Raw genomic sequence first — 72,089 nt, forward strand, 5'->3', positions numbered from 1 at the left:
CCTTTTGAAAACATGAATTCTTCTTCTTCCTAAAAAAAAATACAATTAAAAAAAAAAAAGTAAAGAAAAAACATTTTCCTGTAATTATGAAAATCAGTTCGCTGACATGATTGCAGAAGGATCAACCTGAAAACTAGCTTGCTAGCAAGAAGATCAAAAATTTCTAATAAAAAGAGAATGTTGCTTGATCTTTAAATATTCTAGCGACCACCAAGTAAAATCAGGTTCAGCAGAACCAACCTTTATACAATTGGGGTAATTAGCATGGATATTTTTATTCAAGTAACGCTTAATTTTTGTTGCAGTTATTTTTCTTGCACCAGTGCAGGCAGACCTTCTAGAAAATTTTATGCCTTTCTTCATATTCCACTTTCGTAATATTCCCTCAGTTTTCTTCTTCAATCCTAGAATGATTAACCTTCCCATATTCTTTTGAATTTACCCTGTCCATTTCGTAAAAACCCCACTTTACCCTTGAATTTTTTCCCTATCCCACTTCTGTTTATCCCCTCTTGTGGTACTATTCCTAGAATCCCTATAATAGAATTCCTTCCCATTCTGAAATTTCCCTTTTCCCACTTCTTTGTTCCCTCATGAATTCATTGCAGGATCTCACACACAAAGAGCAAAAGGATATGCTCTGAAGCATCAAGAAAGGGCGAAACAAATTTCCAGTATAAGTTGAGGAAGCCATGTTGGAAGTCTCGCCTTTATTTTACTTAAATTCCCTGTTATTTTTTTCAGATATTGTCCTTGCACTAGTGCAAGCATGTCGTCCTATATAGTAATGTAAGCAGAATGGTACCAGCAGAATAGCATAGTTTAAGTGGTGCAAGCAAACCGGTGCAAGCATGCACCTTGTCAGAAACATAGTACAATTTGTTCTTTTCATAGCATATGTCATAGGAAAGTGGTCATCATGAAAGTTTATAAGAAGTCCTTTCACTTAGTCAATGAGTACTTGTGTTATCATATTGACTAAGAGAAAATTATTTAAAGTACAAGGTGTTTTTAAGTTAAGAATCATGATCATTTTGTAATGAATGCTAAGTTCTTTTTTTGAATTATGAAGGAGTGTGGAAGTGTTTAACTGTTTCTTGGATATAATTTCCCCTTTCCGCCATAATCCTAAATGTCCTCCACTCATAATGATTACCTCACCTAGCCGTTAAAACGCCACTGCAAGTACCAATCCGGCATGATCTCAAAGATGATGTGCATCCATGGCTATTTCAATGGAATGAATGGGTGATAAGATGGAAGGGATGGTGGACGGTTGGATCCATATCTATAAGAACCAATTTTCCCAGTGTTGCATGTAAATTCTTGACTATTCATAACCGTTAAGCAGTGATTCCGCCTATTCAAAGTGAACCTTCGTCTCTCAGTAGGGTAGAACAGACTATTGAGTATCACAATAGTCTTGCACTATTGCGAGACTCAAGCTTTCTTCAATTCTTGTAAAAGTTTAATGGGCACAAAAGTGAAGTGGCCTTACATTTTTCCAGAAGTTTAAAAAATGGCCGAGTAAAAATTGGGCCTCTAAAATTTGAGGTTACGGAAGAGTTTATAGCAGTAGCGACAAGCTTGGAAAATACTGGTGAGCAGTGGTTTAAAATTTAGAAACTAGAAAGGAAGCGATGACATCGTTTCGTCGCCAACAAGAAGATGAAGGTAGATTGGAAGGAATGAATTCTGCACAGTGCCCTGTTGGGACAATGGCAAGACCTCCTTTTCATCCTGCAAATATTCGTAACCTGTGAGGGAAGGTACTCCCGCACTTTTGTGTACCATTTTATAATGTTGCAGCATTTCGAAGCCACCCAGCACATCCGATGGAGGATGAATTTCCCCTATTTTTTGCTTAAGATCTTGGAAAAAATGGCCAAGGGTGTGCACGATGGATGGGAAGACTAGGTTGATAAGAAATAATATCACCACGACCACATAAAGATTTTGGTCCAGAAACAATTAGAAGTTAAATGCATGACCTGGGAGGCGCTGTTAAAATAGCTACATAAAAAGACAGTTGTTGGAAAGGAGACAGAGGACCCTGCCAGCACAAGCAAGGGTCCGAGTAAGAATGTAAAGGGGAGTCCTTCTTGCACCAGTGCAAAAAGGAAACGACCTGAAAAACCAATAGAAGAAAGGGCCCCATCTCCAAATAAGAAGACAACTAGTGCACCTATTGAAGAGACTCCTTCTACGCCACTAGTACAGGCATAGACCCCTGAAGAAGACAACCTGTCAGTCCTTGCGGATGTAGTAAAATTTGTAGAGGTCGAAGATGACACTTTGTTGGCCGATTTCATTAAAAGGTCCTAGAAAAAGAATGAAGAATCTAGTGCAGGAAAAGAACCACAGTCCCCATAGGACGTTGAATCCCCTTCTGTACCAGTGCAAGAAGAAGAACCAAAAGAAGAAGAATTTCTTAATGTAACCATGAGGGATACTGAGGTCCCTAAGGAAGACACAACCCTTGTAAAGATAGAAGAAGAAGAAGATTTGGTAACTCCTGCTGCTCGGATAGTTGAATAGAGCTTCAAGTGCAAAACTTAGAACAACTCATAGCTAAAGCGCAGGAGGATAAAGAATAGAGTAAAGAAGAATTAACTATGGATATTCAGAAAAATAAAAGAGAAGTTAGAGTATGAAAGTACTGAGCTGCACAATGTTTCAAGCGACTTAAAAAGGTGACAAAGAAACTAAAGAACATCAGAAAGAAGAAGTCTGAAACATTGCAGGCTGATGTCAGTATGTCAGAGCAGGATTGAGCTAGAATGTTCAAAGTTTTGAAGGTTTTTTGCAAAGGTAAAGAGTTGTGTGAGGACACACAACAGCTTAGGGATGGGAGGATGTTAGCTACCTAATTTTCTCTCTTTTTTCCATTTTCCCCTTCCTAAATCATAACCATTTACCACTGTTTTACCTTTTTTATACACCCTCATCTTGCACCAGTCCAAGCATAGTGACATATTTCGTATAAACTTTACTTTTCATACTTTTAATTTAACTTAGAATTAATTAATAATTTATTACATGATTTCTTACTTTTAATCACTCTTTGTAACTTATTGATATCTCCAATGTTTATTTGGTGGTTAGAGTACTTATCGTGACCACTGATCCTAGTGCAGGATCAGATCCTGCACCATTGCCAGCACAACAAATCCTTGCAACAAATCCGAACCTCCTTGAGCATTGCCTCATTTTGAGTAGCTTCAACCACGATAGTAAGATCGATCCAAAGGCAGCCGAGATCGAATCTATGAAGGATGAAAGCTGGAGATTGGTTATGGCCAGTTTTGCTAACTGTCTAATTTTGAAGGCCAAAAATCTAAATTCTGCATTTGGTTATGTAATCAGTTGAATGATCTATTTTGGCCTTTGGCCAAAGATCTATATAATGTAGAATGTCAATAGGACTAAAGGAGAAGTTTTTGAGAGTAGAAGAGAATAGAGACACAGCCAGAGAGGCAGTAATAGGTTGTTGTATTTTGTTATCGCCCGAATTTGGGTTGGACGATGTATTAATGTATGTACTTGCCTCAGTGAATTAATAAAAGGGAGCTCCACCTCATGTTTCACAAATTGTGTTTCTATATTTGAGATGATGAATTGATTAAGGTACTGAGAAACATTTTTATTTAAAGGGGAAACGCATTAGTTGGCTAGGGCCCAGCCAACCCAACACATTTACCCCATTTCTCGTTTTCCTGTAATTTGTGTTTACATTGTCAAGTGTGATTTAATTTTAAGCACATGCATTCCTGTCTGAGTGAAAGCAGATCCGTTGTGTGAAGTAGATAAATTCCCTTTCCTGGACTTGATTTCAAATTGGTTTTCCTCTGCCTGGTCCAAGCAGGATAAATAAACTTGCACCAATGCATGTAGGTGTGATATCTCCTTTTCTGCAATTCAGTTTGATTGGTTTTCCACGCCTGGTCCAAGCAGGAGAAATGAACCTGCACCAGTGCATGTTCGTGTGATGCACCAAGCCTTCTTAGTCTACTTCCTGTAATCTTCTTTCTTTCATTAAATGCTCATGACAGGATGAATGTATATTGTGTGCAATTTTATTTAACAATATAATAGCACTTACAATAACTAAGCACTCATTTTAAGAATTAAATGCTAAGTGAAAGAAGCTCTTATCTGGTGCAAGAACTAGTTTCTTGCCATGGGATCTGAGTGCTTTGAACCTAGAAAAGTTCAAGCCCTTGCAGGAAGTAAAAAGCCTTTAGTAAAGACACCATTTATACCTTCTACATAAATCTCTGTTCCTGCACTAGTGCAAGTAGACTGCGATAGTACATGGCAGATTAGTGCAAGAAGGAAATCTCTAAAGGAGCAGGTTTAAAGGCCCATCTAATGAGACTGCTAAGTGTCTTTGCTAACGAAAAACATACACTCAGTAGTTAAACAATAATTAGCTAGAGTTATTTCCCTTTATCTTTAATTCCCTCTTGCAAATTGTTGAGGCCTCGAAAATCGCTGCAACAACATAGGGGAAACCACCCGGTCCGGACCTTAATACAGCTCCTTTTCCGTTTGGAATAGTGGCTCCGACTGGGGATAATGGGACCAGTTTCCCAAAAATGGATAAAATGGGATGGATGAGAGACTTATAGATTATGCTAATGATAAGCGAATAAATACAACTATCGGAATGAATATAATAAGTATAATCTACCTCGGGGTTTTGTCGATCTCTACAGTGTAGCGTTTGATGATCTAGGCTTTTAGACAGGCATATAGATGACTCTGTCTTCAAACATAGATATTAAATTGCTCAAGATTGCTGTGCATAAATAGTTACACAAAGCGATAATAGTGAAATTACTACACTATCATTTATATCATTGTCACATACATGATTAAAAGAAATGCAAATCACAAAACATCCAATAGTGGGCTGCGATAGAGATTTGTTGTTATAGCGCATGCATGTATTCAATAATAGCAAGAAGTAATAACACAGTAATTCATATAAGAGGAATGAATACAGATGCAGATAAAAGTACCATGTAAGCTGCTTAACACTCCCGTATATTAATCGCTACGTCACAGTCCTTCCTTCAACTCAGAAAGCATTCCAAACAATAGACAATAGTGCGCAATTGCATAAAACAGCTTTCCCATTAAATTAAGAACCATTGGTCGAGTTTCACAAAAGAATATAGGCTGAAGCACAGTAGTGCAAACTTCAGCCTTTAAGTCTATTACAAAATTTTACGACCCTTTCCAAAACAATGAAAGGGTCTATAAATACATAATCAAATTTAAATATCTACTTAAACAGAAATCCTACTAAGCTGGTATCAAATAACTTTTGATCCTGTTTTGGCTGGCGATCTGGCAAGCGGGAGGGTGACTCATTGAGTCGGCTGCTTTCCTTTGAATCTGAGTTGATTAATTGCAAGCATTGGCTCAACTTCCGGAGGTTTGTTGAGGCGCGAACTGAGCTGTACAGCATAGGTGGCATCTTGGATATCGGGAATTATACACCCGATTGCGTCTGTAAGGCACTTTAGGGCAGATCTCTGTGTATGTGGCTTGATCAAAAAGAGCCAATATGCATCTAAGGCTAAGGTTTTAACTCCAGCGATTAATCTTCCTTTTTCTTCTAATTCAGGGTAGCATGTTAGCTCTAATGCATTTGGAGTTGTCATCTTTCCCGGTGTACATTGAGAAATCATATTGGCTAGGTAAAGAGTGTTATTGACTAGATCCACTAGATTGCTGGCGGTTGTTTTACATCTTGAAGCCGCCCTTTCTTCCTTCATCACTTGAGTATGCCATTCTGTGAAAAGAATATCTTTCTGTGTTTCATTAATCCTGGGCAATTTTGCTGCTTTTCCCAAATCAGTATCTTGCCAGTCAAGATGTGCAGTAATGGCTTCGTCCGCTTGATCTAGTTGACATAAAAGTCTGACCTGAGCTATCAACGAATTGTTTATCAACAATGCCTCTGTTTTAAACTCTTTTACCTGCGATGCACCTTTCATCTTTTCCAGCTGCGATGACATTTGAGCAATCTACTCGTCTTTGGTCTTCATCATTTACTCATTCGCCACTCTCAAATTATCCAATGCCTCCGACAATTCTTTTTGTTTCTGGATCGCACCCTGATCGATCCTTTGCCTTTCCGCTTGTAATTGCTGAGTCAACTGATTGTTCTCTTGCTGTTGCGCCAGCAACTGTTCTTCAGCTTGTGCTGCCTTTTGCCTTGTTTCAACCAATTCTGCTTGTAATGCAAGGATTTCTTGGTCCTTATTCTTCAATAGAAGGCTCACCTCCGATGCTTTGTCAATTGTTGCCGCCAAATAAGCGCCTGCATACTGTGATAGCTTTGTTAAGTCATCGGAGGGATCCAATTCCTCCTTCCATACTACATTACCCGTGACCGTTTGTTCGGGGAAGATAGAAGGTTGATCAATCCTTCGTCTCTTCCTTGATCGCCTTACAACTGCCCTGTGTTTTGGGATGTAGAAAACATCCAATGGCGGAATATCTTCTATCTGTAGAATAACCTGGTCAGAGGGGTCTTTTGGAATAACTTCAACTTTTTTTGAACTTGGTGGGCCGCTGGTTCCACTTAGAACCTGAGGAGAGGTAACATCCTGAGTATCACTTGTCTTAGAGGTATCCCCATTTTTTGAACATTCCAATCCACTGATAATGGAGTGAAATTGCTGCCATTCTTGTAATAAATTGGGGTCTATAGTAGTGTCTACATTGGTGGTTTGCTTCTGCTGCTCCTTCTCCTGTTCTTTGCTCTGCTGCTCCTCCTTTTCTCTTCTCTGTTTTTCTTCCTGTTCCTTCTTTTGTTGTTCTTCTTGCTCCCTTTTCTGCCTATCTGCCAGTTCTTTCTTCCTTCTTTCTTCTTGTTCCATTTGTGTTCTATGCTGTTTTTTGGCTTGTTCTTTCTCTAGTCTTTCTGCCTGTTCTTTTCTCTGCTGTTCCTCCTGTTGCTTCTTCTGCTGCTCCTCCTGTTCTTGAACAGGTCGGCTTGATGATGTTGCCGGGGATGTTGTCAGTAAATGCAGAGGCAGAGTTTGCAACCTCTGTTCTCTGAGTTTATTGAACTCAGTTAATCCCACATCATTATATCACATCCTAGCGAGTTCTTTAACATGACCAATTGTCTCAGCGGCAATGAACAAGTCATCAAACATATCCTTCTGATGCTCAAAACTTGTTAATTTGGCCTGCTCTAATGCATTGTAAGCAGTCTTTTTTGGGTCGTATGGTCTGTTTGGGATCGTGGCTAGTGTTAAAGACTGGAGCTTCGTGGCTTCCTTTTTTGCATGTTTAAGATCATGCAGAGTATAAACGCCACATCTGAAGGGAAAAGATGGCCATCCTCTCTTCTTTTCTATTTTGAGAGTCTGTGTAGTACTCTCAGCCATGATCTGATATGCAATCTCCCTTGCTAGCAGCTTATCTGGAACATAAAGAGGAAGAACATGTGGGTCGGATTTGCTGCCGAAAACTCTGATGTAGGTGAAATTTTCTTCTCCGAACCAACTTGCTACTGCTGGTAAATCGAAGGAAGCTTGATAGGAAATTTTTGAAATGGGCTTATCAAAAATGGAATAGTAAATGGGCACCATGAAACCATTACAGATTTGATACAGGTGGTCTTTATAAGAAGACTTCCACAATTTTTGATGATATATATGAATGGCTGAAGGGTCCTGTGCAGTCCACCTCCACCCAAGAATGGGAAATTCGGAATTGAAACAAAGAGTGTCTAAGATATATGCACTATAGTAGAACGGGGGCATTTTCCTTTCTGAAACAACAGACTGAGACCTAAAATCACGAACAGCTACTGCTAATTTATCGGAAAGAATAGTAGCCCAATCCATAATCCAACTATTTACTGCTGCCTCCATTAAAGGAACCATTTCAATGGTAAAATTGGCAGAATCATGCATTCCCCACAGCCTACACATCATAATCCCTGCATAACAATAAGGAGAAGCTAAAGAGTCGATTGAGTACCTACCGGAGGATTTGTGCTTGTGTTTGTTGGGATTTTGCCTCCAATCCTTGATAGGTTCAGATTCGATCTCATTCTCGCTTGCAAACTTCTCCAGGAAGTCCTTGTTATATATTTTCTCTGGCTCGGGCAAATGATACATTTGCCTTAGGTCATCTGGCTTGAATGACCCGAAAATCCTCCCATCTCTGGTATTAAAAGTTCTGTCCAAAATGGGGATTTCTTCAATCGCCCATCGCACAACGTCTGTATAAGGAAGGATTTGATCTCTGGCCGCTATCCTGTGAAGGAAAGAGTCGGCCAAATCTTTGAGAGTTGCATCAGACTTCTTGAGTAAGTCCACACTAGCTTCTGTCACTATCCTTTGTGGTTGCTCAGCTTCAATTAGGTTATAAGTGCCCTGCCAAGTCACTCTGGTGAGTCCCGTGCATGTGGTATCAGATATTAGTCCCTTCTTCTTGTTTGCGGCCGCTTGTCCCGCAGATGGTGTTGCAGAAGAACCTGCAGTTTTCTTGGACTTCTTTCCCATCTTCTCAGGGCTAGCTTCTGTGAAAGAATTCTGCACAAGGAGACAATTGGGCGTAATACACAGAGATAGCGATAAAAAACTCTTAAGTGATACAACACATATGAATAGATGCGTAACTGAAGGATTTAGCTTTTAAAATGGGCGCGTATACAATCCGTGAAAAGATTTTAGGACATGATCTTATTAATTAGTCATTTTCGCTCCGTCATTCCTTAAATTCCCATTATATCGTTATTCGGGTGAACGATTCACTTAAGCATGCAATGGACGTTTTGGCGGTTGAGCGTAGATGAAGGATTGCGTGAGAGATCAAGTCTTTATTACAATTGAATTGCGCCATCCCATCACTTAACGGCTCTTCGTTGAAAATCGCGCTTTATCGGATTGCAATCGGGGATATAATTAGTGTGCTTTAATGGTGCGTATTGGATATCACCGATCGCCGAATGCGATATCGCATCGACGAAAAGCTGAGCGCAATAAGACTTGGGTGAGAATTGGCGCGATACCCGATTCCCGATTGCGCTTCGCATCGGGACAAGTCTTTGGGAACATCACAACCGTGGTAGCGTGTCGCCGATCGCCGAATTCGTCGAATGCGCATCGCGTTGGGACTATTGGCATGGAGCATTAAAACATGTACATGGAATATCGCCGATCGCCGAATGCGCCGAATGCGCATCGGCGGAAAACTTTGGGGTGCTTAATTATAATTCATGTGTCATTGCGATATGCGATCTTGCGATCGCTTTATCGCAATGACAAATCATTACGTGATTTCTTTTAAGGGTTTACCCAAAAAGTTTTATAAAGTGCATTTATTCATTTTTTGGATTTGTTTGAATTATAATAGCATTGATACCAAATCAAATTTTAAAGGGACCCATTTCATATGTTAATGTTTATAAGTAAAAATGATATGAAATGGGGGGTTGTTGTAGAGCACAACAATTGGCGATTCGCTGGAAGAACCAGTTATCTCTTTCAAAGATAGAAACACTTAAGCTTTTTCAAAAAATAGAGTTTCAATCAATGGGGAAATTTCTAATATAACTAGATTTCAATATATTCTGAGAAAAATGAAACTATTTTGTTGACTCCCTCTTTTCTATGAAAATAAAAACATTCTAAGCTTTGAAATAGGTCTTTATTGGTTTGTAATGATAAAATAGAATACCTTTCCAAATCAGCCTTTTGTAGTAAACTCATCTATCACAGGTAGAGCCTCTGCTGCCAGCAAACATCTATAGTTTCGACAGGGATACCTTTTAACCATGTGATTGTCCATTGTCCCATCCAATTAAGAGTGTGATTAACAGAATGAATTCAATTTTTTTTTTTCATATTTAGTATTTCATTTCCTTTTTTCTTCTTTGTCATAAGATAAAAAGCCATTGTCCTGGTTTGATGGCCAGCTGTTTGACAATGCCACTCACTGATAGTAGTTTAACTGAACAAGCTGGCTCGTGATGAGACCCCCTGTCTTGAAATTTCAAGCCATTACCCTGTTTTGGTTTGCAGTATTGGTAATGTCAGATGAACTGTTTCTCTATGAACGTGGTAAGTAGGCTTGTAATAAGACCTCTTATCTTAAATATCTTATATTTTAGAATTACACTCTGAAAAATCATAAACTTTAGTGAATGGGGTGAACAATCTTCTTCTTAAGAGTAATGGATGACAGAGTAAGAGTTGAAGATGCTGAGATTGGATTGATTCCTATCTTAGTATAGATAACCTTTAGAGACCAATTTGAAAAACTGAAAATGGTTTTCAATATTTCTATGATTTGAGAGGGGTTGACAAAAATTTGAATTGTGATTTCAGAATACAAAGACATCTAATTTCCTAGAAATTATCCTTTTTGGTTAAAAATTCTATCTTTTTAAAAGCAAATGTTTATATTTCTTCTATGGGACAACTTTTTAAATATAGCAAAAGGTCAATGGGAGACATCTCACAACCTTATTTCCTAAAATCCTACAAACTATTAAAATTCTAGTGAAATGAAAGGAGAAGGGGTTACCTTCTCAGTGAAAGAATTTCTTCAAGACAAGGCCATTAACAGGGAGAGAATCTCTCGAACCTGCTAAATCTTGCAATATAAAGGTTGAATGGCCTATCTTCTTACAGATCTGAAATGGTCCAAGCCACAACTTCTGGAACTTAGAGTGCTTACCCTTGTCCTCATGGGCTTTGTCCCATTTCAGAACTAAATCACCGACTTGGAACTGCTTTGAACCGGATGAGGCTGAATCAAAAGCTGCTTTGATGACTTGTTGGTGTTTGGCATGAGTAACCTTGGCTTTTTCTCTTTCCTCTTCTAATTTTAGGATCTGGTCATGTCTAAACTGAATAGAAGAGGAAGGAGTTTCTTCAATGAACTGCACTAGGGCTAAAGAAGGAAGAATAAGATTTGTGGGTAAGATTGCTTCTTTCCCATAAACAAGATTAAATGGAGAAGTTCCAATAGAAGCTTTCTGTGTTATCCTATCAGCCCATAATGCGAATACCAAGGATTTGCGCCAATTCCTCTGATTTTGTTCGATGGTTCGCTTAATAATTTTAATCAGATTCTTATTAGTAGATTCTGCTAAACCATTTCCTTGGGGATAATAATTAGCAGAATATTTTAACTTAAATCCTCTTTTAATAGCGAAATCAAACATAGCATTGCCTGAAAAGTAAGATGCATTATCAAAAACAAGAGCGCTTGGGACACCAAACCTGGTAATGATGAATTGATCTATGAATTCAATGATTGCTTCAGAGTTTGCTGTCTTTAAAGGGATTGCCTCAACCCACTTTGTGAAGTAATCGGTAGCAGTAAGGATATACTTATGCTGTTTGGAAGATGCTGGAGTAATCTCCCCAATAATATCCAATCCCCATTGCTCAAATGGCTGTTCAATGTTGATTGGTTGCAAGGGGAAAGCTGATTTACGTTGTCTTCCGCTAGCAGTTTGACAATTTAGACATTTCCTTACGTACTCGTGAGCATCTTTAAACAAAGTAGGCCAATAGTAACCAGCACGAATAATTTTGTGCGCTGTTGTGTCAGCTCCGAAATGTCCTCCTGCTGGTCCGTCATGTAGCTCCTGCAAAGCCTTTTGGGCTTCAGTTTTTTCAAGGCATCTTAACAAGATAGAATCGTAATTATGTCTAAAAAGCACGTCATCAATGATTGTAAAATTCTTTGCTTTCAATCTAATGGCCCTTTTGTTTTTGTAAGACAAATTCGTAGGCGCATAACCTTTCTTTAGATAAAAGATTAAATCGGCATATTGAGATCCAGAATCAGTAACACTTATCTGATTAATTTCTTGAGTTTGATCTGCATCGCTTGATTCTGGAATGTTGGATGCTCCCACCAATATCCTGCAAAAGCCTTGGCCCCTAACAATCTTTGCTGGCTTAATATCTAGGTCATATTCTTGAAGCGCTGTGACCCAATTTGCCCTTTTTTCACCCAGCTCTTTCTGGATTAATAGTTGCCTAACTGCCGGGAAAGGAACTATTATTTTTGTATGGGTTTTTAAAAGAAAGGGTCTATAATGTTTGACCGCTTTAAATACAACAAAGGCTTGTTTTTCTACATCGGAATAATTTAATTCGGCACCCTGAAGATTTGAACTGAAAAATGATATTGGTGCCTCTAAATTGTGAGCATTTGGCTGCGTGAGAACTGCAGCATAAGATACATCGGACGCAACAGTATACAATGTAAAATGATTAGAAAATTTTGGAGTATTCAAGGCTGGGGCATTGATTATTAATTGCTTGATATCATCAAAAGCTTGCTTTTCTTCTGATCCCCACTTGAAGACTGAATTCTTCTTGATCATTGTTTGAAGTGATAATACAATTTGAGAAAAATCTGGAACAAATCGTTTAACAAAATTGATCTGGCCCAAAAATGACTGCATCGACTTTTTATTGTGTGGAAAAGGGATTTCAGAAATTTCCTTGATCCGATCAGGATCAATATAAATGCCATCTTTGGATACTATAAAGCCTAAGAGTTTTCCTTGATCAAGAGCAAAGAAAGACTTCTTTGGGTTCAGAGAAATACCATATCTTTTGCATCGCTGAAAGATTTGATTTAAGTCATGCAAATGATTATATCTCTTCTTAGAATATACAGTAATATCGTCTAGATAGACGACTACTGATCGATTAATCAACCCTTTAAAGGCTATATCCATGGCTCTCTGGAATGTCACTCCTGCATTTATGAGTCCAAAAGGCATTTTTTGATATGCATATGTTCCCCATTTTGTTCTGAATGTGGTTTTAAGTTGGTCATCGGGATGAACCAAAACTTGGTTATATCCTGAGAATCCATCAAGAAAGGACATCAATTCAGAGCCTGCTACTGATTGGAGGATTTGCTCCATAGTAGGTAATGGGAAATTATCTTTCAAGCTCGCTTTATTCAGGTTCCTGAAATCAATACAGATTCAAATGTCGCCATTTTTCTTCCTGACTGGCACCATATTAGAGACCCAGTTTGAATGTCGGACCGGAAAAATAATCTTGGCTTTTAAGAGCTTGTTAAGCTCGGAATTTATCTGGCTTTCCAAATTTGGATGTATTTTTCTTAACTTTTGCTGAATCGGCTTCTGATTAGGAAGCATAGGAATGGTATGCTGGATAATAGATGTATCATACATCTTTAAGTCATCATACTTCCAAGCAAAGACCTGTTTGTTTTTTCTTAACAATTTAATAAATGCTTCCTTTTCTTCCTGGGAAAGCCCTATTCCTAAGTTGATGTTTTGAGGAGCATCGTCAGTGCCTAGATTTATCAATTCAAACCTAAGGGTAGAACTTTGAAGCTTTGCATTAATTACAGGTTTAAACCTGTCTTTGATATCATAAAGGTCTTCAAGCTTCACCACTGGTTTAGGAATTGAATTTTCTTGAGGCGTTTGTTTCATCTGTAGATCATGATCATCTTCCTCAATAACTTGATTGTCATAGGTTTTTTCCGAAGTTAGAAACTGCAAGATATCTTGGTCATGGTTAAATACTCTCCAATTAGTGACATTGTCAGGAATTGAAGGCCTAAAAAGTAATTCTACAGAAAATCTATCAAGGTTGTAGTCTCCAGAAGGTAGAAGCTTAGAAGCTACATTGGCTAGTAGGTCGGCTGCCGAATTTTGTGACCTAGGAATGGAAGAAATGTTGAATGCTGAAAAGTGTGAGGTAAGATCCTGTACTAGTGATTGATAATGCTTGAGGTGACTTGAAAGACAATGAATTGCATTCCTCACCTGTTTGACAATGATTTCTGAATCGCCGAATACTTTTAGATATTGCACTTCAAGGCCGATTGCTTTATATAATCCCTGGACTAAAGCCTCATATTCGGCTGTGTTATTAGTGCACTCAAATTCTAACCTACAAGACAGCATTGTCTTTTCTCCTTGCGGACTAACCAAAATGCAACCTGCTCCTGAGCCCTCACTGGACTTGGAGCCATCAAAATATAAAGACCAAAATAAAGGAGTATTAACAAAAATATTTACATTTTTCTCAGCATCATTAAAACATCTGGTCTTATCAGTTTGTGAAAATTTTCAATCTGAGATGTAAAATGATTAACTGAAAAAGGAGATGGTTGGGCAACAAAGTTGCCAAAGAATGATTCTGATGAATAGTTCCCCAAAATGTTGTTGTTGAATGCCACAGGTTGGTTTTCTTGCTCAAATTCAGTAATTGTGTGGGTCATATGCTTCTCTTGATCGATCCTTATTTGATTTGGCTTTCCCTTGTAGGGAAGCCACATATGTGACCAATCTGTGGAAATGTACCCATGTAGTTTTTCGGACCAATCTCTGCTCAAAATTAAACCATAGAATTCAGGTATGTCGGCAATTAAGATATCAATCCGTTGTACAATCCTTGGATCGGCAGACAACCTGATGGTTACGAAATTAATTTCTCCCACAACCTGCACTTTGGTCCTGTCCAACTGTACAATATGAATGGCAGACTTCTGGGGTTCAATGTTCAGCTTAGAGAAAACTGAAGCTGGCATTATATTAGATGAGGTCCCTGAATCAATTAAACAGTTGTGCAGGTTTCTATTATAAATCTCATAAGTCAGCAGGAAGGGTGGAGTGTGAGAATTTGATTTATCTCCAATTAGAACTGAATCGGTAGCTTCAACCATACCTGCAGGAGGCTGGCCTGAATTGTTGGCAGCTCTTGCACTGGGAAGGGGAGTAGAGGGAACAGCATTTAATTCTTTAAGAAGTAATTTTTGTTGATGCTTTAATTTGCTAAGCTCAAACATGGTTATATTTGCCTTAGTTTTCTTCATGTGATCAACAATGTTATATTCCATTGAATCAGATACCACTAATGTCTTGGATGTTGAAGGAGAATTAGAAGTTGAAGGCTGGTTTAGAGGAACTACTACAGGCGACTTCTTTGGGGGAACTTTTTCCTTTGCTGTGGCAGCACTTGCGCTCCTTTTCTTTGAAGTTGCCTGAGCAGGTTCAGAAGTACTTTTACTTCTGGTAGTAACTGGAAAGGCTTCTTCTTCATTCTCAGTATCAGAGTTTGGGAGTATAAAATCCCACATTCCGTGGCATTCAGCTACTTCTTCTTCATCATCGGTTTGTGAGGTTGTTTCCTCTTCCTCTTCTTCTTGCTCTGAATCTGCACTAGATATAACATTGGGCGGCTTTGTTTCAGTTCTCTTAAAAGTCCTAAATGGTCTCTTGTTTGAGGTTTCGGCCACCTGCTTCTTTATTTCGACCATTTCATTAGACAATGTTTTAAGGACTTTTTGTAAACCTTCCATGTCGTACGGGTCCTTTGCGGTTTTCTTCTTGGAATCCTCTTTAAATGAGACTTTTTTATCTTTTCTATCTTCCAAAGCAGCTTTCTTTTCTAGAGCATTGATGCGCTTTTCAACAGCAAGTGCTTCTCTCATGTTTTCAGCTAAGGTAGGTTTCCCAGCCCTGTCTACAAAAATGGCTATGTTGGCAGGTAGGGCAGTAATATACCATTCGCTTCGGATTTGTTCACTTGGTTTAGAAGCGGTAGGGATTTTATTCAGGAGTTTATTAAATCTAGCATTGAACTCCTTTATTGGTTCCCTGTGCTCTATTCTCAGATTGGAGAGGTCGTTTATTAAAGTGGCTAAGGACCTATCATCTCCATATTTGGTAAGAAACTGCTCTTGGCATGTGTTCCAACTGGTAATTGAACCAGAAGGTAAGGAAAAATACCAGGATCCTGCTGATCCTTGTAAGGTGTAGGGGAAGAGTCTTACAACAACATCTTGCTCTGTCACTCCTTTTAAGTTGACTGCTAACATAAAATTGTTAATGTGTTCTTCAGCCTGGGTCCCGTCATCTGGGTTAAATTTAGGCAGCCATTTTTCGGGAGCATCTGGTAGATCATGCAATGGTGCGGGCATGTTGACTGCACCTGGCCTAGTCCATGGGTCTGACATTGTGATAGCGACAGTGGTTGACTCTACTGTTGGAATTCCAGATGTATGGGAAGGGATCAAAGATGAGGAGTGAACAGGTTGGGATATTGAGGTTTCTAATCCTTGATGAACGACAATTTGTAATGGGGGAGTGGATGGTTGACCTCGCAGAGGGGAAAATGCAAGGGAAGACGTGGATGAGAGCTCTTCACTATCAGATCCTTCAGTAATTTTCTTCACCTTTTTCCTTTTGGGTAAAGGAAACTCAGTGGGTTCAATACCGAGTTTTTCGCTCTGAAGTCTGGTGAGAGGGTGAGTGAGATTGAACTGCGAAGTCACACTGCTTTCTGATACCTCAGATTTCTGTGGTGAAATCGAGAAGCTCTGAAGTTTATGGATTAGAGACTGGACTTCAGGTGATTCAAGACTTAATTGTTCTCTGGTATGATGGGTTTGAGCAGTGGTAGTTGATTCCCCTTCTCCTTGTTTGGATACCGGCGAACCAGTATGCAAATGGGAAGGTTGAGGGGATTCGGAGGGAGAATTTCTCTTTGAATGGCTTATAGGTTTGGACTTATGTGCCATTCACAGTTGATGCCCTCCTTCTAGCGCCAATTATGTTGAGGCCTCGAAAATCGCTGCAACAACATAGGGGAAACCACCCGGTCCGGACCTTAATACAGCTCCTTTTCCGTTTGGAATAGTGGCTCCGACTGGGGATAATGGGACCAGTTTCCCAAAAATGGATAAAATGGGATGGATGAGCGACTTATAGATTATGCTAATGATAAGCGAATAAATACAACTATCGGCATGAATATAATAACTATAATCTACCCTAGGGTTTTGTCGATCTCTAAAGTGTAGCGTTTGATGATCTAGGCTTTTAGATAGGCATATAGATGACTCTGTCTTCAAACATACATATTAAATTGCTCAAGATTGCTGTGCATAAATAGTTACACAAAGCGATAACAGCGAAATTACTACACTATCATTTATATCATTGTCACATACATGATTAAAAGAAATGCAAATCACAAAACATCCAATAGTGGGCTGCGATAGAGATTTGCTGTTATAGCGCATGCATGTATTCAATAATAGCAAGAAGTAATAACACAGTAATTCATGTAAGAGGAATGAATACAGATGCAGATAAAAGTACCATGTAAGCTGTTTAACACTCCCGTATATTAATCGCTACGTCACAGTCCTTCCTTCAACTCAGAAAGCATTCCAAACAATAGACAATAGTGCGCAATTGCATAAAACAGCTTTCCCATTAAATTAAGAACCATTGGTCGAGTTTCACAAAAGAATATAGGCTGAAGCACAGTAGTGCAAACTTCAGCCTTTAAGTCTATTACAAAATTTTACGACCCTTTCCAAAACAATGAAAGGGTCTATAAATACATAATCAAATTTAAATATCTACTTAAACAGAAATCCTACTAAGCTGGTATCAAATAACTCTTGATCCTGTTTTGGCTGGCGATCTGGCAAGCGGGATGGTGACTCATTGAGTCGGCTGCTTTCCTTTGAATCTGAGTTGATTAATTGCAAGCATTGGCTCAACTTCCGGAGGTTTGTTGAGGCGCGAACTGAGCTGTGCAGCGTAGGTGGCATCTTGGATATCGGGAATTATACACCCGATTGCGTCTGTAAGGCACTTTAGGGCAGATCTCTGTGTATGTGGCTTGATCAAAAAGAGCCAATATGCATCTAAGGATAAGGTTTTAACTCCAGCGATTAATCTTCCTTTTTCTTCTAATTCAGGGTAGCATGTTAGCTCTAATGCATTTGGAGTTGTCATCTTTCCCGGTGTACATTGAGAAATCATATTGGCCAGGTAAAGAGTGTTATTGACTAGATCCACTAGATTGCTGGCGGTTGTTTTACATCTTGAAGCTGCCCTTTCTGCCTTCATCACTTGAGTATGCCATTCTGTGAAAATAATATCTTTCTGTGTTTCATTAATCCTGGGCAATTTTGCTGCTTTTCCCAAATCAGTATCTTGCCAGTCAAGATGTGCAGTAATGGCTTTGTCTGCTTGATCTAGTTGACATAAGAGTCTGACCTGAGCTATCAACGCATTGTTTATCAACAATGCCTCTGTTTTAAACTCTTTTACCTGCGATGCACCTTTCATCTTTTCCAGCTGCGATGACATTTGAGCAATCTGCTCGTCTTTGGTCTTCATCATTTGCTCATTCGCCACTCTCAAATTATCCAATGCCTCCGACAATTCTTTTTGTTTCTGGATCGCACCCTGATCGATCCTTTGCCTTTCCGCTTGCAATTGCTGAGTCAACTGATTGTTCTCTTGCTGTTGCGCCAGCAACTGTTCTTCAGCTTGTGCTGCCTTTTGCCTTGTTTCAACCAATTCTGCCTGTAATGCAAGGATTTCTTGGTCCTTATTCTTCAATAGAAGGCTCACCTGCGATGCTTTGTCAATTGTTGCCGCCAAATAAGCGCCTGCATACTGTGATAGCTTTGTTAAGTCATCGGAGGGATCCAATTCCTCCTTCCATACTACATTACCCGTGACCGTTTGTTCGGGGAAGATAGAAGGTTGATCAATCCTTCGTCTCTTCCTTGATCGCCTTACAACTGCCCTGTGTTTTGGGCTGTAGAAAACATCCAATGGCGGAATATCTTCTATCTGTAGAATAACCTGGTCAGAGGGGTCTTTTGGAATAACTTCAACTTCTTTTGAACTTGGTGGGCCGCTGGTTCCACTTAGAACCTGAGGAGAGGTAACATCCTGAGTATCACTTGTCTTAGAGGTATCCCCATTTTTTGAACATTCCAATCCACTGATAATGGAGTGAAATTGTTGCCATTCTTGTAATAAATTGGGGTCTATAGTAGTGTCTACATTGGTGGTTTGCTTCTGCTGCTCCTTCTCCTGCTCTTTGCTCTGCTGCTCCTCCTTTTCTCTTCTCTGTTTTTCTTCCTGTTCCTTCTTTTGCTGTTCTTCTTGCTCCCTTTTCTGCCTATCTGCCAGTTCTTTCTTCCTTCTTTCTTCTTGTTCCATTTGTGTTCTATGCTGTTTTTCGGCTTGTTCTTTCTCTAGTCTTTCTGCCTGTTCTTTTCTCTGTTGTTCCTCCTGTTGCTTCTTCTGCTGCTCCTCCTATTCTTGAACAGGTCGGCTTGATGATGTTGCCGGGGATGTTGTCAGTAAATGCAGAGGCAGAGTTTACAACCTCTGTTCTCTGAGTTTATTGAACTCAGTTAATCCCACATCATTATATCACATCCTAGCGAGTTCTTTAACATGACCAATTGTCTCAGCGGCAATGAACAAGTCATCAAACATATCCTTCTGATGCTCAAACCTTGTTAATTTGGCCTACTCTAATGCATTGTAAGTAGTCTTTTTTGGGTCGTATGGTCTGTTTGGGATCGTGGCTAGTGTTAAAGACTGGAGCTTCGTGGCTTCCTTTTCTGCATGTTTAAGATCATGCAGAGTATAAACGCCACATCTGAAGGGAAAAGATGGCCATCCTCTCTTCTTTTCTATTTTGAGAGTCTGTGTAGTACTCTCAGCCATGATTTGATATGCAATCTCCCTTGCTAGCAGCTTATCTGGAACATAAAGAGGAAGAACATGTGGGTCGGCTTTGCTGCCGAAAACTCTGATGTAGGTGAAATTTTCTTCTCCGAACCAACTTGCTACTGCTGGTAAATCGAAGGAAGCTTGATAGGAAATTTTTGAAATGGGCTTATCAAAAATGGAATAGTAAATGGGCACCATGAAACCATTACAGATTTGATACAGGTGGTCTTTATAAGAAGACTTCCACAATTTTTGATGATATATATGAATGGGTGAAGGGTCCTGTGCAGTCCACCTCCACCCAAGAACGGGAAATTCGGAATTGAAACAAAGAGTGTCTAAGATATATGCACTATAGTAGAACGGGGGCATTTTCCTTTCTGAAACAACAGACTGAGACCTAAAATCACAAACAGCTACTGCTAATTTATCGGAAAGAATAGTAGCCCAATCCATAATCCAACTATTTATTGCTGCCTCCATTAAAGGAACCATTTCAATGGTAAAATTGGCAGAATCATGCATTCCCCACAGCCTACACATCATAATCCCCGCATAACAATAAGGAGAAGCTAAAGAGTCGACCGAGTACCTACCGGAGGATTCGTGCTTGTGTTTGTTGGGATTTTGCCTCCAATCCTTGATAGGTTCAGATTCAATCTCATTCTCGCTTGCAAACTTCTCCAGGAAGTCCTTGTTATATATTTTCTCTGGCTCGGGCAAATGATACATTTGCCTTAGGTCATCTGGCTTGAATGACCCGAAAATCCTCCCATCTCTGGTATTAAAAGTTCTGTCCAAAATGGGGATTTCTTCAATCGCCCATCGCACAATGTCTGTATAAGGAAGGATTTGATCTCTGGCCGCTATCCTGTGAAGGAAAGAGTCGGCCAAATCTTTGAGAGTTGCATCAGACTTCTTGAGTAAGTCCACACTAGCTTCTGTCACTATCCTTTGTGGTTGCTCAGCTTCAATTAGGTTATAAGTGCCCTACCAAGTCACTCTGGTGAGTCCCGTGCATGTGGTATCAGATATTAGTCCCTTCTTCTTGTTTGCGGCCGCTTGTCCCGCAGATGGTGTTGCGGAAGAACCTGCAGTTTTCTTGGACTTCTTTCCCATCTTCTCAGGGCTAGCTTCTGTGAATGAATTCTACACAAGGAGACAATTGGGCGTAATACACAGAGATAGCGATAAAAAACTCTTAAGTGATACAACACATATGAATAGATGCGTAACTGAAGGATTTAGATTTTAAAATGGGCGCGTATACAATCCGTGAAAAGATTTTAGGACATGATCTTATTAATTAGTCGTTTTCGCTCCGTCATTCCTTAAATGCCCATTATATTGTTATTCGGGTGAACGATTCACTTAAGCATGCAATGGACGTTTTGGCGGTTGAGCGTAGATGAAGGATTGCGTGAGAGATCAAGTCTTTATTACAATTGAATTGCGCCATCCCATCACTTAACGGCTCTTCGTTGAAAATCGCGCTTTATCGGATCGCAATCGGGGATATAATTAGTGTGCTTTAATGGTGCGTATTGGATATCACCGATCACCGAATGCGATATCGCATCGGCGAAAAGCTTTGAGCGCAATAAGACTTGGGTGAGAATTGGCGCGATACCCGATTCCCGATTGCGCTTCACATCAGGACAAGTCTTTGGGAACATCACAACTGTGGTAGCGTGTCGCCGATCGCCGAATTCGTCGAATGCGCATCGCGTTGGGACTATTGGCATGGAGCATTAAAACATGTACATGGAATATCGCCGATCGCCGAATGTGCCGAATGCGCATCGACGGAAAACTTTGGGGTGCTTAATTATAATTCATGTGTCATTGCGATATGCGATCTTGCGATCGATTTATCGCAATGAAAAATCATTACGTGATTTCTTTTAAGGGTTTACCCAAAAAGTTTTATAAAGTGCATTTATTCATTTTTTGGATTTGTTTGAATTATAATAGCATTGATACCAAATCAAATTTTAAAGGGACCCATTTCATATGTTAATGTTTATAAGTAAAAATGATATGAAATGGGGGGTTGTTGTAGAGCACAACACAAATGCATTCTTCCTTGTTCCAGTCTTAGATTATTTTGATGGTTCAAGTTGCCTTTTTCTCTTTTTAATTTGATTCTACAATCTTTCCTTTAAAGAAAGTAAGGATTTATATTAGAAAGATTCAGACCATCTCTGGCATTGCTTGTGCTTCATCTCTAAGTTTATGGATCCCCCGGGTTGACAAATTAAGTGTTGAGGAGTTTTCTTAAGTGTGATTCTTGCACCCAACAAATACCACTTATAGCCTTCAGTTCACCCGATGAACCCACTTACTACTTATGGAAACTATGTTATCTGCGGTTAATTTGGGCCGTCCATCCTCCAGTTTCAATGATATGATTTAATATTCACCATCCATTGCCCTTCATTGGTTTCTTGGCTTTTCCTTAGGAATTTTAGGAAAAGTCTTCATTCTCCATTATAGTCAGATATTCTCGGTCTTCCTTTGTTTCGCTATAAAACTCAATTACGCCTACTTCTGGTTGATCCTTCCATCCATTCACACGAAAATCCTGATTTCTACATGCCTAGATCCAATATAACGCTCCTGGTCTATCAACTTCCAATATTCTCTGCTCTGATATGTTCCTCTTTGCTTCTTTTGATGAATTCTTCCTCTTGGTTCTTCTTGGGCATACATTACACGTGATACTCTCGATATGGCTCTTTCACTGTGGCTCCTCCTAATCTTCCGCTCTTACACTTGCTTCACTTCTCTGCTTTGATAACTCTTCTCTAATAGCTCCTCGGCTTCATATTTCCATTAATGACAATATAGATCAACACAAATAAACCTATAACTACGTATTTTTCTCCTAAAACTACATCAACACTCGATGTTAATGAGCACCAACAATCTTTCTATGACTTCATAAGGATATATCGTGGTACTCAACAACCCCCCATTATCTTTAGACTTAGGAGAAAGAATAATGGGGACCCTTTACAATTTTTAGGATAGAATCCTTCCTTGTTTAGATAAAATAGGATAAGTTTTATATTTACTCTTTGATTTTTGAATAAAACAAGAAAGTTTATAAAAACTGCATAAAACCTTTTACGAATTCTTTTGTAGTTTCAAGAGATAAATTTCAAGTCTTAAGAATCCTAAAATCATAACAAATAAGTAAAAAAACCATAAAAGGATTGGTCTTACTAAAACCTACGCATGGTATCGGCGGTTTCAAAGGATAGATGAAAAGAAAAATAGAAAAAAAGCCGATAATTGAAATAGCAAAAAGCCAAAAAGTGAAATAACGAATAGCCAAAATTTGAAATATAGAATAGAAGAAATTTGAAATAGCAAAAAGTCGAAATAAGAAATAGCAAAAATGCAAAAAGCCAAAATACGAAATAGAGAAAAGTTGAAATGAGAAATGTTGAAACCAATATCGCAATCCGTCAATTGATGGATGCCGATATCGCATTTTGTTACAACTCCAATATTTCGCTAATATAGATTCTGCACCTATATGTTTTTCAGAAACTACAGATCGCTAAGTTATGTTAATATCACCTGATATTAAACACCGATAAAAGATTTTCCGATATAATGACAAGTGTCAGCATCACGTGAACAAACATTTGAAAATCAAATGGCCACTCTATGTAGTTCTAATTTTGAAGTTTTTTTATGATTTGTAATAATTTTGTGCTAATGTGAAAGGATTTTCCATAAAACTTGCATTCAATTGATATGACACTTTCCATCTTTCGAATTTGTTGTTTCTTATCTTGATTTTCTTCTTTACAGGTAAATTCTAATAAAGAACATTTAAAGGACATGTCAAGAATAACCAAGGTGGGGAGGAAGTCCATAATACAACAAGAACCAATCTTTCCCCCTGAAGAAGTGTATGAGATGTCTCCACTGTTTACATACACTACATGCACTCTAGATGTAGGTTCTGCCTCCTAGGAGGAAATATACAAATTATTCGAGGACGAAAATATGAGAATAATTGTGAAACAGGCTGTTACTGTTGATGATTCTCCTCCAAGTAACAATGACGCATGGAATGATGTGGCCAATTCATTTCTCCACATAATTTTTTCCTACCCCAAAATTCTACCATATACAAATATGGTACGATGGGTTGTTGACCATGTGGACATTACAGACAGAATGCTTATAACTTCAAAGAAGATAGTTATTGGGTCTTTTAAAGCTAATTATTTAATGAAAATGTATCATCTACCTCAACGTCAAAAGAAATATGATACATAATTCATTCATAAATTCATGCAAGAAAATATGAACCTTGCGGAGTTGATCATAGAATGGAGAAGGGACCCAAACAAACACAAGCGAGAGGACATGGGTATGTATTCATTAGCCTCTATTGTTGGCCCTTTCTCTCATATTTCTTCTATGTTATGACACCTTTATGGTTATCCAAATATGCAGAAATTCTCTAAAAAATGGGTGCCATTGATAGAAGCCTCTATCGATAGCTATATCATGGATTGGGTGACTATTTTATCTAACATTTTGACCACTCAAATCCGCAATTACAAACAAAAGTGCAATGTTCTTGAAAGAACGACGACTCCTTTCTTTATGAGTGCCTATGTCATGGATGCAATTTATTTTTCTTATGATTTTAAATCTTCTAGATGGAAATCGACAGACCAATTTCCTAGTCATATATTTGTTTATCTCGATATCCTTTGGGAAAACAAATACCATGCTCACTTCTAAAAAGTATGTCATGAGGTCATGATCCCTATCCACTAAGACGCTTTTGGCAAAAAAGCCCCTAGACTTACTACATAAGCCAATAAAGACTTAAATCATATAGGAAAGTGTTTTGGGGAAGAGTCATTTACTTACATTCGGGTTTTTTGTAGCCCTTCCCATCCTCATTGTTTACCCCCTTTTGTCCCAGATAAATTGCTAGCCAAGGAAGTCGCTTATCAAATAGTTCGTAAGGGCTTAAAGATGCCAAGAAATTTTCCTGGTCTTGTTTTCCTATCCCCTGTGGTACCTATACATTAGAGAATTTCAAGCATTCCTTAGTTGCAATTGAACAATTAAAAGCCTTTAGTTTTCCAACCATACTAAATAGGCCATATGACCCTAATGGCGTAGTGAAAGATGTTACAACATAGGCTAAGCTCAAAATGTATTCAAGCGAGCCTGACAAGTTCGATCATTTGTTTGAAATGGTTCTAGAGTATTATATGGTAGAAAAAATGGTAGTAGATGGTCTAAGTCTAGACGAATTGATTAGATTCAATCAATATCATCAGCGAAGAATAGCCCATTTTCTAGAATCCCTATTAAAATAATTTCTACAGAATACAAAAGTTTCAGATGCATCATCTTCCTCTTCAAAAGCTCCAATTATTTCCCAAGTATCTGAAACAGTTACTATAGTTGTTGAGGAAGCAAGCGAAATTAAAGAGGAGAACAAATTGGATGAAGTATGGGAGGAGTTTAACTTTGTTTTGATGACAAAAGAAACTTGGGTTATAGGTATCTCGGCTGATATACAAGCATAACAGGTTACAATAAGCATAGAGATAAAACAGGTTCCAGAATCCACAAGGAAAACCTCATATATTGTTGAGGCTTCCCAAGGGAATACTATTCCTAAAACTCTTGAGAAAAACATTAATGTTGAGATTGTCAATCTCTCAACTATTACCGATGATATGGAAATAATTCTTGCATTCCCTACTGCCGAGATAGTCTTCAAGATTGAAGAAATCCCGCTTTTAGACGTATTTTATAGTCCAAAGCATAAAGCGGTAATGATCAGGTTAAGGAATAAAAGAAAGTTAGAGAAATTGCAAGCACTAGTTACAAATGAGACTCCTTTTCAAGTTCTTTATAAAGAAGCTCAAACAGCCCCCAACGAGGAATTGAACAAATTATCTCAGTTCACAGGAGCTTATGCTAGTGTTACCATTAATAAAGCTGCATAAATACAACTGCTAATGTGTTAGAGTCGGTCTAGTAGCCCTCCATCAGCGATCAAAGCTCTTTGCATTTGCATAAGTAGGTGTCTCATCAGTATCATCTTATTGCATTCCATTAGGCATGCCATAACCCTGATGGAGGAGCTTGTGTCATTTATTCCCCTCTTGGCATTGCTGGATCAAGTTTGTTTTAGTCAATAAATTCCTTACAGGGTCATTGGTCTTGTCTTGAAATCAAGGTCCTAGGTCTAGGGTTTAGTCCAATTTTGTCTTTTGAGGTCATGTCTTTTGAGGTCAATAAATGCCCAGCAGGCCAGAGGGATGTTCATCAAAGCATCATTTCAAAGGATTTCATATTGTATAGCTAATTTCTACCTTGAGTCAAAAACCCTGTTTTTGAAGGCAAGGTCATTTTCTCATTTTTGTAAAAATTTGTAAAAAATTCAAATTCTTCAGAAGTCGGCATGCGGCCTTGGTCTCCTTTGCCAAGACTCCTCAGAAGCTATTCCTGCAAAAATTTTCAAGAAAAAGCATCATTTCAACCAATTTCATGACAAAAGGAAACCACAAGTTAGCAACAATTAGTTTTAAAAAGTGTCATTGCATAAACATTATAAAGTGGGTTTGAGGGGAAATAAATTTAAATCAAGCTTATAAAAGCCCCTCTCTCCGCATTTTGTAATTCTTTTGCCTCCAAGACTCCAAGAGCAAGTGTGAAAGGTGATTTAGTGTGAAACTGGGCGAATTTGGTGACTGCACCTACGCGCTACGCATTAGGGCCTGCGTGCTACGCGTTGGGTGCACGCTACGCGTCAGGGCAGTCTCTGCAGTGAAAAAATTGGTCGGGCACTACGCGTTGGGTGTGCACTACGCTCCAGAGCCCGCGTGCTACGCGTTGGGTTTCCACCTTCAGAAATTTGCCAGTGAGCCACAAATCGACTTCTTCCTCCTCAATTTCTTCAGCATTCAAACAGTCAAAACAGCAGGTCATTTGTGCAGAAGCAGCAGTACATTTCAGCCATTTTGCTCTTGAAACCATGTCAGAAACCGAAACAGATTATGAGCAAAGTGATGACCGTGAGTCAACACCAGAGGTTGAGGTGCCAAGGAGGTCTCACAGGGGTGGTAAGGGTGGTCAGCATGTGAGAGAGGAGCCCACCTCTTTGGCCTATTTGCAAGCTTGTCCACTTGCAGTCACATGTTTCCGTCATCAATCATGCTATGGATATTGCGAGAGAATTTCCCAAATTCAACACCACAGGGAATTGGTCAGCTTGTTTGTTTTGCATTTGCACAACGGGCATGTGAATATTGTAGGTGTGGATTTTACATTGTCACCTAAGGTTGTTGCTCAAGCAACAGGGATACCCAATGTTGGAGAAGAGTGGAACAAGCGCCAGCTGTTGGACAGATTCCAGTATGAACCCTACATTAAACCTGTATATATGAGGCACCTAACTGGTGTGTTTCCTTTCAGATTCTTGAGGGATGAGTATGCGCCCTTGATGAGGCTCATCATTCACTATTTCACCTATGAGGGCAGATTTTCACGTTTGTATTCGTATCATATCCGCTTGTTGATGCATTTCACACGGGTACGGATGATGAAAATTCCTTTCTTCATGTGCCGAAATATTGAGAGGATGGTGCCCTTGTTGCAGAGAAAGATCCTAGCACAGCAACACAGGAGCATCTACCATTATGCTTTGATCAATATTGTGGTCATGCATCAGTTGGCCCAGCAAGGTATTCCATGGGAGGATTTCATCTCTCGAGATTTCTTCACAGCGCCACCACCACCCCCTGAGGTTGTTCATGAGGAGGGAGGACCTTCACAGTAGTATGACATCCCTGAGCCCAGACATGTCAGCTCCCCTTCATTGATCACATATCAGAGAGGCCACAGGGCCTTATTTGCATCAGCTCGGCGAGTATTTTCTCCACATCAGGTGGAAGGGGTCTCGCCTTCTTCATCAGCACCGCGAGTGTTATCTCCACACCAGGTGGAAGGGGCCTCATTTCCAACAGCAGCACGGGTATCAGAGAGGGGCAAACAGCCCATGATTGAGGAGGGATTGTCAGGTGATCCAGATATTGACATCGTTGATCTTGACACCCATTCTCCTAGCTCGGAGCTTAAGAAGATCATTCAGCAACGGGAGGCTGAAAATGACTTGTTGCAGCAAAAATTGGAGATGGAAAATTGGACAATCACATATTTAGAGCAGCGCAACAAGCAATTAGAGGATGAGCACACTCTCGATGAGTTGCGGAGGATCCATGAAGACCGCAACTTGGCTCGCAAGAGACCCGGTGATTTGGTACCCATTGAGCGAGAGGCTATGCTTCTCCGGGTCAATGCTCATTTGGAGAGGTTGTTGGCCAAGGCTAACAAAGATAAGGACATGCTCCGGAACATGAAGAATCATTATTGGGCTCGAATGCACGTATGTAAAGCAAAAATGAAGGTGCTCAAAGGACGGTTGGCCAAGGCACTAAAACGAAGAAAAAGACCCGATCCCCTCCACATCTTGGCTGAGGCTTCCTTGAAGGAGCATGGTGCTAAATGACTTACCTCCAGCACAAATTTCAAAAAACTTTGAGCATTTTTGGTCATTTGTGATTTTTTTTGGGCAAAAAATAGGTTTTCCTCCCCAACGCGTAGCGCGCCGCGCGCTACCCTGAAGATGGGAAACTCCATTTCATGAAAACTCAGTATTTTTGGATTTGTCATGCAAAAATACACTTGCTCAGCAATTTCCAAGAGATTCCATCAAGTTTTGAGCTTCGAGAAGGTCAAAAAACAAGCAAAAAATGACTTTCTGCCACCTTTTTGACACACAGGAAGCAGTCTTGGGAGATTGCAATTTTGGAGGGGCAAATGGTCACCAAATTCAGAAATTCTACTTGAGTTGGAAAGTAGATATCCCGACCTTTTCCACAAGCCCACTTTGGCCTCATTTGGACTCCGGGAAGTGCCTCAAAAGCAGGCCCAAAGGCGCGCTACGCATCAGACTATTTTCACAGAAATGCACCTACAGCTCAGCAAAACACAGTTTCGACTAGGTTTGACTTTTTGGAGTGGAATTTGATCCTCCTTGATGTAAATGATGTAATTTTATGATACTTTGACACTTATTTATCTCTTATAGAATATTCATTCATGAAATAGGTAAAAATTTAATGAATGAATTGGTTTCCTAGCTTATAGAGACAAGTTGTTTTGACTGCCTAGATTTTAGTGCTCAGTTTGGAATTGGTTGAAACAGCTCCTAGGATAGTGAGCTCGACCCCTAGAGGCAGGGAAAGATGTTATATTGCCTATATTATGTACTTTCTTGTTCATTTTCATGGTTGGACTCTTGAGGGAGAAAGCTTTCTATTGTATTACTGATTGTATCTCTGCAATTTTGGCAAAGGAAGATTTTGGGATTCCTGTGGTTACATGTGTGGAGCGATAAAAAGGTGTCTTATGAACTCCTAATTACCTCACATTAATTATCAACCCAGGGACGACTTTTTATTTCAAGAGTGTACTCTGTCTGAGACGGCTATTTACTTAAGAGTAATGTTTTGCAGTATAGTGCTTAAAACCCACAACTAAATGAATGCTTGAAACAAAATCTAATTGGAACAGCAAGAAACTAAATCATTCATTCAAACAACCATCAATCGAGGATATGGTAGCAATAACTCAGTCCTCTAGAAATTGATGCAAAAGGAATTAGAGCATGGACCATGGATCAGGGAGCGTGGTAGCATTTGCTGAGGCTCACGACAGCCTTGGACCTTCTCTCACACCAAAGCAATAAATGCAAGTAAAAGGAATGGAAAAAAGCAGTATGAAACGAAATGGACAGCAGTAAATGAAACAGCAATTAAAAGAACTAAATCTCGCGCGTTAGAACTGAACTCTCATTCCGCAATCAAATAACAATCGGCAAAAGCAATTCCAATGATCTTTACTTTACAAGAAGATATTTACAAATGAATTATGGAACAACAGTTCATTATAAAACAGGAACGTCAATCATATATACATTCAACACACTAATGGAACAACAATCCTCAACCGTATGTACACGTTCTCTACTACTACAGCAATCTGAGAGTAATGGATGATATGACTATGTTTCTGAACGAAGTAATATTGCTTTCAAGTCTTACAAATACTATTTCACATGGATCTGATAACAATAACATTCATACCAACATTCCGCTACAGAAATAGCTGAAAGATGCAATTCGAATAAATGCAGAGACATGAGATAAAGAACTCATTCAGATATCAGTTATAACGAAGCATAGCATATCACATAAAAGATGTATCAGATTACTACGTAATAAAGATAAACAATCCACACGCAGATCACCGTATAATGATACAAAGGCAAGTGTCCTTCGGAGCCGGGCCCTTGGCTGCCAATGGAACACTGCCTTAAGTTACTCCAGATGCAGCGACGGAATGAACACCAAGTCTTCTATATTAATCGCATCCACAAAAGTATAACAAAATCAGGTCTCAATGAGACTCAACGATCAAAGTTTATTCTGAAACTGTAAAATTACAAAAAACAACCCCCTCTCCTCTGATCTTTGGTTTCATTAAATAGAGAAAGATCAGAGCACAGATAATTACAACATGATTTCTTTTACAAATTTGGGTTGATTTTAACCAGATGATCAACAAGAAAATATATTTCCCTTCATCTCTTCAACAAAAGCAAGACGAATTTGGGTTGGCAGCTGAGATTTGGAGGACGGCCGCAACTGCAAATCTGAGAAAATCGTGCTCAAAGAACCCTGCGTTTCTACCTGTACAAGCCGAATTTGGGAAAACCATTTTTCATTAAGTTAATTGGGCCCGTTCTGGACAAAACCCATGTTCCGGATTTTCCAAATTCGTCTTGATTTTCTCAGAATCTCAACTGCAAAATTGTCACTCCTTAAACCAGCGAATTTCTGAGTTGGCAGATTTAAAAATCAAATCTTCAATCTGGAAGTTACCTTGGAGGCTAAAAAATGGTGAATAATGTTACAACCAACTTATTAGAACTATCATTGGTAAAATAATGCATAATAATCAATTTATTAGAAATAAAGGAGAATAAATAATGTAAGAGCATAAATCATCATAAAATGGATTTATATAATAAATTATAATAAATGACATGATGAAGAATGGTAGAAATGGGTGGAATAAACGTTCACAAGTGACAATAATAATGGCATATTAACGACCCAACACACCCCCACACTCAATATGTTGCATGTCCTCATGCAACGAAAACTGAATATATTGCATGTCCTCATGCAACCCAAAGACAAAAACCATGTGTTAACTAAGCAATAAAAATTTGAGAATAACTGAATGCTTCCTTAATTAATAAATATTCAATTTTAGCAATCTCGATGAAGGCATAACAATTTTTATATTGACATTCAACTATATGTATGAGGTTGCAGCAAAATATGACATAGATAGCAACAAACTTCATTAACCATTTTCCCCAAAAACTACAAACCAGCTTTTGTCGAAATTTGGCAAGTAAATTTAGAATATATGAATGCCTTTATGATCCAAAAATCAGATTGTTTTGATGCACGGATCATGAGATATAAACAAAATGGCTGTAGGTGAGAGTGCATGATTTCCGAAATTTTATGAACCAATATTTCTTGAAATTGTGTGGTTTTGTATTAATGTGTTTTCCAAAAATTACAAGAATTGAGTTCATAGTTTTAAAAATATGGGAAATCAATTTCTGCACTGTGTAAAAATGAAATTGTATGCCTTAAATAAGGAAGAAAGTAGAAAACATCCATCATGCATAGCAATTCCTCCCCCTCTCTGAAAAATTAGCATGTCCTCATGCGATGCTAGAAAACAAAGAGAGGTGGTTGCTACCAGCTGTTGAATTCTATGCTTGGTGTAAAACAACATGAAATAAGGGAGGTGTTGAGAGTGAATAAGAATAGCAATGGATGATAAAGAATATGAATGACGTGGGTATAAGAAAGAAATGAATGAAAGGAACACTCCCCCACACTCGAAAATGACATGCTACTGAAAAAGGGGAAGTGGTAAAGATGTGGAATGAAGGATGACAAATAATGCTCAGAATGGATTTTCATTAGATTCTCCTAAATTTATAATAAATTAGAAAACTATGCAATTTTACCTCAAGTTTTACCTCCAAAAATGACATATATGGACTGACAGTTGTTGAAGCTGATGTAGGCAAAGTTGGTGCTGAAAGCGATGCAAAAAGGTAGAATCCAGAGAAGCACATCATGTCTGAAGAATTGTTCACGTTCGCGAGCCTCTACTGTGAAGTGCAATAGTGTGGTCATGCTACGAATAGAATTATGCCCATACTTGTTGTTCTCGTGTAAACAAAGCACTATTTTGCATACAATGTTCTTGAATCCATAGTGTTAGCTTTGAATAGCAACAGATAAAATGCATGCAAAATTTCAATGAGAAAAACTTATGTATACATGCAATACTAATATGTTGTCAAATCAACAAGGTATGGCAAAGTGTAGTAATCATATCGCATGCAATTCCATAATGCATACATTCCCCCCCTCCAATTGGAAAATGGGTTCCATAACCATAAAGCATATGAAAGGGGTGGTGTTGATAGCAAGGCAAGGGAGTGAACAATACAATAGTAATGAAGCAGAGTACACTTATCAATGATAGGATGGTGAAAATTATGGTTACATTGAGAGCAAAGTGTGTAAAGATAGTTATGAATAAGAGATAGGATGCTTTAGAGTGATGATAGTTTATGCAAAACGAAAAAGGACAACAATATGCTAAAAAGATGCTTTGCTGACGGTATTCTAGCTGAAAATGACGTGATTGATCATAAAACAATTTCTCATGCATAAAGGTTCAAACAGGGAAAAAGTTAAGGAAATAACTTCTCTTGATAAAAAGAAAAATAAAAAAAGGGTATGATAATAATAATTGACGATAAGATATAACTTCAATACCATAAGCAGAGCCGCTGCTGCCAGCAGGCGTCCATAGCCCCGGCAGGGTTGCTTTTTAACCCATATGAGCCAGAATCCTCAATTTATAACTAGAGAGTTTCAGTGTTGTTCTACAGAAGAGATCAATGTGCTGGCATGGTAACCAGATAACCACACTGCCATTCACTAGGATGTAGCAAGAGTGATCAGGCCGGCTCGTGATGAGACCTCCTGTTCCAAGGATAATTGGGCTATCCAATGGATCATAACCCTGGTGTGGTGGCCATAATGGGAATGTCACTTTGTTACAGCCTTATGAACATGGTAGGCTGGCTCGTAATGAGACCCCCTATCCTCAATCTGTGAACAAAATTTTGTTGTTATTACACATTTTTATGATAAAAAGAGGGAGGCTCAGTACTCCTTAAGAGCAGGGATGGCGGAAGAAGTTGAAGATGTCAATAGAAAAAATATACCCATAATCTCATTTATTACAGACAGAGAAGATTATAACCAGGGATGATGGAACCAGCATGGTATTAAGATGATCAATCAATATCATGTTCAACAAAAAACAGTGCAGTAAAGTAGTATATAAATAATTGTGTCCCTTCTGAAAAGAATCTATCATCAAGGAGCTGTCCTGTTAAAGATCATAACGTGAATGATATTAACTTGCTTCAATAGAATCCATAATTCTTGTCCTCATAAAAGTAGTGTACTTCATGCCATGAAAGAGAATCAGGAAAATGTTGTTGAGATGAACTATGAATAATCCCACAAGAGAAAGGAAGGGTTGCTCTCAAAAATACTCTCAAAGTGTTGCTTGTTTTTGAAGGAACAACAAAAACACTCAAAAAGAAAGTGGTGTTCTGTGTAGGGAACAACAAAGAAAGTGCATACCAAAAAAAACAAAAATACACACAAAAACGCGAAACTGTTGTTCCTTTTTGAAAAAGGAACAGCAAAAACACACACTGCTGTTCCTTTTGAAAAAAGGAACAGCAAAAACTAAAACTGATGTTCCTTTTGAAAAAGGAACAGCAAAAACACGCATTAAAAGGAACAGCAAAAACTCAAACTGCTGTTCCTTTTGAAAAAGGAACAGCAAAAACACGAACTGCTGTTCCTTTTGAAAAAGGGACAACAAAAACTCAAACTGCTGTTCCTTTTGAAAAAGGAACAGCAAAAACACACACCGTTGTTCCTTTTGAAAAAAAAGGAACAGCAAAAACTCAAACTGTTGTTCCTTTTGAAAAAGGAACAGCAAAAATACGAATTGTTGTTCCTTTTGAAAAAGGAACAGCAAAAACTCAAACTGCTGTTCCTTTTGAAAAAGGAACAGCAAAAACACGAACTGCTGTTCCTTTTGAAAAATGAACAACAAAAACTCAAACTGTTGTTCCTTTTGAAAAAGGAACAACAAAAACTCAAACTGTTGTTCCTTTTGAAAAAGGAACAACAAAAACACGAACTGCTGTTCCTTTTGAAAAAGGAACAGCAAAAACTCAAACTGCTGTTCCTTTTGAAAAAAAAGGAACAACAAAAACTCAAACTACTGCTGTTCCTTTTGAAAAAGGAACAGCAAAAACTCAAACTGCTGTTCCTTTTGAAAAAGGAACAGCAGAAACACGCACTGCTGTTCCTTTTGAAAAAGGAACAGCAAAAACACACCAAATGTTGTTCCTTTTGAAAAGGAACAGCAAAAACACACCCAACGTGAAAGTGCAAAAGTGTTGTTCCATTTCGAAAAGGAACAACAGCTGTTCCATTTCGAAAAGGAATAGCAAAATACACAACCATAAAATGCAAACACGCAAAGAATGAATTAGCTGTTCACTGCATTGATGCTTTTGAATGAAGCAACACCTGAAACACAAAATATAAAAGAAATTAGAAAAGAAACAACATTTTATTTAAAAAAAACAATATGTAAATTAAGTTACAACAGCTATGATATTATGTAAAAAAAATGATCTTTTTGAAAAATGTTTTGGCAGCAGTAACAAGACATGAATCTTGAAATTGAAATCAATTCTTCATTTTTTCTATTATGAATCCGTTGGGTAATGATTTGGATAAAATTCTTTTGTTTTATAAAAACTTCTTTGAAAAATCACTCGTCCATAAATTGACCTTCCTTATTTTCCCAAGACCTGCAAAAAATGAGTATCTACCTGCAATAAAACATTAAATCATGGAGAAATAGAGGTGCGCGGGCTCCCCTAATCCAAGAATTATGTAGAAAACTAACAAGTAGTTACTCTGTAGAACAAATCATTGGAGAAAATAACAAGGTAAAGTTTATTTATTACCTGCGGGAGAGCAGTGGTCGACCATACTAACCAGCAATGTTTTAATCACAATTTCTTTGTTTTTCGTCCAAATTGAGTGATTCCAAAGCCAAATGAGAGCTAATTCAAAGGTGTATCTCCAATAGAAACAGGTTTTAAAAACTCAATGATATGATATGTCAAATTTGTTTAGAACAACCTGCATAATAGAATCATTTTCGATTACCCGGCTTAGACCAACAATTGATATTTCAAGCATAACTTTTTCGTTTGATGTCAGATTCGAATGATTCAAATTGGAAATGAAAATAGATTCATTTATTGATCTCCAATAGAAACAGGTTTTGAAGACAAGAAGAATTGATAGGTCAAATATTGTAAAGAACAACCGGAAAGACATAGTTTTAAGAGTGCTGATTTACGATAGACAGTCAGTATTTTGATCATAACTTCCCCATATGATATCGAAAATGAATGATTTCAATTGTATTGTAAACTAGATTCATAGGGGAATCTACCATAGAAACAGGTTTTAAAAATTTATTCATTTAGGCCTCCAAAAACTGACTGTCCCAACTCTGTTCCTGAGCTGCCCGCTAGACATCCGGTCAATGTTTTGGCTCTAACTTTTTAGTTTCAAATCCAAATTGAGTGATTCAAATTGGATTGGAAAGTAGACATCAAGGGCTACTTAGGATAGAAACATGTTTTAAAAATATTCACTTTTGGTCCCTCAAAACATGACTGTCCCGACTGTTTTTCCAGAAAGTTCATCAAGCCCGCAAGCAAAAAAAAATGAAATTCAAGCATTTTTTCAAATTGGTGATAAAAATGAAAATGAGTGTTTGTAGAAGTTATTATTTCTATTATGATTCATCTACATACACAAATAGATTGAAATATTTATCACCGATGTTGATTTCGATAGCGTGTTGCAACAAAAGAAACAACTAGTTTTACAAAAAAAAATAAAAAAATGTGTTTGTTTTATTTCTTTATTTATTTTATTTTCTCCACTATCCTACTCTTCTTTGAGAATTGATTATGTTTATGTATAAGAGTATTTCCAGTGGAACCATGTTAGAAATAAGGCCTCATGTATGCACATACCCAAATTCGAAAAATGCATGTTGATAAAAATTAGGGTATGAGAAGCCAACTTCCCTTCAAAAAATGGTATCAAAAATTGTTGAAGCATGGAGTGATGTTGCAAACAAATGATGGAGTGAAACCAATCTTCAATATATCCTTTATTTTCTTTATTTCGCATAGCCATCATATCATGAAGTTCTTGAGCTTTTAAAATAGCTTGTTGATGCATAGTAAAAGAAACCTCATTTTCTTCCATAGCTTCTACAACTTTTGCATTTGAAACATTCTGAATCTCATTGTAGGTTTTCTCTAATAACACATGTGAGATAGAATGGGTGGGAAGGGTGGGTAAATTTTCCAGCTCAACATTGTAAGCATGTTGTACTGGTTTATTATGGTGAGGGTGTGGAATTAGTTGAGCAGGAAAATGTGTATGGAATGGAGCATTTTGATGATGTGGTTGATTGGGTTGTGTGAATGGTTTTGATGGGAAAGCAAGGTGTTGTGAAAGAGCTGGTGGAGAATATGGAGAATGTGCTTGTGCTACAAGATGAGGGAGAGTAGTCATGCCATCATAAGATGAACCATGCCCAACTTGAAAACAAGATAGGTGGTTATATTGAAATTGACATGGCTGCCTTAACACATTAGCATTCCATAATGGATTATGCAAGTATGACAATGGAGAAAAAGTGTTTTGAACCATACCTGTAGGCCTTGTTGCAGCTTTCTTACCTCTTTGATATGCTACTTCCATCCTAGATAAGGAAGAGTGAATATCTATGAGATGCTCCTTTCGGTCATGAGAACAAAACATTTCATCAAATTCTTCATTTTTATGAACCTGCAAAACATCCAATTTTTCATTTAGAGAGCTAATAAAATCAACTTTAAAATGTTCAAATAACACATTGATTTCAGCTCTTATGTCTCCTGTTCTTGTAGCAGATTTGGAAAACAAAGAAAAAACATTTCTAGGATTCTTACCAGCCTTGGAGATTCCTCTTGAATACCTTATGCACAACTCACAAACATCATCATATGATAACTGAAAAACATCACCTTTTCCTATCAGATTTAAAAGTTCTAAAAATTCATCTTTGATTCCTTTAAGAATGAGTGTTTTTAAGATCTCTTTTTCCAAATGCTTATATTTTGATTTTTGAAGGTTGTAATGAAATCGATCTACATAGTCCTCCAAACTTTCATCTTCCCCTTGTATCATATCGAAAATATCTTCATTGGCTTTGCAATAGTCTTGGTACTTCTTCAAGAATATGTTCTTCATGTCCTCCCATGATTGGATGCAATTCCCACCTAGGCTCATGAACCATCGGAGAGCTGCTCCTTTTAGAGTAAGAGAAAACACTTTCAATCTTTCATCATTAATACAATAATCATATCCTCTACAAAGTATTTCAAACTCAAACATAAATGTATGTGGATCTTCATTTGCTAAACCATGAAAATTTGGTAAAGATGGGGGAATTATGTGCATTTGTGTCACTCCTAGATCTTTGATAGGAAATTCAAAAGTAGAAACGTGAGCCATTTCTTACCATAATAGAAGATGTTCTTCATGTGTTTCTTCGAGGCTCCTTCTTCAGTTGTTCCTGTCAATTAGTTAGTGAAATGGGTGGTGTTTACATCACCACTTAAGTGAAATCATGTGATTCATTTTTTTTTTTTAAATTTCTATTTTTCCTAATAATTCACACAAAAATTCAAACATCTATTTCTACTCTAGGTTCTTTAACAGTCCTGCTGGAAAGCGGACGGGGGAGCAGGGATTTTACATGCTCCGTACGCAGGTTCTTACCTTCCCTTTTTAAGATCCAACTCTTCCCTAGCAGGCACTTATCAGATGCACACTACTCTTTAGAAATGGCTACACTCTCCCCGGCAACGGCGCCAAAATGTGGAGCGATAAAAAGGTGTCTTGTGAACTCCTAATTACCTCACATTAATTATCAACCCAGGGACGACTTTTTATTTCAAGAGTGTACTCTGTCTGAGGCGGCTATTTACTTAAGAGTAATGTTTTGCAGTATAGTGCTTAAAACCCACAACTAAATGAATGCTTGAAACAAAATCTAATTGGAACAGCAAGAAACTAAATCATTCATTCAAACAACCATCAATCGAGGATATGGTAGCAATAACTCAGTCCTCTAGAAATTGATGCAAAAGGAATTAGAGCATGGACCATGGATCAGGGAGTGTGGTAGCATTTGCTGAGGCTCACGACAGCCTTGGACCTTCTCTCACACCAAAGCAATAAATGCAAGTAAAAGGAATGGAAAAAAGCAATATGAAACGAAATGGACAGTAGTAAATGAAACAGCAATTAAAAGAACTAAATCTCGCGCGTTAGAACTGAACTCTCATTCCGCAATCAAATAACAATCGGCAAAAGAAATTCCAATGATCTCTACTTTACAAGAAGATATTTACAAATGAATTATGGAACAGCAGTTCATTATAAAACAGGAACGTCAATCATATATACATTCAACACACTAATGGAACAGCAATCCTTAACCGTATGTACACGTTCTCTACTACTACAGCAATCTGGGAGTAATGGATGATATGACTATGTTTCTGAACGAAGTAATATTGCTTTCAAGTCTTACAAATACTATTTCACATGGATCTGATAACAATAACATTCATACCAACATTCCGCTACAGAAATAGCTGAAAGATGCAATTCGAATAAATGCAGAGACATGAGATAAAGAACTCATTCAGATATCAGTTATAACGAAGCATAGCATATCACATAAAAGATGTATCAGATTACTATGTAATAAAGATAAACAATCCACACGCAGATCACCGTATAATGATACAAAGGCAAGTGTCCTTCGGAGCCGGGCCCTTGGCTGCCAATGGAACACTGCCTTAAGTTACTCCAGATGCAACGACGGAATGAACACCAAGTCTTCTATATTAATCGCATCCACAAAAGTATAACAAAATCAGGTCTCAATGAGACTCAACGATCAAAGTTTATTCTGAAACTGTAAAATTACAAAAAACAACCCCCTCTTCTCTGATCTTTGGTTTCATTAAATAGAGAAAGATCAGAGCATAGATAATTACAACATGATTTCTTTTACAAATTTGGGTTGATTCTAACCAGATGATCAACAAGAAAATATATTTCCCTTCATCTCTTCAACAAAAGCAAGACGAATTTGGGTTGGCAGCTGAGATTTGGAGGACGGCCGCAACTGCAAATCTGAGAAAATCGTGCTCAAAGAACCCTGCGTTTCTCCCTGTACAAGCCGAATTTGGGCAAACCGTTCTTCACTAAAGTTAATTGGGCCCGTTCTGGACAAAACCCATGTTCCGGATTTTCCAAATTCGTCTTCATTTGCTCAGAATATCAACTGCAAAATTGTCACTCCTTAAACCAGCGAATTTCTGAGTTGGCAGATTTAAAAATCAAATCTTCAATCTGGAAGTTACCTTGGAGGCTAAAAAATGGTGAATAATGTTACAACCAACTTATTAGAACTATCATTGGTAAAATAATGCATAATCATCAATTTATTAGAAATAAAGGAGAATAAATAATGTAAGAGCATAAATCATCATAAAATGGATTTATATAATAAATTATAATAAATGACATGATGAAGAATGGTAGAAATGGGTGGAATAAACGTTCACAAGTGACAATAATAATGGCATATTAACGACCCAACAACATGTATTGATGGTGTGTTTCTCTTTGTACTTGTAAGTTTTTTATGTGAATCATCTTCTTACTTTTCCTTTTGAAAATTAGGCAAATCAAGTGTTAAAGTAGAATTCATGATTACCATGCTCTGCTTTTAAGTTTGCTTAATATCAATGTTTTCATCTATTTAAGGGGAATTCAAGATGATTGCTTGCTCTCCTTAGCTCCTCACCAGTCATTCTCATCCATCCAACTCTTTCAAAGGCATCAATACAGTCTCCTATCTTGCCCCAAAGAGCCCCCTGCGAAAACTGTGTCCAATCCTCGCACCCAAAATTGCCTTTCCCCGATTTTCCACCAAAATCCTAAAAATCTCAAATCAAACCTTTTATCAGTCTAGCCTAAAATCAGTGTTCTTTATTGGTTATCTCCGCGCTTTGAAGATCTTTGCCGAGATATACCGGAGAGAGCCCTCTCCTGCCCCGTAGGGCTAGCTACGAGGCTAAGTGGTTTGATGTTGCCTTGGAGTTTGCCTTTCTCAGCCTGAGGTGAAATTTCAAGCGCTAACATATTGGCGACTCCACTGGGGAGAACAAATTGTTTGCTGATTGATGTGTTTATTTCATAAGGCTTAGACGGAGTCTGAAGATACGCCAGGTAGCCTTCGAAAACGCTCTTGCTTTGCATTAGCGCAAGTAGATAAACGCTGCTTCAGTCGACCTCCGTGAGCTTGTGAATGTAACACTTCATTTGCATTTCACCCCAATATATTTGCAAACTCTGAACTTTTGGATGATTAGTTAAGAGTTTTCACAGGCTGATTGGCTATTTGTTCCTTGATGTCCAAACTGGCTTCAGATTCTGGTCATATATTCAAATCTCATTCATGTCCAGCTATTTTTGAGTATCTTTAAGACATTGATTTTGACGAGAGTTTTGAGTTGTCCTTGTTCAAAACCAAATCTGAAAGTGCACTTGATTCTCTAGTTCCCAACCCTGATTTTTCTGCTACCCTTGAAATTGAGAGACACAATAAATTGGTTGACAATTTCATCCTAAGATCTCTTCAGTCAGATATTCACGCTACCAATCTTGCTGAGTTCATTGAAACTATATCTGTTCATATTGGATCCACTATCACGGAACATGAGCAGACCAATCCTCCTTTTATTTCTGTTTCTCCTATAATCACTTATCCAGAATCTACAGTTGGTTCGCCCTCTACATCCCATACCACTTCTCCTCCTCATACTCCTCATACTACAACTACACCTACTCCACCTGCTACTCCTAGACGCAATCTACCTAAAGCAATGGCTGCCCGGTTTGCTCCACTTGCTCTTCCTCAAAATCTGCATGATATGCCAGCTGATTGTCAGAATAAAATTTCCATGTTTGATGGCACTCCTCAGGGTGCTTCTGCTCAGCAGCATATAGACAAAATGACAACTTTCTTTGATCTATATGAGATAGATGAAGAGGATGTAACTATGCGTTTGTTTGTACAAACATTTGATGGAGAAGTAAGAAAATGGTTCAGAGGTTTGACAGCTAGAAGCATACCCACACTGGAAGAACTTCAAAAGCAGTTTCTAGATCGATGGGAAATCAGAAAGGATCCACTTCAGATCAATGCTGAGTACAACAATCTCAAACGTAATCATGGTGAGTCGGTCCAAGATTACATTATCAGATTTAACACAGTTTACAATGCTATTCCAGATGATTTAAGGCAATCTAGAAAATCAGCACTTCTCAAATTCCCGGATGGTTTTGATCCGGAGATGGCTTATTCATTGTGAGATAGAGATCTGCCTACCTTGGAGGATATGCAGAAAATCGCAGTTAGTGTTGAAGCGAATTTGAATGATAAGTGAGCAAGGATGAAAGCCGAAAAGCGAGTGACAATTAAAGAAGAAGCTTCTACATCAGATCAGCTCCTTCGCAAGGTAGTTACGTTGCTTGAAAATACTCATCTCAGCAAGCCGGAACCGCAGATCCGTAATCCTAATTTCCAAGGTCCATAGCAGCCACAATACAAAATCAAGCAGCGTGAAACAAGGGCACAAGAAATAGCAGTTCAACAGCAAGTAAAACCTCCGCTTCAGCAGAATTTTGTTAGCCAAGAATCCGAGGATGAAGGTGATACTATAGGAGAGGAAAATCACTTTTTCACTCTTGATGATCTGCCTACCTATATTACAGAAGAAGAAGAATTTGTGAGAAATTCCATCATACATCAGGATGAGAACTATATCTTATCAAATGAGGTAGTACTTGAGGAAGACTCGGAGGAATACCGAAGAGGATATCTCAATGCTTTGTCCGCTCAGCAGAGACAATTAAGAAACCGAGTTGTTCCCATAAATCCCATTCAGAAAAGGAAAGATACTTCAGCAAAAAATGATTCAGCTTCCCCACAAACAAAAGGAAAAGACATAATTGATCCCTCAGCAGGTCAATCATCATCAGCAAGCAAGATAGATCAGCCATCAAGTACACCGAGAGATAAAGTTGAAAAAAGAGAAGTTCCGGCCAAAGAAGGTGAGAAGGTTTCAGCTTTCAGTTTGGAGAATGAAATTTCAAAGTTGAAAGTGTCCATTCCTTTGACAGAAATCATGAAGAACAACACTTACTGAGGCCAAATCTCCAAGATGCTGAATTTTGATCCAATGCTAGACACGGTGAATGTAGAAGATGATCAGCCGAAATTGATTTTTGGGCCCGCTTTAAATGGTGAGTCTCCCGAAAGTGATGTTCCTCCATTCTATATTAGTTTGCGATTGCATGAGTATGTTTTACATAATGCTATGTTTGACTCGGTAGCTTCGCATAATTTGATGCTGAAAGCAATCATGGAAAGGCTGGGATTGGATATCACAAGAAAATATCATGATCTGTATTCATTTGATTCCAGCCGGGTAAAATGTATCGGTTTGATCAAGGACTTGGTGGTAAGCCTAGATCAAATTCCAGCTAAGAATGTTTTGATGGATGTGGTGGTGGCGGATATTCCTCCACGATTCGGAATGTTGCTTTCGAGATCTTGGGGAGCTAAGCTCAAAGGTACACTTCAGCTTGATTTTTCTTATGCTACAATCCCGGTTTTCGGTCAGATGAGGAAATTATATCGGGAACAAAAAATGAAATACATGATCACTAGTAAGGAAAAGCCAGTTAATCATCCTGTAAATTATGTACATACAGATTTAGAGTCATTTGTTTTGTTTGTGGATAATTTTAATGAGATAGATAGTCAGTTAGTTCAAGCAGAAGATATATCAGACATTACAGAAAATTTTAGAGAAATTTTGAGAAAGGAAAGTGAAGAAAGGTCCGATGTCATAGAGTCAATAGCTGAAACCAATAGGCAGCAAAGAGAAAATTCATAGACAATACCTTTTCAGCACTTAGAGGACGATGAGGATGGTCTTTGGACCATGGATTTTGATGGCGCTGTGGGCAGCGATGGTGCTAGTATAGGTGTGTGGATTCGAAGTCCGTTTTCTGTTCGAAACAAAGTCCCAAGCAAGGTACGAGTATGTTCTTACAAATTGGCATTCGATTGTTCAAACAATGAGGCGGAATATGAGGCTCTCATTGCTGGCCTGAAAATCCTTCGGAAGCTGAAGGTAAAGAAGATAGCAGTATATGGCGACTCCGAGTTGGTTATAAAGCAAGTGAAAGGTGAGTTCCAGGCCAAGCATCCTCGTATGCGAGCATATCGAAATGCTGTCCTAGATATCTTAAAGCTGTTTTCTGAACATACTTTGACATGTGTGCCCCGTATCCAAAATGGTGTTGCGGATGCATTGGCTAAGGCAGCAAGCAATCTAAAAATCCCCATGAATTCCAGCAATAAGTTTGAGATTTATGTGAAGCACCGTCCTATAGTTCCAGACAATCAAAGATGTTGGCAAGTTTTCCAAGATGACGAAGCAATCAAGGATTTTCTGCAAGTTGAAGGTGAGTTCAAAGACATCTCCATAGACACAGAACCTGAGGAAGTAAATCAAATGGATTTATTGCAACTTAAAGATAATTTCATTCCTAAAGGATTAATTCCTTTGGAGGAGCTGTTCGATCAAGATGACGTGGCCCGCAAACCAACTTTGAGGCCAACAAAAGAAGGTGTTGAAGAAGTAAATGTCGAACAGCTGAAAATCCAAAGATGGTGAAACTATCGAAGGCATTGTCGCCAAAGGTAAAGAAAGAATATATCAGATTGTTGTCTTCATTTTCTAATGTTTTTGCATGGGATTATTCAGATTTGAAAACTTATGACACAAGTATCATTCAACATACCATTCCCATAAAGCCTAATCAAAAGCCTTTCCGACAAAAGTTGAGAAGAATTAATCCTAAGTTGCTGCCTTTGATTGAGAAAGAAGTTAACAAGTTGTACAAGTCTGGAATTATAGTGCCAATCAGATTTTCCGACTGGATTTCCAACTTGGTGCCCGTGAGAAAGAAGACCAGTGAGATCCGCTTGTGTATAGACTTCAGAAATCTGAATAAGGTGTCGCTAAAGGACAATTATCCGCTGCCCAAGATGGATCATATATTGCAGCGGGTAGTTGGGGCATCAAGGATGTCGCTACTTGATGGTTATTTCGAGTATAATCAGATTTTGGTGCATGAGGATGACCACGACAAGACTGCATTCACTACTCCATGGGGGACATTTCATTATGCCAAGATGCCGTTTGGATTGAAAAATGCAGGTGCTACCTTTCAGCGAGCGATGGACATGGCCTTTGCTAATGAGAAGGATGTCTTTTTGGTCCTTTATCTTGATGATTTAACTGTGTTTTCTAAATCTGATGAAGAACATTTGTATCATTTAACAATGGTGTTTCAAAAGTGTAGAAAATATGGTATCTCATTGAATCCAAAGAAGAGCCTTTTCGCCATGAGTGAAGGCAAGCTGTTGGGCCACATCATTTCCAAAGATGGCATTCGTATAGATCCTGCACGTGTGGAAGCTATTCAGCAATTAGAGCAGTCCCGAAACAAGAAGGAGATTCAGTCCTTTAATGGCAAGTTGAATTTTCTGCGTCGCTTTATTCCGAATCTTGCCGAACACCTCAGAGAAATCACTAGCATGCTAAAAAGGACAGCCAGCTCAAATGGACCGAAGAGGCGGTAAAGTCTTTCAATTTGGTAAAGCTAATTTTATCTTCAGTCCCAACTCTAATCAGCCCGGATTATACACAAGATTTTATTTTATTTTCATTTGCTTCTGAGCATACGTTGGCAGCTGTGCTGATGCAAAAGAGAGATGGAGTTGAGAAGCCCATTGCTTTTTTCAGTTGTATTATAAGGGACGGAGCGCTGAAGTATAATATCATTGAAAAACAAGCATTGGCGCTGGTAAAAGCCTTGAAATATTTCCGTGTGTACATACTGAATTCCCACATTGTGGCATATGTTCCTAATGCGGCTGTTAAAGATGTTTTGGTACAAACGGAACCAAAAGGAAGGCGGGGTAAGTGGATTGCTGCGCTATTAGAATATGATGTGGAAATTAAGCCTACCAAGCTAATCAAGGGTCAAGGTCTCGCTAAATTGATGGCTGAAACAAATCTCCATGTCCTAGACATTAATTTGATTGCTGCCCTATCCGATGAAGACGAGGAGAATTCAGCACTATAGGTATCTGACATCTTTGTTTCTTCTCCTTGGTATGCTGATATTGTATATGTGCTTCAAAATTTGTCTTCACCTCCCGGGATGCCTCGAAACAAAGCTAGGACATTGAAATTAAAGGCTGCCAAATTTTGCATCATCAAATCTGCACTATATTGGAAAGACCCCGGTGGCATATTGCTGAATTGTTTGGTCGAGGAGGAAGCTAAGAGAGCTGTAGAGGATTTTCACAAAGGTGACTGCGGGGGCCACTTGTTTTGGAAGACCACGGCAAACAAGATCCTAAGAGCAGGTTTTTATTGGCCTTCATTATTTTCAGATGTATATAAAGCAGTCAAGAGTTGTCATGAATGTCAAATTTTTCAAGGAAAGCAGAAATTACAGCCATTGCCTCTTAAGCCCATTGAAGTCAGTGCACCATTTCAGTAGTGGGGCTTGGATTTCATCGGCGAAATTCATCCAGCATCTTCCGGACAACATCGATGGATATTGACAGCCACCGATTACTTCACGAAATGGATTGAAGCCATTCCCACGCGGCAGGCCACAGACTTGGTAATTATTTCTTTCCTTGAAAATAACATATTTTCACGTTTCGGCTGTCCACATAAGCTGATTACAGATAATGCAGAAGCGTTTAAATCGAAGAAGATGGTTGATTTTTGCTACAAATACAATATCAGTTTGGGGCATTCGACCGCCTATCATCCGCAAGGAAATGGGCTGGCTGAATCTTCGAATAAATCCTTGGTAAACATCATAAAGAAATTGTTGGAAATCAATAAGAAGAGCTGGCACAAAAAGTTAGTAAATGCATTATGCGCTGATCATGTAAGTCAGAAAAAGTCAATTGGTATGTCACCTTTTGAACTGGTTTACGGGACAGATGCAGTGTTTCCTACTTCACTTAGTATTCCAGTAGCAAAGTTGCTTCAAGAAGCTGGTGGTGAGGAGGATCCCATCCAAAGGCGGATTGGTCAAATGATTCATTTACAGCAGATACGGGAGGAGGTTCTTCACAATACTCTCAAGTTGCAAGAGCGCATAAAGAAAATCTATGACAGGAAAGCAAAACCGGATGATTTCCAAATAGATGATGTTGTTTTGAGGTGGGATGCCCGAAATGAAGACAAAGGGAAACATGGAAAGTTTGACAACTTGTGGAAAGGTCCCTACAAAATTGCAGCATACCGTGGTCCAAATGCCTTTCTTCTCAAAGAAATGAACGGTGATGATTGTCTTGGAGGGTCAGTCAATGGTCGACTGCTTAAAAGGTACCATGTTTAAGCATTTTCTGCTCTAGTCATTATCATTGTAATTACCATTTTACTTTGATTCCACTGCAAGTGTGAACTGATCTTTCATCTTTAGTCTGGGGCCTGCGGTGAAGGCTATAATTCTGAAGATGAAGATTAGTTGGTGTGAGTTTGTCATGTTGTTTGTATCAGTTCATTTTCTGTTTAAAGTTGAAGTCAGTTTGAGTCAAAAATTGGTCCAATTTTCAGTCAGTTGTCAAGTCATTAAAGTTGTCCCAGTTTGGGTCAAATATGTAAATAATGACTCCATTGCCCAATGATTGAAAGGCACTGGTCTGCTCTCCCATAGGTCTAAGGTTCTTGGCACCTCCAAGGAGCTACCATCCCCATTGGAGCCAATGTTAGAGTCGGTCTAGTAGCCCTCCATCAATGATCAAAGCTCTTTGCATTTGCATAAGTAGGTGTCTCATCAGTATCATCTTATTGCATTCCATTAGGCATGCCATAACCCTGATGGAGGAGCTTATGTCATTTATTCCCCTCTTGGCATTGCTGGATCAAGTTTGTTTCAGTCAATAAATTCCTTACAGGGTCATTGGTCTTGTCTTGAAATCAAGGTCCTAGGTCTAGGGTTTAGTCCAATTTTGTCTTTTGAGGTCATGTCTTTTGAGGTCAATAAATGCCCGGCAGGCCAGAGGGATGTTCATCAAAGCATCATTTCAAAGGATTTCATATTGTATAGCTAATTTCTACCTTGAGTTCAAAAACCCTGTTTTTGAAGGCAAGGTCATTTTCTCATTTTTGTAAAAATTTGTAAAAAATTCAAATTCTTCAGAAGTCGGCATGCGGCCTTGGTCTCCTTTGCCAACACTCCTCAGAAGCTATTCCTGCAAAAATTTTCAAGAAAAAGCATCATTTCAACCAATTTCATGACAAAAGGAAACCACAAGTCAGCAGCAATTAATTTTAAAAAGTGTCATTGCATAAACATTATAAAGTGGGTTTGAGGGGAAATAAATTTAAATCAAGCTTATAAAAGCCCCTCTCTCCTCATTTTGTAATTCTTTTTCCTCCAAGACTCCAAGAGCAAGTGTGAAAGGCGATTTAGTGTGAAACTGGGCGAATTTGGTGACTGCACCTGCGCGCTATGCATCAGGGCCTGCGCGCTACGCGTTGGGTGCACGCTACGCGTCAGGGCAGTCTCTGCAGTGCAAAAATTGGTCGGGCGCTACGCGTTGGGTGCGCGCTACGCTCCAGAGCCCGCGCGCTACGCATTGGGTTTCCACCTTCAGAAATTTGCCAGTGAGCCACAAATCGACTTCTTCCTCCTCAATTTATTCAGCATTCAAATAGTCAAAACATCAGGTCATTTGTGCAGAAGCAGCAGTACATTTCAGCCATTTTGCTCTTGAAACCATGTCAAAAATCGAAGCAGATTATGAGCAAAGTGATGACCGTGAGTCAACACCGGAGGTTGAGGTGCCAAGGAGGCCTCACAGGGGTGGTAAGGGTGGTCAGCATGTGAGAGAGGAGCCCACCTCTTTGGCCTATTTGCAAGCTTGTCCACTTGCAATCACATGTTTCCGTCATCAATCATGCTATGGATATTGCGAGAGAATTTCCCAAATTCAACACCACAGGGAATTGGTCCGCTTGTTTGTTTTGCATTTGCACAACGGGCATGTGAATCTTGCAGGGGTGGATTTTACATTGTCACCTAAGGTTGTTGCTCAAGCAACAGGGATACCCAATGTTGGAGAAGAGTGGAACAAGCGCCAGTTGTTGGACAGATTCCAGTATGAGCCCTACATTAAACCTGTATATATGAGGCACCTAACTGGTGTGTTTCCTTTTAGATTCTTGAGGGATGAGTATGTGCCCTTGATGAGGCTCATCATTCGCTATTCACCTGTGAGGGCTGATTTTCACGTTTGTATTCGTATCATATCCGCTTGCTGATGCATTTCACACGGGTACGGATGATGAACATTCCTTTCTTCATGTGCCAGAATATTGAGAGGATGGTGCCCTTGGTGCAGAGAAAGAGCCTAGCACAGCAACACAGGAGCATCTACCATTATGCTTTGATCAAGATTGTGGTCATGCATCAATTGGCCTATCAAGGTATTCCATGGGAGGATTTCATCTCTCGAGATTTCTTCACAGCGCCACCACCACCGCCTGAGGTTGTTCATGAGGAGGGAGGACCTTCACAGCAGTATGACATCCCTGAGCCCAGACATGTCAGCTCCCCTTCATTGATCACATATCAGAGAGGCCACAGGGCCTTATTTGCATCAGCTCGGCGAGTATTTTCTCCACATCACATTAGCACCGCGAGTGTTATATCCAAACCAGGTGGAAGGGGTCTCGCCTTCTTCATTAGCACCGCGAGTGTTATATCCAAACCAGGTGGAAGGGGCCTCATTTCCAACAGCAGCACAGGTATCAGAGAGGGGAAAGCTGCCCATGATTGAGGAGGGATTGTCAGGTGATCCAGATATTGACATCATTGATCTTGACACCCATTCTCCTAGCTCGGAGCTTAAGAAGATCATTCAGCAACAGGACTCTGAAAATGACTTGTTGCAGCAAAAATTGGAGATGGAAAATTGGAAAATCACATATTTAGAGCAGCGCAACAAGCAATTAGAGGATGAGCACACTCTCGATGAGTTGCGGAGGATCCATGAAGACCGCAACTTGGCTCGCAAGAGACCCGGTGATTTGGTACCCATTGAGCGAGAGGCTATGCTTCTCCAGGTCAATGCTCATTTGGAGAGGTTGTTGGCCAAGGCTAACAAAGATAAGGACATGCTCCGGAACATGAAGAATCATTATTGGGCTCGGATGCACATATGTAAAGCAAAAATGAAGGTGCTCAAAGGACGGTTGGCCAAGGCAATAAAACGAAGAAAAAGGCCCGATCCCCTCCACATCTTGGCTGAGGCTTCCTTGAAGGAGCATGGTGCTAAATGACTTACCTCCAGCACAAATTTCAAAAAATTTTGAGCATTTTTGGTCATTTGTGATTTTTTTTGCGCAAAAAACAGGTTTTCCTCCCCAACGCGTAGCGCGCCGCGCGCTACCCTGAATATGGGCAACTCCATTTCATGAAAACTCAGAATTTTTGGATTTTTCATGCAAAAATACACTTTCTCAGCAATTTTCAAGAGATTCCATCAAGTTTTGAGGTTCCAGAAGGTCAAAAAACAAGCAAAAAATGACTTTTTGCCACCTTTTTGACACACAAGAAGCAGTATTCGGAGATTGCAATTTTGGAGGGGCAAATGGTCACCAAATTCAGAAATTCCACTTGGGTTGGAAAGTAGACATCCATACCTTTCCAAAAAGCCCACGTTTGCCTCATTTGGACTCCGGGAAGTGCCTCAAAATCAGGCCCAAAGGCGCGCTACGCGTTGAGATTCGGGGCGCTACGCATCAGGCTATTTTCACAGAAATGCACCTACAGCTCAGCAAAACGAAGTTTTGACTAGGTTTGACTTTTTGGAGTGGATTTTGATCCTCCTTGATGTAAATGATGTAATTTTATGATACTTTGTCACTTATTTATCTCTTCTAGAAGATTCATTCATGAAATAGGCAAAAATTTAATGAACGAATTGGTTTCCTAGCTTATAGAGGCAAGTTGTTTTGACTGCCTAGATTTTAGTGCTCAGTTTGGAATTGGTTGAAACAGCTCCTAGGATAATGAGCTCGACCCCTAGATGCAAGGAAATATGTTATATTGCCTATATTATGTACTTTCTTGGTCATTTTCATGGTTGGACTCTTGAGGGAGAAAGCTTTCTATTGTATTACTCATTGTATCTCTGCAATTTTGGCAAAGGAAGAAAGACCAGGGTTTTGCAGTCCTTTTTTGGGATTCCTGTGGTTACATGTATTTATGGTGTGTTTCTCTTTGTACTTTTAAGTTTGTTGTGTGAATCATCTTCTTACTTTTCCTTCTGCAAATTAGGCAAATGAAGTGTTAAAGTAGAATTCATGATTACCATGCTCTGCTTTTAAGTTTGCTTAATATCAATGTTTTCATCTGTTTAAGGGGAATTCAAGGTGATTGCTTGCTCTCCTTAGCTCCTCATCAGTCATTCTCATCCATCCAACTCTTTCAAAGGCATCAATACAGTCTCCTATCTTGCCCCAAAGAGCCCCCTGCGAAAACTGTGTCCAATCCCCGCACGCAAAATTTCCTTTCCCCAATTTTCCACCAAAATCCTAAAAATCTCAAATCAAACCTTATCAGTTTACTAGCCTAAAATCAGTGTTCTTTATTGGTTATCTCCGCCCTTTGAAGATCTTTGCCGAGATATACCGGAGAGAGCCCTCTCCTGCCCCGTAGGGCTAGCTACGAGGCTAAGTGGTTTGATGTTGCCTTGGAGTTTTCCTTTCTCAGCCTGAGGTGAAATTTCAAGCGCTAACATAATGAAAGAAAAATATAAAAGGATTTTTCAATTATAACAAACTTTCCATATTGTAAAGAAAGTGATTGAGCAACAATGGAAATCAAATCTTACTGAGTTACATAAAAGTTTCAATGATCTAAAGCTACAATTTGAATATGAAGTGAAGGACAAAGATGAACAGATACTACAATTGCAACAAAGGATAAATCAGCTGAGGGAAAATCCAGATATAGATGAAGTCCACAAGGAGGCATTAGAACTATAGATACTCCTAACAAAACATTAGGCTATCTTCTATCACAAATTGGCTTTAATTCATGACTTGTCAAAGACTAGATATTCTTTAGTAAACCAACTCTCTGATTTGAGGACATTTTATGAAGAGATTGACGAGAAATTTTTTGAGTATATAGATTATCAGGACAATGCCTAGAGAAGATCATTGGATCTTCATTGAATTGAAAAATCATAGAAGGATATCATTTTTGGTGACTGGGACATCAAAATGCAACATGCAAAAATGGCTATTATCAGAGCCATAAATATTGCCTCAAATCTCACTGAATACAGTACAGATACCTTATTTCAAGCCAATCTAATTCACAAATGCCCAAAGGAAACCTTGCCATATGTCGAATATTTAAAAGAATCTTGGAAGGAAACATCTAAAAACAAGGATGAAGGCATTCAGAGTTTATCACAAGCGAACCTTGAAAGTTATTGGCATTTTCTGCTGAAGCCTCATAGTTAGTGGCTCGTGTTGAGGTGTCCCTTGAATGCAACAACACAATTTCTTCCAGTTCTTAGTGATGCCATGTTTACGGGATAGATGCACATGAAACTGGTACATATCCCCTAGCTGAAGCTGCTCACGGACATATATAATCTCAAAGAGTAGATGAAGAATCAATCTAGAGCATAGTCATGAGTTCTTTTTACAACAGATCAGTAATTTAGCTGTCATTTATCTTAGCTTAGTTCGTTGAATATTTTTTGAAGGCTTTTATTTTTAAGTTTACTATTTTTGTGATATTAATAGGTTATTTAAACCCCTTTCATGCATTTAGAAAGGGGTCCAAAATTTTGTGAAGACAACTTTGAACTTGCACTAATGTTTGATCCAAAGTAATCTAATTGAGAAGCTGAGGCTGAAAGCTATCATTTTCATAAACAGAGTGCTAATGCATCGAGTAATATTATCTTTATGTATTACTGAATTAGATAGTGCATCTCCTATGCGTTATTTTGTTATATAAATGCTTTGAAAACAATCAACCATTATCACTATTGATGTGCAGAATTGAATGATTTGTGATTATGTTTGAGATAACGAGATCTTTTATGTGATTGAGTTTTAACCAACTAAATTAATTAACTATTTAATTAATTTAGTTTATAATATATTCTTTCTTTTCATCAAAGTATTGAATGATCTATATTGTTTTTACTTTATGAAATATTTCTTTGAATCACATATAAAGATGTACTATCCCTGGAAATAAGCATAATAAGGTTAAATTTAGTAATTTTATCATTAGCTATAAAATCATTTCATCAATTTTCATTTTTTTACTATATTAAATCTCTTTAAAATGGGGAATTGATCCCTTTATACACAGTCGGACCCACCAATTTCAACGGAAATAGAGTTTATTTAAGCTCTCGATTGGGTGGTGTTCCCTGATGTTGTGGCATTCAACTTCCAACCTTCAACATTTTTTGTGCTAGAAGGAGGGCCCCTGAATATGAATGGAAATAAATCCTAATCCCAAATCAAATGGTCATCTAAAGAGTCATTCACCCTCAAAATCTCCCCCGACTTCTAGATATTACTCGAAATATCCTACCCCTAGACCGGAAGTTGTATCCAAATATCCTAGTACACTCCCTAATTCAACCGAACCAATCAAGCTCCTTTACAGGATTTATCTGAAGTTCATAATTTAATTGAGAAATTAGAAGGAATCTGTATTTCCCAAGAAAAGCCTCAACATTCTAAGTTATCTGAAGGTAGTGTATCATCATATTTTCCCACTTCATGTATTTTGAATCATTTTCAGAGTGAGAAATTCAGGATCACTCCATTTGAGTTTTCCTTACCTTCCCAATGAAGAGAGACCCAAAAATCTAAAGTTCAATCATCCACTAGTTACATTTTGTCTTCATCTCCCCCAAAAACACCTTTATTTCATTCCGCCTCATTATCTTATTCTCATCCAACCAATCCATTCATCCCTATCGCTTATTCCCAACCAACAGGTGCTAGTTCAAGTAATACTAGTGCAGGGGATACTTATTCCACACAATCAGCCTCTTCTACTACTACAACTTCTTCTGTTCAAATTCCCATAATGGTAGGTAGGAAACAAAACCCACCATCAGTTAGACCATGGAATAGTCCTGGAGCAATTCAGATGGCAAGACCTATCCATCCTCTACCTAAGCATCTTGAAAGATGGCTAACAAAGTTCTATCCTAACGATGGAACCCCTGCTGAAGAACATCTCCATAATTTTATGCTCACCATTAATCTCAATGGAGTAGTAGAAGAAGACTGTGTAGTGAGATAATTCCCATACAGCCTTGAAGGATCTAGAGGTTCGTGGTATTTCTCATTACCACTAGCATCTATCTCTAGTTGGGATATATTTGAAGAACAATATTTGACTAAGTTTGGTGATGATCACACAACTGCTACTCTAATCAATGATCTATCTAATCTTAAAGCCAACCCCAATGAGAAAATCAAAGATTTCAATTATAGGTTTAATAAATTGTTAAATAAAATTCTAGATACCTCTAAACCTGGTGTTGATTTCCAAATTGAGTGATATATTTCTGCTCTTCCTTCTAATATCACAATTTTTGTAGACAAGGCTAATAGAGCCACTTTAGTTGATAATATGAAAGAGCCAATAACTGTATAAGAAAGTATTCTTGCCTTAGAAAAGAAAACTACTCAAGAAGAGATAAATTCTAAGAAAGTTACTTTCAAATAAGAACCAAAGAAGAAAAATCCTAAATATCCTTTTGATCTTGAAGGATTACAAAAAATTCTTAAATCTATGTCAAATGACAAGGTAGATATAAAAAAACACGTAGTTGAGTCTTCTAAAAAACCTTTCCAATATTGTAGGAGACCCCAGACATCAAACCCTGAACCTCCTAATATCATATCAAATGTTGAATCTGATCAAGAGAGGAGGAAGAGGAAGAAACAACATTATATTTCGATGAATTCCATGAAGAAGAAGAACTGGTTGAAGCACATGGATTATGGGATTTCATCCTCACTACATCATAAAATTAGGAAGAAGAAGAAGCCTTACCTGTAGAGAATAGGAGTAAAAAATCCATTGATTCACCTTCTTCAAGTGCAAAACAAAGACCAGTTACTCTAATCAATAAGGATAAAAGCACAACAAAGAAATCTCCTCCCAAATATACTCAGTCCATCCCATCCTCTTCCAATTCTCCTTCTACATCAAAAATTCTTATTGTTTCTGATAAAGATTAGAGTATAATATTATGGAAGATATGAAGAAAGTAAAAGCTAATATTTCCATGTATAAGGTAAGTAAACTTAAGAAACAACAAAATTTTTTGCTCAAACATTTAAATGATGACCTTACATCTCCTTTGCCAATCGCAAAAGCCTCATTAGGAAAAGGAAAGCCTCCAAACGATACTCCTAAGAAGATTTATGCCTCAAATGCAGTTTTAATTAGAAATCGGTCCAATTCTCATACCCCTCCTTTTTTATTAACCTTTGAGATTTTCAATAAAAATGTTCACAATTGCCTCATAGACTCAGGTTCTTCTTCAAATATAATTCCATATTCAGTTTGTCTCAAACTGAACATAACAACTGAAAAATTTGTTGTGCAATTTGTGCAATTAGATAGAACCAAAGTCAAGGTCTTAGGATAATTAAATTATGTTTTATTAAGATTATCCTCAAATTCAAGGGTTTTTCAGATTATTGATATTTTGATTGTTGATATTCCTAAATTTTACGGTCTTATCTTAAACAGGGATTGGTTTGAGAAATTACATGGCTATTTCACCACAGATTGGTCACATATATGGCTTCCTTACAACGACAAACCAAATAAAATTCGGGAAGACAGAGAAAATCATATGAAACATTCAATTACTAATTTGGATGAAGCAAATGAGCCTGTAGTTTTTATAAATAACATCCTTGGCAATTATTCTTCAGAATCTTCCTTTGGAAGTTTTATAGCTCAGGAATCTCCTTCTTTAGCAAACTTTTTTCTTCTCAAATTGAAAATTATTTGCAAATAGATTTGGCTAGGTGTATTAATGTTGTAGATATTGTTGTAAATAAACATGAATATTTATTTTGGACACTTTACTTTGATGGTTCTAAATTTAATGAAGGTGCAGGAGTTGGTTGTATATTAATAAGCCCTACTGGTGAAAAAACTATGCTATCATGTAGGCTAGAATTTGAATGTACTAATAATATTGCAGAATATGAAGCATTAGTACAAGGATTGTATAAAGCGATAAATCTTGGTGTTGAATATCTTCAAATCTTTGGTGATTCTGAAATCATTATAAAATAAGTCAGAAACAATATCCATTTTGTTTCAAATCACCTTAGGCATTATCAATCCTTAATTCAAAATCTTCCTTCACATTTTGTACCATTCAATATTTCTCCAATACCTAGAATATATAATGCCAGTGTTGATCTTTTGGGCGATGTTGCATCTAAATTAATCCCATTTGAAGGTTTTAGTCTAGAAAAATTTTCTATAGAGTTGATTTTTCGCCCATCCATTCCTGCTAATATTACCAACTGGCAAGTATTCAGTGATGACAGAGGTATCCTAGGCTTTTTAACATCCAAAGAATCCTACCTTGACCAAGTAATTTAGGAGGATGAACATGATTCTCAATTGAATAAATCAAAGGAAAAAAATGCTCTCCCAAAAATTGTAGTTAAGCTTGAGGATATTTATGATCTTAAAGACAAATTTAAAAATTTCAACAACTACAAACTTTAAAGTTCAACTTTGAGATTTGAATTATTTAACCTAGGAACTAATATAAAACCCCAAAATATTAACTTAGGTCTTGGTCTCTCATCTGAAGAAATAAATGCATTTATTCATCCATTAAAGAAATATAAATATATCTTTGCTTGGAATTATCAAGATCTAAAAACTTATGATGCCTCCATCATTCAACACATTATCCCAATGATACCAGATGTGAAACCCATTCAGAAAAAACTTAGGAAGATACATCCGAATTTGGAAACTCGGATTAAAAGAGAGTTGAATGAACTTTTAAAAGCAAAAATCATATTTCTGGTAAGACATTCCAAATGGGTTTCCAATCTTGTACTAGTTAGAAAGAAGAATGGTGATATTCGTATTTGTATTGATTTTAGGAATTTAAATAAGGCAGTCAAAAAGACAATTTCCCCTCCCATCAATGGAACAAGTTCTGCAATCAGTCACTGGTTATGAATTAATGTCTTTTTTAGATGGAGGATACAATCAGATGCTTGTTCATCAAGAAGACTAGTTCAAAACTACATTTAGAACAAAGTGGGGAACATATGCATATCAGAAAATTCCTTTTGGATTAATGAATGAAGGAGCTACATTCCAGAGAGTGATGGACACTACTTTCAAAGGGTTGATTAATAAAACTATTGTGGTATATCTTGATGATATTACCATATATTCAAAGAAGATAAATCATCATTTGCATGATTTAAAGCATATCTTTGAAAGATGACAAAAATATGGAATTTCTCTAAACCCTAAGAAATCAATTTTTTCTCTTAGTGAAGGTAAACTCCTTGGTTTTATTGTATCCAAACATGGAATTTGTATTGATCCAGAAATAATTAAAACAATTTCAAAAATTATATTACCACACATCAAAAAATCAAGGCAATATTTTCTTGGCCAAATAAATTTTGTTGAGAGATTTGTCCTTGAATTTTCTCAAATTGTCCTACCATTACAAATAATGATAAAAAAAATAACTTTTTAAATGGGGTGATCATGAAAGAGAAACATTTAAAGAAACAAAAAAAGTTGTAATTGATTCCCCTTCTCTATCAACTCCCAATTTTTCTAATCAATTTATTTTGTAAACTTTTGCCTCCGAATTATCATATGCAGTGGTCTTAACACAACTAAATGAATAGAAAGTCGAAGCTCATATTGCTTTTTTTAGCTCAAATTTTCAAGGAGCTGAATTAAATTATTCGAGAGTAGAAAAGAAAGCCTTTGCAATTTACAAAGCTATTAAATATTTTAGACATTTTCTTCAACAAACTCATGTTAAAGTTATTATTCCTTTCTCAACAGTCAGGCAATTTCTTATTCAAAAAGGGTTAGGATAAAAAAGATCTAACTGGGTTACTGCATCACAATAATATGATCTAGAAATCAAACCCGCTAAAATTGTAAAAGGTCACGTTTTTTGTAGGTTGGTCACAGGAATTAATAATACATTAATAGATGAAGTAACAGGTAATATTTAACAAATCACAGAGGTACTCCCTGTTAGTACCCAGTCTCAATATGCTGACTTACTCTTTTATTCGAAAAATGGTTATGCTCCACCTGAACTAGATGTTAAGAAAAAGAGAGCCTTGAAACTGAAAGCCAATCATTATCAACTCATAAATGATGTGTTATTTAGGAAAAATTATGATTCAACTTTGTTAAGATGTTTGGGAAAAACTGAAGCAGAAAAAGTCTTACAAGAAATACATGATGGACTAGTAGGTGGACATTATAATGGAGATAGAATGGCTCACAAAATTCTGCATGATGGATATTACTGGCCAACTTTATTCAAAGATACCCACATGTATGTAAGAATATAAAAAATTTGTCAAACCGCTTCAAGAAGACAAAGGAAACCTTCCATGCCCTTGCAACTAACCAACATCGAACAACCTTTTGAGCAATGTGGACTGGACAAAATAGGTGAGATCATTCCTCATTCCTCCAAACAACATAGGTACATTTTTACTGCAACATATTATTTTACAAAATGGTTAGAGGCAATATCTTTGAAGCTAGCCAATTCTAAGAGCATCATTGAATTCATTGATCAATTTATTATTACCAAGTTTGGTATCCCTCATGATCTTATTTTTTACAATGCTTCTTATGTTTTTGGAAATACAATGACTAACTTTGCTTTAAAGAGAGGATTTAAACTTAATTATTCTGCAAATTATTACCCTTAGGGAAATAGCTTAGCAGAATCCACTAATAAAAATATTATAAGGATCATCAAGCGAACTATCGACCAAAATCAAAAGAACTGGCACAAATCTTTAATATTTTCTCTATGGCCTGATAGAATAACTGAGAAAACCTCAATAGGCACTTCTTCTTTTCATTTGGTATACGAGAAAGAAGTTATCCTACCTCCAAACCTAGCTCTCCCCTCATCAACCCTAGTTCAATTATTGAAGAACAACCTTCTTCTGCTTTGCAGTTGTGAATGTCTCAACTCCTTAAGTTGGAAGAAGAAATAAATAAATCTAAGCTAGTCCATTCTCACCATCAACAATTGCTCAAAGCTTCATTTGATGTCAATTCAGTGAAAGATAAAAAATTTGAAATCAAGGACTTAGTTTTGAAATGGGATAAAGTGCGTGAGGAGGACTTAGTTTTGAAATGGGATAAAGTGCATGAGGACAAAGGAAAACATATAAAATTTCAAAAACTCTGGCTTGGTCCCTTTTAGATTTTTGAGAAGATATGTCCATCAAATTTGATCTTGCGGGATTTAAAAGGGAAGAAGGAAATTCTTCCTGTTAATGGAATTATACTCAAAAAATATTTTTATTGAAAGAACATAAGTTATTTTGTGCAATCTTTAAATATTTTTATATATCATTTCCTTTTATTACTAAAACTACTACGCTTTTGAAAAACACATTGGAAGTTTCTCTTTATTTTTGAATTATAGATTTGAGGCTTTTGCAATCTTCATTTTTGAATTGTTAACTTATCTAAGGAACAATTTAGAAAGCAAATCTTTAAATTGGAATCTAAATATTGAATCTATTTTTAAGATTTGAAATAAGATAATCATTTAGTTGTGAAATCTTTTGGCTTGAAACTCTTTAAAAAATCTATTTGTTGTGAATTGGTTTTGAAAAGTTACCTTTATGAAAGAAGAAATTACTATGAAGTCCTTAACATATTTTACTTAAAGATGTCAGCCAAGACTCATAAAGAGTAAATGAAACCTCCCCATCAATTTATTTAAAAAAAAATCAGTGTAATTCCAAAATATAAAAAACTTAAAAGTTAAGAGGTCTCATCACGAGCCTGCTTACCATGATCATAGGAAATTAATAAGATTGACATTATCATATTGGTAACCAAACCAAGATAGTGGCATTAATCATCAAAATTTGAGACAATATATCTCATCACGAGTCAACTTGTTCAATGTTTATTACAACTTGTGAATGGAATTATCATTTTCTGGCTACCAAACCATGATAATGACTTTAAAGTAAAAAAACAAATAATATAAAAAGGAAAAGGAAAAAAGGAAATTCATTGCCTCTAAAGAATTTTATTATAATATGGATGGGATACTGGTTCATTTTGGTTAAATGGTAACCCTGTCGAGGCTATGAACCGCAGCTGGAAGCAGTGGCTCTACCAATGACTAATAAGTTTATTCAATACACTACACTTTTAATAGTTTTTACTTTATCTTTTCAACCTATCAATGAATGATTTACACAAAAAAGATTTTCATCTATCACAAACCTTGAGAAACTTTATGATAAAATGAATTATTTCATTTCAAATTTATCTATATTGATCTAGATTTCAATCATTTTTAAACTTTGTAAAGAAATTTCTTGATAAAGATTGACATATTACAAACATTAACTGTTTCATCCATTGTGTCGCCATTGTTGTGGTATCGACAACCCTCCGTTATCTTTAGACTTAGGAGAAAGAATAATGTGGCCCCTTTAAATTTATTAAGATAGAATCCCTCTTTGTTTAGATAAAATAGGATAATTTTTATATTTACTCTTTGATTTTTGAACAAAACAAGAAAGTTTATGAAAAGAGCATAATACCTTTTAGGAATCCTTTTGTAGTTTTAAGAGAAAAATTACAAGTCTTACGAATCCTGAAATCATAAAAAATAAATGAAAAAACCATAAAGACTTGGTCTTACTAAAACCTACGCGTGGTATCGACAGTTTCAAAGAATAACCAAAATGTGAAATAACGAAAAGCCAATAAACGAAATAGTGAAAAGCCTAAATGCGAAATAAAGAATAGTCGAAATGCAAAATAGTGAATAGCTGAAATACGAAATAACAAAAATCTGAAATACAAAATAGCAAAAATGCAAAAAGCCGATAAGTGTAATAACGAAAAGATGAAATTGCAAAATAGCGAAAATCCAAAATGCGAAATTCCGAAATCAATATCGCAATCCATCAAAAGCTGATATCACATTCTATTAAAACTCCAATATTTCACTAATATAGATCCCGCACCTATATGTTTTTCAGAAATCGCAGATTGCTGAGTTATGTTAATATCACCCGATACCAAATGCCGATAAAATATTTTACAATATAATGAAAAGTGTCAGCATCACGTGAATAAACGTTTTAAAATTAAATGATCACTGTATGTAGTTCTAATTTCGAGGTATTTTGATGATTTGTAATAATTTTGAGTTAATGTGAAATGATTTTCCATAAAACTAGCATTGAATTGATATGACTATTTGCATATTTTGAAGCTTTTGCTGCTTATCTTGGTTTGTTTATTTACATGTAAATTCTAATACAGAGAAATTATAGGACATGTCAAGAATAATCAAAGCGAGGAGGAATTCCATAATATAGAAAGAATCATTATATCCCCCTAAAGAAGTGTCTGAGATGTCTCCATTGTTTACAAACACTACATGCACTTTGGATGCAAGTTTTGCCTCCTGGCAGACAATATACAAACTATTAGAGGATGAAAATCTAAGAATAATTAAGAAACAGGATGCTACTGCTAATGATTCTCCTCCAATTAACAACATCCCATGGAATGATGTAGCCAATTCATTTCTCCCCAGAATTGTTGTCTACCCCAAAATTATACCATATACAAATATGGTGAGATGTATTGTTGACCATTTGGACATTACAGACATAATGTTTATAACTTCGAAGAAGACATTTATTGGGTCTTTTAAAGCTAAGGATATAAGTAACATGTATCATCTACCTCAAACTCAGAAGAAATATGATACGCAATTCGTCCAGAAATTCACGCAAGAAAATCCGAACCTTGCAGAGCTAATCAGAGAATGGAGAAGGTACCCACACAAACACAAGTTAGAGAACATGGGTATGTATTCATTAGCCTCTGTTGTTAGCCCTTTCTCTCATATTGATGTTGTTTTATGTCGCCTATATGGTTAACCAAATACACAGATATTCTTTGAAGAATGGGTGTCATCGATGGAAGCCTTTGTCGATGGCTATATCATGGATTGGGTGACTATTTTTTCCAACAATTTGACCACTCAAATTCACAATTATAGAAAAAAGCGCAATGTTCTTGAAATAACGACTCCTCCTTTCTTTATGAGCGCCTATGTCATGGAGATATTTGTTTTTCTTATGATTTTCCATCTCTTGGATGGAAATGGAAAGACCAATTTCCTAGTCCTATATTTGTTTATCTCAATATCCTTTGGGAAACCAAATACCATGCTCACTTCTACAAAATATTTCATTAGGTCATGCTCCCTATCCACCAAGAGGTCTTTAGCAGAAAATCCCCTAGACTTACTACAGAAGGAAATAAACACTTAAAGCCTATAGGAAAGTGGTTTGGGGAAGAGTCATTTACTTACATTCAGGTTTTTGGTAGCCTTTCCCATCCTCATGGTTTGCCCCTTTTTGTCCCAGATAAATTGCTAGCCAAGGAAGTCGCTTATCAAAAGGTTGGTAAGGGCTTAACTAAAGTACTTAAAGATGCCAAGAAATCCACCCGGCCAGGTTTTCCTATCCCCTCTAGTACCTATGCATTAGAGAATTTCAAGCATTCCTTAATTGAAATTGAACAATTAAAATCCTTTAGTTTTCCAACCATACTAAACAGGCCATATGACCCTAATGACATAGAGAAATATGTTACAATACATGTTAATATCAAACTGTTTTCAGGCGAGCCTGACAAGTTTGATGATTTGTTTAAAATGGTTCCAGAGTAATATATGGTAGAAAAATTGGCAGCAGGTTGTCTAATTCCTGATGAATTGATTAGATTCAATCAATATCGTCAGCAAAGAATAACCCATTTTCCAGAATCACTGTTAAAACAATTTCGACAGAACTCATAAGTTTTAGATGCATCAGCTTCCTCTTCAAAAGCTCCAAGTATTTCCCATGTCTCTGAAACGACTACTATAGTTGTTGAGAAAACACGTGAAATTAAAGAGGAGAATAAATTGGATGAGGTATGAGAGGAGTTCAATCGTGTTTTGACAAAGGAAGAAACTCGGGTTATAGGTATCTCAGCCGATATAAAAGCACAATAGGTTACAGTCAGCAGAGAGATAGAACATGTTCCAGAAAATACAGGGACAACCTTGTTTACTGTTGAGGCTTCCCAAGGGAATATTATTCCCAAAAATCTCAAGAATAACATTAATGTTGATATTTCAATCAATTAACTATTGCCGATGATATGGAAATAATTGCTACATTCCCTACTACTGAGATAGTGCTCAAAACTGAAGAAATCCCTCCTTTGGACTTATTTTACAGTCCAAATCATAAAACAATAATGAGAAGGTCAAGGAATAAAATAAAGTTAGAGAAATTGCAAGCGCTAATACAAATGAGACTCCTTTTCAAGTTCTTTGGAAAGGAGCTCAAACAACCCCTAATGAGGAATTGAACAAATTATCTCAGTTTGCAGGAGCTTACGCTAGTGATACCATTGATAAAGCTGCAGAAATAAAACTATTAATGAAAGAAAAATATCAAAGGATTATTCAATTAGAACAAACTTTCCAAATTGAAAAGAAAGCGATTGAGCAACATTGGCAAGAAAATAGTACCGAGTTTAAGAAAAGTTTTAATCTACAAGTGAAGGACAAAGATACAATTTTAATCTAAAGTGAAGGACAAAGATAAACAGATACTGCAATTGCAACAAAGGATAAACCAACTGAGGGAAAATCCAGATGTAAATGAAGTCCGTAAGGAGGCATCAAAACTAGATATACTCCTAACAAAAGAGCAGGCTATCTTCTGTCACAAATTGGCTTTAATTCATGACTTGTCAAAGACCAATGATTCTTTAGTAAACCAACTATCCGATTTGAGGATGTTTTATGAAGATATTGACGAGAAAATTTATTAGTATATAGATTGGCAAGATAGTGCTAAGGGAAGATCATCTGATCTTCCTCAAATTGAAAAATCATAGAAGGATATCATATTTGGTGATTGGGACATTGAAATGAAACAGGAAGAAATGGCTATTATCTTAGCCATAAATCTTGCCTCAAATTTCACCAAATACATTACATATACCTTATTGCAAGCCAATCTAATTCAGGAATTCCCAAAGGATACCTTACCCGATGTCAAATATTTAAAACAATCTTGGTATGAAACATATAAAAATAAGGATCAAGACATTAAGAGTTTATCACAAGGGAATCTTGAAAGTTATTGGAAATTTCTAGTGAAGCCTCATAGTTAGTGGCTCGTGTTGAGGTTTATCTTGAATGAAATAGTACAATTTCTTCCAGTGCTTAGTGATGTAGTGTTTATGGGATAGATGAGCATGCAACTAGTACATCTCCCCAAGTTGAAGCCACTCACTGACATATATAATCTCAAAGAGCGGATGAAGAATCAATCTAGAGCATAGTCATGAGTTATTGTTACAATAGATCACTAATTTAGCTGTCATTTATCTTAGCTTAGTTTGTTGAAGATTTTTTGAATAATTTTATTTTAAGTTTACTGTTTTTTTAATATTAATAGGTTATTTGAACCCCTTCCATGCATTTAGAAAGGGGTCTAGAATTTTGAGAAGACAACTTTGAAGTTGCACTATTGTTTGATCCAAAGTTATCTAATGGAGAAGTTGAGCTTGAAATATTTCTTTTTCATAAGAAAAGCACTAATGCATCGAGTACTATTATCTTTATGTTATCTTTACGTATTACTAAATTAGATGGTCAATCTCTTATGCATTATTTAGTTATATAAATGATTTGAAAGCAATCATTCATTATCACTATTGATGTGTAGAATTGAATGATTTGTGATTGTATATGAGATAATGAGATATTTTATGTGATTGAGTTTTAACCAACTAAATTAATTAACTATTTAATTAATTTAGTTTATCATATGTTCCTTCTTTTCCTCAAAGTATTGAATGATCTATACTATTATATACTTTTTGAAATCTTTCTTTGAATCACATACAAAGATGTACTATCCTAAGAAATAAGTAGAATAAGATTATTTAGTAATTTTATCATTACCTATAAAATCATTTCATTAGTTTTCATTCTATTACTATATTAAATCTCTTTAAAATGGGAAACCAGTCCCTTTATACCCAGTCAGACCCGCCAATTTCAATGGAAACAGAGTTGCTTTGAGCTCCCGATTGGGTGGTGTTCCTCAATGTTGAGGCAGTCAACTTTGAGCCTTCAACAGGACCATGGAATCCCATACAGAGGAACCACCTTTATTCACTATTAATAATGAAATAGAACCATCACCAGAGGATATGGATTTCTCTACCTCTTTTTGAATATTGATGTTAAATCTAGAAAAATAAAGGATGAAAAAACTCCAAAAGGAATGAGAAATTGAGTTTGAGAAGGCACAATGGGTGGCATAAAGAATGGAGCAACATAATATATAATATCTCAAAAGTATTCTTGAATGGATGTCAAGCAAGTCTAGTTGGTCCCAACATTATTTTAGAACAATTCAGCCCCAAGCTATAAACCATGGAAAATGAATGAGACATCCCATTAACAAGTCAGCTCCATCATATTTTAAAACAAATAAGATGCAATTTTGACCCTCTAAATGACAAGGTTAAACCACTATAAATCCCCACATATAAGGTCATTTTAATGGATAATGAGCTATGTGGTTTCTTGAATGTGTCTTCTCCAGTTAAGAAAGGAATATGCAGTCTGTGGAAGAATTGTTATGATAGAGGATACCCCATGGTCATACAGAGGCAAGGAGTCCAAAATTCTAAGGGAGAAAAAGTTTTAATTTTAGGAGTTATTTTTTGTGTCTTTGTAGTGAATTTTTGGGTATTTCTCTGTGGCATCATATTGGGGCTAGGCCAAATTTATGTTCCTAGTATATTCTTGTTTTAAGCATTTTTTTGGAGTAGGAGAAGCCCTATAAAGGGATGGATATTAACCCTTGATGTGAACATAACTAAAAACAATTGAACAAGCCGAGAATTGCATAATTGTAATAATTTAAAAGAATGCGTTGAGGGCTTGTTTATGAACAAATTTTAGGAGGTTGTGTCTGTGACAAGTTTTGGATGCCAAGCCCTAGACTAGATAGGCCACAGGTCTGTGGAGTGCATATAATAGATTTTTTTTCAATTTATTTGATTTTCATAATGTGGCGAAAGGATAATACCTACAACATTGAAGGTTATGGCTAAGCCCTATTATGGATAGGTTTAAGGCTTGTAGTATTTTGCAATGTTTAGAAGTGAAGGTCACAAACTAGGCTGTCTATTTGAGTGATTGGAAGATCAAACCTAGGAAGTGAATTCAAGCAAGAATTCTATGCACTTCCATGATATAAGAAAACAACCTAGGAAGAGAATTAAAAAAAAGGAGGAAGGATAAAGAATGAATGATGACTGAGCTAAGGACTAGGACAAGACAAAGGAGAAGGACAAGTGGTTGTGATAAAACTTGAAGGATCAAATATAAGAGTCTCGTGGTTGGGTGACAAATTATACTAAAGAAAGTCAGTTTGTGTAAACCAAAATAGGTGGTTGTGATCAATATTGAAGGATCAAATATAAGAGTCTCATGGTTGGGTGATAATTCTACTGAAGAAAGGGAGTTTGTGTAAACCAAAATAAATTGTGAAGTATCTTGAAGTAGGTTGGTGCCTGCAAATTTTTGAGTTGGTGCTCAACTGTGGATAATGGAGTCTCTTGTAGGTTGGTTCCTACGAAGTCGTTGAGTTGGAGCTCACCTAGGGGATTAAAATCACTTATAGGTTGGTGATTACTGAGGATTGGTTTCATAATATCCTTAATGAGTTGGAGCCTACAGTTGTTGTAAGTTGCTTCTTACAGAGGATTGGTGTCCTCACTAGTGGTTGCAATAAATTGAAGATTGTTTTCGAGTGTTTCTTCTCCAAGTTTTAACTTGCACTTTGATATTTGTGTTCATAAATTGTTGATGATTTTTTATGTGATGTCAATTCAATTTCAAGATTAAATAAGTGAAAATTTGTTAAAAGTAATGAAATAGTGATTCATCCCCCCTCTATGTATTTCTGACACTTGGAACTAGAGTAGGTTCCTTCAAACATAGACTAATAGTAGGAAGACCTTAGAATCGTGGATTTCAAAGTCAATAAATTTTAACTCCAAACCCTCAAAATAAGTATCCTCCATAACCATGAATGTAGAACCTTGTATAGAAGATGAACGTAATCATAAGTTACTATCATATTTAGAAGAAGGTTGCACCATTGATGTTGAAGAAAAATTTGTGGGGATGAGAAGAGAAAATATAAGGCTTAGAGATAAGTTGCAAATCATTGAAGAGAATAATCGCAACATTGATGAAACAAAAGTTGTCCTCCTGAGATATCAAGTAAAGAAAATAAAGAGGAAATTTTTTCAAGTTAGTTAAAGGAAAAGGTTAAGGACCATGAGAAACTAGAAGTAGAAGTTGATAAAAGACAAAAAGAGAAATAGAAAAACCCTGAAAAATTCATCTCCTTAAAAATCCACCTAGAATAAGCAAAGAGAAAAAAATAAGTGATGAAAAACCAACTGAAGGAAAAAGAAGAAAATTGTGAGAAACTTGAAGCATAGATTGTATCATTAAGGAATGAGGTAGACAAGCTCAAAAAGAACTTTACAAGTTCTCAAATGGTGGATGATATTCTCAATAGACAAAGATCACCATATGAAAAAACAGGTCTTGGTTATGTGGGCGAGATACCATAAAACGAAGATACAAACCTTAATTCACCATAAAAAAATATTAAAGAAAATATTGAAGGTCATGTTAATATTCTTTAAAGCTCGAGGGATATTGGATGCAAGGGAAGAAATCAAAATGTGGTTGGAAGAGCTAATACACAAAGAATTTATGTTTATTCCCTCAAGGGATCCATACTCAACACTAGAATTTTTGTAATAAGAGATGAGGATTAACTAAGAAGTGAATCTTCTCCAAAGAAAAACAACTTTACAAGAACTATTTCATCAAAGAAATTATACTCAACTAGGTATGAATCTATATTTCTTGGTCATTGTTTTTCATGTACAAACTTTGGACATAAAGCAAGGGATTGTAGAACATATTCCATGAGTGATCGTGTAAGTAATAGAGGACCTTATTATAATTCCAGAAACAAGATTGTAGACAATCAAATCAGAGGTTCTAATGGCTACAACAACAACAAAAATGATAATTCATTTTCTTCATTATTCAAGTACAATATAAAATTCTACAAATGTCACAACTATGGACATATAGCATGTGATTGAAAAAGTATCTTGAGATGGTTCCTTAAAAAAATAAAGGAAGAAAATACTCCTAGTAGACATAAATACAATTTCACAAAAGGATTGGAAAAGAAAGCAAGAAGAGCCAATGATTGAAAATCATGAACTAGCCTTGAATTCTCACACAACAGATCTAAATTATTGAAGAGCAAAGCTATACTTTGTAGTCTTGGTCTTGTAAATACAAGTGTTATTTTTTTAACAAGAAATCCAAGTTATTTACTTAAAGAGAACCTCTAGATAGAAGTTCTTATTGATGGATTTATCTTTTTGGCTACATAGATCGAAAAAGGCTACCAGGATTTACTGATCAATTATTTATGGTTTTCAAATGGTGGGCCCTTAATAAAGCCTATGAAGAAGAGGGAACTTGATATGGTGGTCAAAGTTTGAGATGAATATCGTTTTTTTTGGTCCTATCAAGAATAGAAGTGAGACACAACAACATGAGAATATCCAAGAGTGGGGCAAGAATATGCTAATGGATATTTTGAGTTAGATAAAAAGAACATAAACAATGTTTTTTAAGAAAAGAAGATTATTTGGTCCAATATAGAAAAAGGAAATGTTGGCTTGCTTTCATTGTGCTTCAACCTGATAATTTACAGAAAATAACTTGTCTCTACATCATGGATTTACATTATCTCAACTCACTTACTATGGGAATTCAAGAGAGGAACCCAAAATTATTTGTGGCAAGGTTCTCTTATTCATTTTGAAGAATTACAAAGAATTTGAATACGTGTGTAAGGATAAAAAATTTATAGATGCAATTACCAAATATTTCAGTCATTTCTCTTAGTTAAAACAAGAGAGAATTTAGTTAGGCATCCCTACAATGTCATTTGAATAAGAAGCTATATCAGGAAGAAAATCCCCATAATATAAATACCTATGTTGTATCTTTCTAGATAGTTCTAGGCTCGAGAACTATGCCAAAGAATCTAAGTAATGTTTTGATTTAAGTGGATGACCAATCCATTAAACCTTTAAACATATGTAATTTCTAAGTATTTATAAGAAAACTAAAGGGTTGATTTTGATTCCTAACAGAATTAATCTTTAAATTGATTTGAAAGGTAGAAATAAATAAAGCATGTTAGGTCCCTATACTACTAGTGTAGCCCATTATTATTATTGTTGTGACAATGTAGTCCCCATATTGTTATTATTGGTCCCCATAGAAGCCCACTCTTGTTATTATTGTGCCCTTACATTATTATTTTTATGTAGGCTCTGATTATATTATGACCCCTTATACTTTTATATATAGAAAAGAGGTATTGTCAATTGAACCATTCAAGAATTATTCATTTATGTGATGTAAAGGAGGTTTCCCCCTCGAACAGGCTAATTTTGAAGTTGCTAATATATCTCTTTTTTTATCTAGTTACTTAACATTTTGTATCAGAGCTTTGGATTCTAGGGTTTCTCTGCTTCAAACAGGTCATTGTAGTATTTTCGCTATAACTTTTTTTCTACGAAGCTTCAGAATCTGAAATTGAAAGCATGTGGAGTTGAAATCGCGGTAAACTTTGTGTGTGAATTTCAGATCTTGTCTAGATATATTTTCCGAGATATGATCTGAGGAAGTTAGTGTTTTTGCAGGCTTCATAATTCCATCTCAAACAAGGCCGAAGGTTGAAACAGTGACACGTGGCACTCCATACAAGTTTTCTCTACTCAACTAGTCTATAATTAGGTCATTGTGGGATATTGGGCATATTTTTTTCTTGAAGAATCAAATCTTGTTTTGACTCACTTGGTTGGAAAGACGAGTAAGAGGGATACTATAGGAAAAAGTTACAAATCTTGGAGATTTGCAATTACAGACATACAACAACTATAATATCTAGCTCCTAAAAAGAAGGAAAAAGGTGTGTATTTTTAAAATTTTGCATAACTTTTGTTTGAAAAATCAGTTTGAAGTGATTCAAAGGGAATAGTGAAGCATATAAACCATTTTTCGATTTAAAAGTGACTTGAAACAAAAAAATGGACACACCTAGTAAGAAACCAGAAAGCTCTTCTATGACACATGAAGAAGAGGAAGAAATGCAACATGATATATCAAAATTACGGGACCAAGTGCAAAAAATTTCGCTCTCGCAAAGAGTAACCAAAAATGAAATGGATGCTAAGATGGATGGGTTGAAGAATGGTTTAAAATCATACATGGAAGGTTTTAAGGATGGTTTAAAAGAAAACATGGAAGGTTTGAAAGAAGGTTTGACAAAGTTGCTACAAGAAATGCTTCCTAATGGTGAAAAGATATTAGATGAAACTCATAATGAGAAAAAAATAAATGTTAATCATGATTTCATAGACTCTAACATTGGATTGAAGACTCACCATATTACAAATATTGATATGAGGAAGTTTGATGGCAAGGATCTGGTAACATGGATACTATAGATGGAGCAATATTTTGATCTCCATAATGTGCAACACACACAAAAGGTACACATTAAAACTTTATATTTAGAATCCAATCAATTTGTATGGTATCGATGGATTCGTTCTCATAAACCACTTGTCACTTAGTCAATTTTTATGGAGGAAATGATAACCCATTATGAGGATACAAAGAAAAACACCTTCTTTATCAAATTGATAAATCTCAAACAAAAGGGTTCAATGGTGGAGCACATTGAGGACTTCCAAAAATTGAATATAATGGTAAATGATATTCCAGAGGAACATAGGTTTGATGTCTTAATAGGGACTTTAAAGGATAACATCCAACATGAGTTTCACCTTTGGGAACCTGATTTATCAGAGAAGGCATTCAGGGTGGCAAGAAAAGTTGAAAGCAAAATTATGGAAACAAGGAAGTCTACCACTCACAAGTATAAATATGGAAGTGTTTTTGGTCCTAGCCTTACACAACCTACAAGGTTGAAACCACAAAAATTGGAAGAAAAAAGAGAAAAAATTCTTTGTTATGTAATTGTTAGGATATTCCGACACATAGGATATAGTTAAGTTCAACTTGGTCTAGTATAGAGTTAGGTTAGAGTTAGGTAAAGTGTGTTTCTTTACCGTTGTACATTTTGTAACTTACAATCCGACGGTCACGATATGTAGTGATCCGACGGTTCACTCTCACCTCGGTATTACCGACACTTGATCCGTGGCTTGACACCCGATTGGTCCATGAGTTCTATTTAAAGCGCATGGAGGGTCATTGTTCGGGTAATCCGTGCATGAGAGAAGCTTATGTAAATTTTCATTCTTTGATTAATAAATTGCCTGTAGTACCCACGTTGGGACAGGCCGTGGACTGTTTCCCTCCTTGCACTTTGAGGGTTTTAACCACGTCAAAAATACTGGTGTATTGATTTGAGATCTGGTTGTGAGCGGTGTCCTTTTGGTATTCTTTCTAAGGAACTTACCCTGTAAAGTCCTACATGGTATCGGAGCTATTTGAGGGCCGCGTCCGTTGGTGATCCAAATCTGAAGCCGGTAGAACTGCATGCAGCTGTCGTTTCCTAGATCTGCTGTTTCTGACTGCTTTCGGGCCGAGAGGACTGCTCTATTGCGTTCGGAGCATCTGTTCCAGTGAGGAACCCCTTTCGTTTCACGCGAAAAGGTTTCCGGTAGCCCTAGCTGCGTCATTTTTCAGATCGGGAGGTATACAATGTTTTTTTTTGCAGTTTACTGTTATTTTCTCTCTGCTTATTTCGGTCTCAGTTTATTTAGCTTTTTTTTAACCGGATCTATACCTTTCATTTCTGCGTATGCTCTTTGCCCTGCGACTCTGTGCGATCTGGGCAAATCAGAAACAGAAAGGAAGGTTTTTTCTCATGCGTATGCTCTTTTCCCTGCACCTTAGTGTGATCTCGGAAAATCAGAAACATTGAGAAAAATATTTAGTTTTTCAGCTAAAGCTAACTTTGAATTTTTTTTTTTTTTTTTTTTTTTTTTAATTTCTAGTTTTTTGGCTAAAGCTAACTTCGAGCCGCAAGGTTCGTTTTTCTTTGCATATTCGTGTTGGGTTTTGTGTTTTGTGTTTTGTAGGGAAAAAGATCTTTCTCAAGGCAAGCATGCAAACTAAGGGCCCCCCCCCCCCCCCCCTCTCTCTCTCTCTCTCTCTCTCAATTTTTTTTGTATAGATCAATTGGTTCAAAGCTATTTTAAGAGAGTAGAGGTCTTGGGTTCAAGTCTCCATTTTGTGGGGGCGGATTTTTTATTCCCGCACATTCGCGCACTTTGTCGGCATCGTCAACAATTTTTTTTTCAAAAAGCCATAACTTCTTCATCCGGAAGCGTTTTTCAGAGCCGTTTTTTTTAAAAACCGCCTATTTTTTCGAGAT

The sequence above is a fragment of the Pinus tabuliformis genome, chromosome 1_2 (assembly GCF_031772625.1).
Source record: "Pinus tabuliformis cultivar Carrire ecotype Pingquan chromosome 1_2, CPIR1, whole genome shotgun sequence".
Lineage (NCBI taxonomy): Eukaryota > Viridiplantae > Streptophyta > Pinopsida > Pinales > Pinaceae > Pinus > Pinus tabuliformis.